Raw genomic sequence first — 72,089 nt, 5'->3', positions numbered from 1 at the left:
GCACACAGATCTTTTTAAATGCAGACTCTTCCTGTACCCTTTGGACAAGCCAATTGGGAGCCATCCCTAATTGTCCTTTTATCGGTGACTGGAAGGGGCAATGCTTGCTCTCTTTAAATATGTGAAAACCATCCCTGTGTCCGTCTTCTGTATTCAGTGGTGGCTTGTGCCCATTGGGACTGATAGGGCGGGAAGGCAGGGAGGCCAGCAGTAGGTGGCGCCAGAGAGCCAATGACAGGCAGAGTCATGCCCAGACTTTAAGGAAGACAGCAGGGAAGTAGGGGCTGGTACAGGCACACTGAGACTGGCGAGTCAGTGTTTCACTTGTCCTAATGTATCAGCCTACATTACAGATGTTATCGCATAACCGTGCTCATTCTAGGCATATATCTAGGTGTATGTGGTGGACATCCAGGGAAGCTGAATGCTGGAAGATTTGCAACACATCAAATAGAGCACTCCTTCACTCAGTGCATAGTTAAGCTATGGAACTCACTGCCACAGGAGGCAGTGATGTGTGCTGGGCCTGGGGGTTAATCCAAGCCACATGGTCCAGGTCCAGTCCCGAATCCAAGGATTCCACAAGGAGTCAGTCCAACAGGGCCAAGGCAGGAAACCAGGCTATGTCAGGCACAGGGTAACAGGCAGGTTCCAGCAAGCAGCAATGTTGCTCCCGCAACCTGGGGGGGGGGGGTCCAGCAGCCTTTTATCTCTGATGGCTTAACAGCCGGTCCTGATCCCTCAGTGACTCACCTCCCTGTCTCGCCCGAAGGCGAGCACTCCTCCTGCGAGTACTCAGGTCTCTTCTTCTCTTAGTCCTTAGTCTCTGCAGCTCGGGAGATGTCGGTGGGTTACTAGACCCAGGGGCTGCCTCAGCCTCTCCTGACCCAACTGGCAGTGGAGCAGCTGCATGTGATTGCCCAGCAGAGGGCAACAAGGTAATCCCCACATTTGGAGCAATGGCAGGCTCGGCCCAGCTGGTGCTTGTTGCAGGGGAACCTGTGCAGACTGGGGCTCTTCAGAAGCAGGCCCCAGACTCGGTTCAGATGCTGCCTGAGGCAGAGGATCCGGTGCAGACCGAGACTCCTTTGGTTCCGAGTCCGAGCCTGAGTCCCAGGCCATCACATGATGGCCACCAACTTGGTTGGCTTGAAAAGAGGATTAGACCAATTCATGGAGGAGAGGGCTATCAAAGGCTAAGCTCTACCTCCATGGTCAGAAGCAACAAGGCTTCTGAATAATGGTTGTTGGAAACCACCGGAAGGGAGAGGGCTCTTGTGCCACTGTGAGAACAAGATGCTGGACTAGGTGGGCCATTGGCCTGATCCAGCCGCCACTTCTTGTGTTCTTATGTTCATGCGGATTGCGTATTAGAAACCCAACCATCCTGCAGCTCCTTCAGCATTTTCCGGATATAGCATGGACCCTTCAGTAAAGCACATTCAGGGTCTGCATAGTCCAAACAACATTTTTGGAATGAAAAATAAACAAATATGTGTGAGCCTACGTTTGGTGTCATTTATTAGAAGGGGCTCTAGCGAAATGGACTGTCTAATTAGCAGCTCGTTCCTGCCTTCTGTTTAGACCACATTAACCATTTGGTTCCTTCTAATTCTTTAAAATAGTGGTGTGTGTGTGTGTGTGTGTGTGTGTGTGTGTGTGGAAACAAGTCAGTAGCAACAGTTGCTTTGCTGTAGCACAGGATATGACTTTGGATTAAAAAGTATATATATATCAAGGCTTCAGCCCCAGCCTTTAATGCCTACGCACTGAAAGAAAAACAAAGCTGCGGAAGAATAAACTGGAACTAGCATAGCCCTTGGCCCGACATTTATTAGCCAATGCTTGCGTCTTTGAGCTGAAACCCTCGGAGATGAAAGCTGTCCCGCAGCCCGGTCTGTAACAAGTGGGCCTGCTAATTCTCTCTCTGTCTTTGACATAATGGTGTCTTTAGCCATCAGAAGCACAAACTATTCAGCTGCTGGTCTGAGAGCCTCGAAATAAATTTAGGAAATGGCAGAGAGATGACACTGCCACAGCCCAACTCAACTCCAGGCTAGGCTTTTGATGGATAGAGCTAAAAGGAATTAGGAGTTATATGAAGCACACCTGCAGGACCTACTGATAATCTCTTTTGCAGTATCTGTGCAAGAGCTGGTACAATGAGGTGGTTAAGTGCATCAGCCCTGAGCCTGGAGGGTCACCGGTTCAAATCTAAACCACTTCAGCTATGAATTTAGTGACTGGTTTTCAGGAAAACACGATTTCTCAGCCTCATCTTACCAACCTATGGTCTCTAAAATGGGGATAATGGTAACCTACGCAAAAAAGAGGTTTTCTTTTAACCAAGCCCAATTGAAAAAGACATATGAAATGGTGCTTTTCTGTACATAATCCACAATATGCATTTGTTCTCTTGAGCTAGCTGGGACATTGGTTTCCTTCCCACATGTAGTAAATCCACTTTGTTGTCATCAGCATATTGAAGCTCTATGGTAACCTTACTCTTTGCTTTCAGCCTATTCAGATTAAAGAGCTTTCCATCTGTTCAATATATGATTTCTATCCTGGTGGGGAGTTTCCCTTCAACAATATATAGGTCTGTGAGTGCTCCAGTTGGAGAATAGCCCTTACCAAAGGTGTCATGGAATTTGAAGAAGCCCGAACTCAGGACGAAAGGGAGAAACGTGCTAAGAGGAAGGCACACTTGGCAAACCCTCACCGTGATCAACTCCTGCCCAGGCCCCACTGTGGAAGGACATGTGGATCCAGAATTGGCCTCCACAGTCACTTACGGACTCACTGTTAAGACCGTGTTCATGGAAGACAATCTTACTCGGCTACAAGGGATCGCCAAAGAAGAGGAAAGTAAATCCAGTGGGATTGCTAGGAATTTAAGGATTTAAAATGGCCATGTTTGTTTACTGAAAAATTGTAATTTAAAATCAAATGGATGCTTATTTTGATCAAATGTGCCATGGGTCAGGACTAAAGCTATAATAAAGAATGATGAAAACGTGCCAGTGTCTGTTGGCATCGGTCACCGTGATGTTTGGGCTGAAGAAAGCTTTCAAAGCTCCCAAAGAATCGACCAGGAGGGAGAGAACATGCAAGTCCTACCAGGGTCCTACTCAAGTGTAGGACAAGCTCCTGACACAGAGAACAGTTGTCCAAGGCAGCAATGGGAATGTCTGCTTTCATATTAAAATTACTCATAGAATCGTAGTGTATTAGAACTGGAAGAGTCCCCAGGGTCATCTAGTCCAACCCCCTGCAATGCAGGAATCTCAGCTAAAGAGATTTACTCAGCAAATTGATCCTGAGATCTGCTGAGCAATTTACTCAGCAAATTAACCCTGAGAACCAAAGGCGGATAGCAAATTCAGGCACCAATTCTTAAAGTTAATTGGTAATTATTATAATGACCAGTTGGGATGGAAACAAAGGAGGGTCCAAAAGTAGCTGAGCCAATGGTGCAGCCCTGATGCCGTCAGGTGACCATTGATGGACCTGGGCTGCTTTCACATGGCAGTTTATTCTGCTTTCCTGACATTTCCCTTTTGATATCTGCATTATATTTGCGCTTTCACACGATGGAAAAGCCCATTCCGGAACTATAGCACAACATAGAGCGAGTTTAGTGCTTATTTCCGTGTTATTTGCAAATGGACTTTCCTCCCTGCAAGCAAATAACATGGAAAGAAGCCCTAAACTTGCTATATTTTCGGATGTGGCATGTCATGTGAAAGCTGAGGTATAATGTAGAAATTAACTGTTGGGGAAACATCAGGAAACACAGCCTTCTGCTCCATTCCTCTGTATTTCTGGAAGTTGCTTTTAAGTCATGTGAAATACAGTGGTGCCTCGCAAGACGAAAAGAATCCGTTCCGCGATTCTCTTCATCTAGCGGTTTTTTCGTCTTGCGAAGCAAGCCCATTGACGGATTAGCGGATTAGCGCTATTAGCGGCTTTTAGCGGCTTAGCGGCTTAGCGGATCAGCTGATAAGCGGCTTAGCGGCTTAGAAAAGGGGGGGAGGAAAAAAAACCCACAGGAACTCGCAAGACATTTTCATCTTGCGAAGCAAGCCCATAGGGAAATTCGTTTTGCAAAGCGCCTCCAAAACGGAAAACCCTTTCGTCTAGCGGGTTTTCCGTCTTGCGAGGCATTCGCCTTGCGGGGCACCACTGTATCAAATATAATGAGAAAATTAGCAGTTAGGGAAACATCTGGACAGTGGACTAAAGTATCATGTGAATGCAGCCCTGGTCTCCCAGAACAGCCAAGGAACTGGTCCTTCTTCCCACCTGAAGCCTGATCTTCATACTTTACCTTACAATTTTTTGCTCACAGGATCGAGAAGAGGGAAGAAGTGGTTTGTTGATATCAAGGGTACCAGTCCTCTTAACATAGCACAAGTCATTCTCAGAGAAGAAAGTTGCAGCCAGGTTTCTAATCATTATGGAAATCTTACAGTGTAAAATACTGTTGAGTCGGGGACAAATGAAGAAATACTTTTTTTATATAAAAAAAGGCTTGGCAAAGTTTTATTGCAAATGATGCTAATGATATCCAGACTGTTCTAGCAAATTATGCCAGCTTTTGCAGTGCCTGATGCCTGCCAACCTAACACTGTTGATGGATGTTGACACTTTGGATCCCAGATCTCCTGTAAGAATATACAACAGAAAGAAAAAAATGAAAATGTTTAAATTTATGTCAACAGCATATTCATTCCCTGACATGGTAGTCACGTTTTGTTGGCCTTCTTTCATTTCTCTCTCTCTCCCTATTATTTCAGTTAAAATATGTATGTGTACCTATTGGATTATGGAAAAATAAATTAATTTTCTCTTTAAAGATCCCTGCATAACTCTTTTTTCTTGTTTGCTTTTCTAACCCCAAGAAGCATGTTTTGACAGTAGAAAAATGCCTAAAAGAGCTGCCTTTCAAAGGTGCATCTGCCTTCATCTTCAAAAGCTTTGAGGCAATGGGAAGTCATTTACCTAAGGTCCCATTAACTCCAAACATTTACAGCAGCATGGTACCACTTTAAGTAATCACGGCTTCCCCCAAAGCATTCTGGGAGCTGTAGTTTGTCAAGGGTTCTGAGAGTTGTTAGGAGACCCCTATGCCCCCAACAGAGCTACGATTCCTAGAGTTCTCTGGCAAGAGAGATTGATGGATAACCCACTCCAGGAATTGTAGCTCTGCGAGAGGAATAGGGATCAGCACCTGTAATAAACTACAGGGGTACCTCAGTTTTCGAACAGCTTAGTTCACTAACAACTTGGAGCTCGAACACTGCAAAACCGGAAGTTGGTGTTCCACTTTTCAAACTTTGCCTCGGAAACCAAACATACTCCGTTTTAAGTCCCCCTGTGTTTCCTATTGCACTGCTAATTTCCATCCCGTCCCCCCACTGTAATTCAAACCTTCCGTTTACAATTGTGGTGTTCTAAGGTGATATTTGGAGATAATATTTGGTGCTTTTGTTTTTGCTATTTATTTTGCATTTTTTGTTTTGAGGCTTTTTCAGTTAATTTGTTTTTCTGACTGTGTGGATCCCAGTTCAGCTACTGATTGATTGTGTGACTGTGGAAATGGATAAAAGCCCCCAATCCAAACAATGACTATCATCAGTGCAGGTAAGAATTTTTTTTTTTAAATTTTTTTTTTATCCTCTACAATACTGTTTTATTTATTTTATAATATAGTACATTATTGCTTTCATTTTATAGATCAATGGTCTCATAAGATAGTAAAATTCATGTTAAATGGTTGTTTTAGGGGTTGTTTGAAAAAGTCTGGAACGGATTAATCTGTTTTGCATTACTTTCTTTGGGAAAGCGCACCTTGGTTTTGGAACACTTTGGTTTTGGAACAGACTTCCGGAACGGATTAAGTTTGAGAAGCAAGGTACAGCTCACAGAATGCTTTGGAGGGAAGCCATGATGGTTTAAAGTGGTATAATGGTGATTTAAATGTATGGTGCTTATGTGGCCAAAGCCCCACCCTTCCTGATGCGGCCAGCACTTTGGCAGCAGTATGGGGTCTTGAGTCCTTGCAGACCACACCCAGCAACAAGAATTTCAGATCCAAAGTAGAAGGAGAAGATAATCACTATTTTTTTCCTTAAAAAACAACAACAGCCAGTAGTCTTGTTCTTAGTCTGTCCCCGGCCACACACACAAACACACATGCACACACACACACACACACACATATATCTTGGTTATAGGGGACTAACACGGCAGTAGCATAAGCACTTCTTCCCAGTAGGATGCCATTATGTGATTTCTGAGCAGCACTCTAAAAATGTGTAGTGATTACTTTTTACGAGTCATGCTAGCAAAGCGCTATATTTAAAGCAGGCACATAAGAGACACCTGCTGTTCAGGTGAGCACATTAGAAATACTCTCTAGATGCACGCACGCACACACACACAAAATTAACAAGCTTCAGAGAATGCTGAATCACATCCCTCGACAGCACCCACTCTTCAAAGGCACTGGAGAGAGAGAGAGAACGAACAGAGGGGAGGTGGGAAGGCTCGTTGCAATCTCTCGGAACCAGGTGTTTTTGTCCTAATGTAAACACTTCTGCCGACGGTTTTCCATACTGGGAAATTTCAAGATTGCTTATTGCAGAGGGCGTGAGATGAACAAGCAGGGAAAAGAAAACTGCAGACAGGACTCATTTGGGATCGTCTTCCTGTAACCCCCCCCCCCTCGGCCGATTCTGGAAACTGGGTACTGCCACAGATGCGGCTGTTTATTCCGAAATCAGCGTGTGAAATTTAGGCTGCCTCACCCGCTCTGCTCCAACAGGAAGCAATTGCTTCTCTTCCTTGGCTCTGAGTTCTCTCTCTCTCTCTCTCTCTCTCTCTCTCTCTATCTCTCTCTCTCTCTATCTCTCTCCTTCGCCTTTATAAGACAAGGAATGCCTCTCCCATCTCCTCATCTACATCCAAGCTGCCCCTTCTCTCCCAAGCCCTCTGGAAGGTTCCTCTTCAACATCTGCAACCAAAATTATGTCTCTTTTCTTTGTCTTAAGGCCAATCCACACAGACCTTTTCGTCGCACACTTTCTAGGCACAGGTCCACGTTTTAAAGCGCACACTTTTTTTTCCCCCAGTGCTTTCCTCACAAAACCCTGTTCTTTAATGCTGAATCGGAACAAACAGCAATTCAGGTTTACCGTTTGTTCAAATTCAGCAATAAAGACCAGGGTTTCATGGGGAAAGTGTCTGGGAGGAGTGGAATACAAAGCGCTTTAAAGTATTTATCTGTGCCTAGAAAGCGTGGGGCGAAACGAAGTTTGGATGAGTGCTCAGTTGGCTTATATATTCTGTGGCAACGGACACAGGTTCAGCTAATGGCTCAAAAGGGCTCACAGACTGATAAAACACAGTGATTAGCCTAGCTGTGGGTGGCGCTGTAGGTTAAACCACAGAGCCTAGGACATGTTGATCAGAAGGTTGGCAGTTCAAATCCCCATGAGGGGGTGAGCTCCCGTTGCTCGGTCCCTGCTCCTGCCAACCTAGCAGTTCGAAAGCACGTCAAAGTGCAAGTAGATAAATAGGTACCGCTCTGGCCACATGACCTGGAAGTTGTACGCTGGCTCCCTTGGCCAATAAAGCAAGATGAGCGCCACAACCCCAGAGTCGGCCACGACTGGACCTAATGGTCAGGGGTCCCTTTACCTTTACCTTAAATTATTGTTGTTGTTGTTGTTGTTGTTGTTGTTGTTGTTGTTATACCACCCTTCATCCAAAGATTGCAGGTTAGTTCACAACATAAAAATTCAAAATGAGAAGACAAAATACATAATAAAACAAAAACAAACCAATAACACTCCCTCCCTCAATCACATTTTAAAAGTCACAGAATGATAATCAGACACAGGCCAGGTTATAGAGAAACGTTTTCACCTGGTGCCTAAAGATATATAACTATGATGCCAGGTGAGCCTCCCTGGGCAAAGCGTTCCACAAAAGTGGAGCCAACAGAGAAAAGGCCTGTTCATGTGTTGCCGCCTGTACCTGTGTTTGGTTTGCAGACCCTCAACCATCTTGGTTGACCTCCCTTGATCAGGGCACTATACTTGCGTGGCAATTCCCTCCCCATCCCCAAGATGAAGTAAATAAAGACACCGGACACCAAATTTAGGTTAATGGGCGAAAATGGCCACAACTTTATTGATTACAGGAAAGAGCGGTATTGGCTTTAGGCATTGGCCCTACCAGACTATCCGGTCTAACCGGGAAGGGTTAAGCACCAACCGGGGAAGCCCCCGAGATGCACATCCCTGGGCGCCCCCCCAGGGGGTTACCGCTCGGGGGCACGCTTTAGGCCCTAGCCTCCGTAGGTTTCGGACGAGGCGACGCCCCCCGGAGTCCTTTAACGAACTACCCTTCAATCTTTGGGGGAGGTGATGGCATTCCCCCCCCCCCCCGTCCTCATTTTCATAACAATACCCCTGCCAATGCCTAACCGCCAAAACCAGGAGTTGTGACGTTTTGCTACGAGGTAGGCGAATAAACCAAGTGACTAAAAATTACAGCCAATTGAGCCAAATGGAAAAACTCCTACCCAGCCCCGTGCGGCGACCAGCCGAAGCCCATAGCAAAGTCCAAATGTAAGCCTAAAGCCTAAAGGGTGGGTGGGTGGGAAACCGCTGCTGCTGGGGAACGAAAGGGGCGAGCCAGGGCTGCCCCGACCTTAAGTGAACCTGGGAGGGCCCGTCCCTTGCGGCAGCCGATTGGCTGCCGCTGTGGGAGGTGAATATTGATGAGCTGGGGGGAATCCCTACTTCTCGCGGGGCTGACGCCAGCCCTGCGAGATTGTTGATGGGGTCGAGAGCCCGCAACCCCACCCCCTCTCTAGATCAGGAGTGGCTTTCTGTTGATGCTCCCTAGCTGTTGCAACCCCCTGTTGACTCATGTTAAGCTTGTGGTCCACCAAGACCCCCTAGATCCTTTTCACTAGTAAGCCAGGTGTCCCCCATCTTATATTTGTGCAGCTGGCTCTTCCTGCCTAAGTGTAGATCCTAATGAAATTAATTTTGTTGGTTTGGCCAAGTTCTACAATCTCTTAAGGTCATCTGGAATCCCAGTTCTGTATTCTGCAGTATTAGCTCCCCCTTTCAGTTTGATGTCATCTGCAAATTGGAAGAGCACTCTCTCAATTCCTTTGTACAATTCATTTAATAAAGACTTTGAATAACAGCAGGCCCAGGACAGAACCCTGTGGCACCCTACTTGTCACTTTTTTCCAGCATGATGAGGAACCATTAGTCTTTAGGTTTGGTCCATCAACCAGCTACAAATCCACCTAACAGTTACCTCTTCCAGACTACATTTTACCAGCTTCTCTAGAGTATCAGTTGGGAATTTCTCAAAAGCCTTACTGAAATCAAGATACACTATGACCACAGCATTCCCCTGATCTACCAAACTTGTAACTCTCTATAAAAAAATGGGATTCATCAGGCATGGCTTGTTTTTGAGAAATCCATGCTGTATCTTAGTAATCACAGCATCCTTTTCGAAGTGCTTACAGACTGACCATTTAATTACCTGTTCCAGAAACTTTCCAGGTATCAACATCAAACTGACTGGTCAATCCCTATATTTGAAGGCCTATATGGTGTATATCCAATTGAAGGATAAAGTACCATAAGAAGCTTTGAGGTTGCCTCTCAAACATTAGCACCTGAACAGCAAGAGAAGCAGCTCTCAGGGTGAGAGCTCTATGATAGCTTCCCAGCAGATGGGTCACTGTCACTGATCAGGAAGGAGCAGTGGCGTAGCGTGGGTTGTCAGCACCCGGGGCAAGGCAAGTAATTTGCGCCCCCTAACCCGTGGATTTGCACCCCCTAACCCTAGCCCCTAGATGTTGCGCCCGGTGCGGCCGGCCCCCCTGCACCCCCCACGCTACGCCACTGGGAAGGAGAGGGGAAGGTAGTGGGGAAGTTGACACAGTGCAAACCCATTGGCAGGAGCACTGGGTTGGCTATGCCAGTGTGTTTGCTGAGCTCTCCACCAACTCCCTGCTCCTCCTCTCCCTTCCAGCAAGCAGCAGCACCCCATCTGCTAGTAAATTAGCATAGCGCCTCAGCCCCAACCCACGAACCAAGTCTGGACAGCAGGTTACCTGCTCACAATATTCCCTTACTATGCTGAGCTCTGTTGTATCTCTATGCAAATCATAGTAATTAATTTCTAAAATTGCATCTGTACCAATAAATTAGCATATGCAAATGTTATGCAGATCTACATCTCCTTTTGTCCTTGTTCTGTGATGCATTTCCAGTGTGTGTGTGTGTGTGTGTGTGTGTGTGTGTGAGAGAGAGAGAGAGAGAGAGAGAGAGAGAGAGAGAGGAGGGAATCCTTCCATGGCCAGCCTAGATCCCATTTTTCCATTACATATGCATACGCTAGAGCAAAGTTAATTTATAATGGTGCAATTTGTGGAGGGGGAAAGGTAAGCCTTTGTGAATCCAGACAATCCTAGTCAGCCTTCGAAGGAGGTGCTATAATATATCCTGTTTCTGGTCCCGTCCCCCCCACACTTTGAAAGAAATAAACAAACCCACAACAACTAGGATTTCCTTTAGCGGCAAAGCAGATTATTTGGAACTTCGGCACTTGCTAATAACTTCATAGATCAATGTACAGTTTAATTGATGGAACAGATGGAAGATACAGACTCCGCTGCATTAAAGACTTATACTTAATGCATCGGAATAACTGCGCCTGTGTTTTAAAATGTGCTCTTTCCAGACTGCTAAATAGAAAAGCCCAATTGCTTGGGATGCAATGACTCTCGGATTGTCCTAATTGTTTCCAATACAATTCGGAATAATTGATATCTGTCATTCTTTTGTTAGGGAGAGGAGGAGAGAATCACTTCCCCTGACAAAGAGATGGATGAAAGAGGAGCTAATATAAAGAGAGTGAGATATGTAAGCGAGGGCAATGCTTTTTATACCTTGATGATGGTTGTGTGCCTAACTCCTACAAACAGTATTGCTACTATTATTAGTAGGAACGCATTTGTAAAAATCACTTAAAGCCAGTTTTCCAAACAGTCCTCTAATTAATGGAGTATCGAGAATTAAAACACAAGAACCAGCGCATCTGCCTGATGTTAACCGAAATTAAAAAGTCTTCAAAATTCTCTCCAAAAGTCAACATCAAAGGGCCCATGCATATTTCCCTGGGGAGGGAACGGGACCACCACAAAAAGGCATTGTCTCTGATAACTGCAGTCAAGTAGCACATCTTCCCGAACATAGAAGGGACTTCATAAAGCCCAAAGCAGATCCAAGACTCTAAGGTGATTAATTTAACAATTACTTTAGTAATTTGGGACATTAAAAAACTGCCCAGGGATCTTGCGGGTGGGAAGGTGGGATATAAGAAAGATGGTGATGAACATAAGGAGAACCTGCTGAATCGGGCCAGTGGTCCATCAATACCCGCATCCTTTTTCTCACAGTGGCCAAGCAGATGCCTTTGGGAAACCTGCAAGCAGGATTCAAGCACTAGATCACTCTTATCCCCTTCTGCTGTTTCAGTGACTGGTATTCAGAAGTATTATTGCCTCTGGCCATGAAGGCAGATCATGGCCTAGCACTTGTCAATAGTTGTCACCACCCTGAATTTGTCCCATTCTGGTTGGTGGTCAGTCATGATGACTGGTAAAACAGTTTACCTTTTCCAGATAAAGTATTGAACCTTGTAGTATTGGGGGAGTATTTAGAATTAGAAATTCTTATTATTATTTTTTTTATTTACAACATAACATAACCCCCCTGCCCCTCAATACAGAAATCCACCTCCGTTAAACATAAACATAACATACAATAAGCATAACATACAACAATACAAACAACCAAATAAAAGACTTCCTTTATCCTGTATCTGGCCTCCTTATTTACTTCTTATAAGCTGTTTCCTTTATGAATAATTATTAATATTTTTCTAATTATAACTTAAATATCCACAAATTCTCCTGCAGACATTAATCAAAACAAGTCCAGGTATGTATTTTAGGGCACTGTTTTGTGAAGTATTCTTTGCATTTCCCCCCATGCTTTTTGAAACTATTGTCTACAGATCACACTAGAATTAGAAATTCTTAGTTCCCCTGGCCAAACTACATTTCCCAGGATTCTCTAGGGAGAAATATCTGCGAATAAGCCTGTTTTAAGTCATAGAATCATAGAATTTTAGAGCTGGAGGGAACCCAAGGCTCACCTAATTCAACCCCCTGCAATGCAGGAATCTCAACTGAAAAATCCATGACACATGGCCATCCAACCTCTTTTTATAAACCTCCAAGGAAGAAAAGTCCACCACCTCCCAAGGGAGTCCGTTCCACTGTTGAACAGCTCTTACTGTTAGAAAGTTCTTCCTGGTGTTTAGTCGGAATCTCCTTTCCTGCAACTTGAAGCCATTGGATTTGATAGAATAAGAGTTTGGATTTGATATCCCGCTTTATCACTCCCCTTCAGGAGTCTCAAAACAGCTAACATTCTCCTTTCCCTTCCTCCCCCACAACAAACACCCTGTGAGGTGAGTGGGGCTGAGAGACTTCAGAGAAGTGTGACTAGCCCAAGGTCGCCCAGCAGATGCATGTGGAGGAACGGGGACACGAACCCGGTTCACCAGATTACGAGTCCACCACTCTTAACCACTATGCCACACAGGCTCATTTGTTCTGGCTCCATCCTCCATGTGACAGCCCCTTTAGAGATCTGAAGATGGCCATGTCCGTTTTCAATTCCAGTTGAAAAGGAAATTCATTGGCATGCCCAGAATCGGGAAAAGACTGGCAGCACCAGTAGGTATCCCAATGTCCAGGGGCCATTTGTAGCAAATGTTAAAACCCATTGTGCTGTGGACATTATCTATGTTGTTGTTATAGTTCTGGGGAATATCTCTCTCTGACACACACACACACATACCGCCTGAAAAGCTTCAGGAGAAGGCGCCTGAGGATGATGTGAGAGATTTCTAATACAAATTTTATTTTTATGTGATACTATTCAAATGCCTCTGTACAACATGAACTACCTGAACCAAATCAAATCCCCAGGTCAATCCCTTCTTCCGAGTGCTCCTTAGATAACACAGTCTTGTTCTGTGAATCTGTTCAATATATTAAAGTTGATTCACTCGGACAGTGTGTAAGATATAATACATTAATCTGGCCCATTTCAATTTCTGAGCCTGGGACTATAAAACCGGTGTGCTGCATATCTAATTTTTTTTCCTTCTTCTTCTTCTTCTTCTTCTTCTTTTTTTTTTTTTTTTTGAATACCTGATTTATGCATCAGTCTCGTGCGGAAGTGTCGATGGCACGGCAGACGCCGCGGCTGCATTAACAACGGGCTGCATCAGCACTCAAATCTTATCTTGTTAAATCAGACAAATGTAGCTCAATGAAAAGGGAGGAATAAAGGCCTAGCTTGGTTGAAAGGAGTGAATTTTAATCCTGTTTGTTAGGGGAGTTTTGTGGCGTGGGCTGAATCACCAAAGACTCGGCTGCCCACCGAACGGGGAAGCACTCAGAGGTCTTAGGGAAATATACATATATATGCACACGCAGTCACACACACACCATAAGGGCACATGCAGTATACATGCAATGCCTTGCTTTGCACATTCCAGAATTGCCCAAAAGGTGTTCTCAATGCCTTTTTTTTAATAATAAAAAATTAAGCAAATATTTTGCTACATCTTTTCATCTCCGACACAATAAGCAGTTCCTTATCCATTACTTAACTTGAAAACAAAGGAAGAAATGCAGGCAATTAGATGTACTGTGCATTCCATTGTAATATTTTGAATTTCATTACCAATGAATACCACAGGATGACAAAGCAAGGAAAAACAGAGGGCTAGTGATTGGCAGGGAGGTACAGAGGGACTATGAGGCAATGTTGGGAGTGTTCTGAAAGAGCTAAGCAGCAACATCTTCCTACTTCCTGGTGCAGGGGCTTCTGGGAGTTGAGAAGGCAAACAATTTAGCTGCAGGTATGTTTCAGCTTCAACACAGCAGGACAGATTCAGGGAGCAAGTCTTCACACACACACACACACACACACACACACACAGACCTCTTTATTTTCTCTGCAATGCATTTCCTGCATAATTTTATGGAGAAAGAACCAACAAACAAATCAGCACCCCTTTTCGTTATAGGCTTGCTCAGGTGTGACACTGAACACAGGTCATGCCATCTCTACATCTGTAGGTAAGTTAAAGAAAGGTAAAGGACCCCTGGACGGTTAAATCCAGTCAAAAGTGACTATGGGGTATGGCACTCACCTCACTTTTCAGACTAAGGAAGCCGGCGTTTGTCCACAGACAGCTTTCTGGGTCATGTGGCCAGCATGACTAAACTGCTGCTGGTGCAGACTGTGCCAGCGCACACGAAAACACTGTTTACCTTCCCGCCGCAGTGGTACCTATTTATCTACTTGCACTGGTAAGCTTTCAAACTGCTAGGGTTGGCAGGAGCTCACCCTGTTGTGCAAATTCGAACTGCTGACTTTCTGATCGGCAAGTCCAAGTAGCTCAGTGGTTTAGAGTGTGCGCTCGTCAATTTGCATGGCTCAATGTTTTGTGCGCACCGATGGTACCCTTGTTGACTGTAATGTGTGAACACCCCTTATATCTTACTTTTCCATCCCCCCAGCAGAAACAGAACCCCATCGTTTCCCCCAGACAGCCAATATTAATTCTCAAAGAAAGACACGATGTCAGAACCAACATTTCCTTCCCAGCGAGCCCCAGGCAAAGTAGACAAGGCCATGCCAAGGATAGGAGGAAAAGACAGAGCAAAGCTTCCTTCAGAACATCTAGCCGAATCAGCGTAGGCATTTGCAGGAAACCAGTGACTGCAAAGCAGGAATTAATTCTCAGGGAAGAACTTCTGATCTTCTGTTTAAACTCCCCCCCCCCCCCCCGCCCGCACGTTCCTCTTCTAATAAATTACCGTAGTTCAGACTTTGCAAATCTCATGTCAGCGTAAAGGCCTTCTGTTTATTTCGCTAATAAAAAGGTATTTGGGAAATGGGGGAAACCCAACTGAAAGCAGCTCCAAAATAACAATACAAGTAGCTATTAAAACCAAACACTGCCAAGTAGAACAATTATGTAAGGAGCCAACTTGGAGCCGGAATGACTTAATTGGCTCAAAGATGCTCTTTGGTGCTCAACGCAGCTCGAGAAGTATATTATTTAAGCGTGAGTCTGTGCAGCTTTTTGTTGGTTGTTCTCCTTTCTGCTGCAGTTAATTACCGGAGGAGAAGAAGGACAGTGTCGTTTGGCTCTCCTGCCCGCAACCTCTCTCACATGCTATGTCTGCGAGGTCAAGATCCCCTGTTTATAAAGTGATTATTGGTGGCTGCGGGAATAATTGTGATGTCACGAGGAAAGGATTGAGGTTGATTAGTATTAATGAGAAGGAGGCGATTGAAAAAAGGAGACCATCAGGGGGCGAAATCAGGGAAGGGCGAACATTTGAATTTCAATTATTTTGTGGCAGCTCTGCTCCCCAAGCTTATTTCCTTGGAAGCTGCAATCGAGGGGACGGAAGAACATAAGAAGAGCCTGCTGGATGAGGCCAATGGCCCGTCTAGTCCAGCATCCTCTTCTCACAGTGGCCAATCAGATGCCTGTGGGAAGCCCACAAGTAGGATTGGGGCAAGACAACTGGGATCTGGAAGCATGGCTAGCCATTATAGCTAGTGGCCATGAATAGGCTTCTATTCCATGAGATGTGCCTTACAACTTCTGCAGTGAAGACAAATGCAAAGAATCCATCTCCCTTTGCCTCCCTTGCCATCCAAATATGGTTTCCTGCTTCTGATGTTACTATTATTATTATTATTATTATTATTATTATTATTATTATTAGTCTTTATGGGCGGAATCCAATGTGTCACTAAGTCTCTCATTCCATCAATGCAGGGATTTCTCCTCATGCAAGAGACTTTCTTTCCTCTCCTTCCCCTAAAGGTAAAGGGACCCCTGACTGTTAGGTCCAGTTGTGGAGGACTCTAGGGTTGTGGCGCTCATCTCGCTTTATTGGCCGAGGGAGCTGGTGTACTGCTTCCGGGTCATGTGGCCAGCATGACTAAGCCGCTTCTGGCGAAACCAGAGCAGTGCACTGAAACGCCGTTTACCTTCCCGACGGAGTGGTACCTATTTATCTACTTGCACTTTGACATGCTTTCGAACTGCTAGGTTGGCAGAAGCTGGGACCGAGCAACGAGAGCTCACCCTGTTGCGGGGATTCAAACCGCTGACCTTCTGATCGGCAAGTCCTAGGCTCTGCGGTTTAGACCATAGCGCCACCTGCGTCCTTCCCCTTTGTTACCCCTTAAAGCTGTTCTAGGAGTTCCTTCAACCCCTCTAAAGCAGACATGGGCAGAGGGGACATGTGCAGGAAGGAGAAGGGGAAGGCCCATCCTTTTCTTCATTTCAGCAAGTCTTTCATTTTCCAAAGGAAGCCTTCTTCCATTAATAGCATCATTGACTCTTCTCATAAACTGTGCTGGGACCCAGATCTGTGGTATATTCTAGCTCAACTTCTCTGAACTCTAAAGCATTCTTGAAAAACTGGACACTCCTGACTTCAACTTTATTATTTTTTTAATCAATCCCCTTTTTTTATACAAGTTTCCTCTTTTGAAGTCAAATGTGACTGTGCTGCATTTTCTGGGCAATAGTCCATTTACATATATATTGAATTTGATAGCACTATGGTCAGTGTTCCCAATCGACTCAGCAAGATGTAGATCTCTCATTATGTCCTGGGCATATTTTAAGATTAAGTCCGGGGTCAATTCCCTTCTAGTCGATTCAATGATTGACTCTTCTAGAGCACAGCAGGGGTTCTCAGACTGTAATTTGCAGTGGTCCATCAGTGGTCCATAAACTTCATCCAAGTGGTCCATTGTGTGTCTGTAGATTTGTGGTTGAAGACAGGAGATAGCATATTCATTGTATTAACATCCACACTGGGTTTTTTTATTGTCTTTTTATTGCTTCTTTTATTTCTGATATCGCATTTTTTTTCATTGGAATTCTATCGAATTCAAATACAATATATCATTGTATATAATAATTTATATGATTACATAAATACAATATATATATATAATTGGTTCAGTGCCGAGGGCCTTCTGGCTGTTCACTCACTGCGAGAAGCAAAGCTACAGGGAACCAGGCAGAGGGCCTTCTCGGTAGTGGCACCTGCCCTGTGGAACGCCCTCCCACCAGATGTCAAAGAGAACAACAACTACCAGACTTTTAGAAGACATCTGAAGGCAGCCCTGTTTAGGGAAGTTTTTAATATGTAATATTTTATTGTTATTTTTCATCTTTGTTGGAAGCAGCCCAGAGTGGCTGGGGAAACCCAGCCAGATCGGCGGGGTACAAATAAGTTATTATTATTATTATTATTATTATTATTATTATTATTATTATTATTAAAATAAAGCAAAGAAATACAATTAAGAATCATACAGCATCTAGCCTAGTGCATTACAATTACTACAACTGGAAGAAGAAGAAGAAGAAGAAGAAGAAGAAGAAGAAGAAGAAGAAGAAGAAGAAGAAGAAACATTAAGTGGTCTTCCAAGACAGTAAGTAATTTTGAAGTGATCCACAGGGAGTTTGGAAACCACTGATTTAGGGTATCTGGACTTTTAACGTCTTCATCATGACTGGGACACACATTTGCAGAATCTCTGTGAGGGTAGATGAAGTCACCCATTCCTAAAACACTTCTTCCTTTGGATGCCTCCTTGATTTCATTCTCCATCTCAAGGTCACTCTAGGCATTTGGTAAGTGGACTGATAGTGTGTTCCCTGTACCAAATCTCTCTTGAGACCTGATTGGGTCCACTGACTCCATGGAGGAGACTTTGGGGATCTTGACCTTTTTGGACTTAATGTCCTCTTTGCATTGTTGTTGTTTAGTCGTTTAGTTGTGTCCAACTCTTCGTGACCCCCTGGAGCAAAGCACGCCAGGCACTCCTGTCTTCCAGTGCCTCCCACAGTTTGGTCAAACTCATGTTCATAGCTTCAAGAACACTGTCCACTCATCTCGTCCTCTGTCGTCCCCTTCTCCTTGTGCCCTCCATCTTTCCCAACATCAGGGTCTTTTCCAGGGAGTCTTCTCTTCTCATGAGGTGGCCAAAGTATTGGAGCCTCAGCTTCAGGATCTGTCCTTCCAGTGAGCACTCAGGGCTGATTTCCTTCAGAATGGATAGGTTTGAGCTTCTTGCAGTCCATGGGACTCTCAAGAGTCTCCTCCAGCACCAGAATTCAAAAGCATCAATTCTTTGGTGATCAGCCTTCTTTATGGTCCAGCTCTGACTTCCATACATCACTACTGGGAAAACAAAAGCTTTAACTATTCGGACCTTTGTTGGCCAAGTGATGTCTCTGCTCCTCTTTGCACTAATGCCTGCCATTTCTATGGCTCACAATGTCCTGACCCCAGCATAGTGCTACTTGAGGCTCTACGGGGAATTTTAATGGTGGCTGAAATAAGTGTTGCAGCAGTCCACCTCTGCTACCACACCAGGGCCCATCATGATAGCTGTGGGCCAATCAAAATCACTTCGCTCCATGCTATAAAATGACCATCAGCCATAATAGCTGTATTCCACTTCCACTGTCAAAGGCAGTATGCATCTGAATACTAGTTTCTGGGAATCACAAGTAGGGAGAGAGCTATGGCATTCAGATCCTGCCTGTGGTTTTTCCACAGGCGTCTGAGAACAAGATGGTGGACTAAATTAAGTTGTTGCTACTAGTGAATGCTTGCATACTATTGGTGTTTTAGTGTTTGTCGATTTGACGATGCATTGAGTTTTAATGCATCTGATTGCGACACACTCTGCAACTGCATCCAGCGGTAAAGAATGGGTGATAAATGTTTTCAGCAAAAGAATATACTAAAATAACCAGTAAGAACCAATTTATTTGTGACCTTTCTGCTGGAACCTAATACATAGACAGCTTAGTTAGGTGGACTGCCTTCACAAGGGCCCAGATATACGGCACACCAGAAGAGGCCAAACTGAAGATTTAGGGTGCTTCCATGGCTGAGTTTTTCAGGGGTGGGATTAATTCACACACTGGCAGTGAACTGGGAAGTCTTGCACAACAATCCTCAAAAGGTTGGACTTTTTGCAACACTGAAAGTTATGGAGAAATGCACTACAGTGGTGCCCTGTAAGACGAATGCCTCGCAAGACGGAAAACCCGCTAGACGAAAGGGTTTTCCGTTTTGGAGGTGCTTCGCAAAACGAATTTCCTATGGGCTTGCTTCGCAAGATGAAAATGCCTTGAGAGTTCCTGCGGGGGTTTTTTCCTCCCCCCCTTTTCCCCAAGCCGCTAAGCCGCTTATCAGCTGATCCGCTAAGCCGCTTAACAGCTGATCCGCTAAGCCGCTTATCAGCTGATCCGCTAAGCCGCTTATCAGCTGATCCGCTAAGCCGCTTATCAGCTGATCCGCTAAGGCCGCTAAGCCGCTAATAGCGCTAATCCGCTAAACCGCTAATGGTCTTGCTTCGCAACACAAAAAAAACCGCAAGACGAAGAGACTCGCGGAACGGATTCTTTTCGTCTTGCGAGGCACGACTACAATGTGTGGGATAAAACTTGCTTTACACAGGTCATCTAACCTCCCCTCAAACAAGTCAGAATGTACGCTCATTATATAACCATCATCTCCCCGCAAACAAATCCTAATGGACGCTCAATAAACAGAGTGTCAGGAAACACCCTTAGAATTTGCAAAGCTTAATAAACAGCCATTGTTTTCAGGATTTAAATATCTTGCAACCATCATTGCTGTTTCAGAACAATATTGCTCAATATTGCTTGGTGCACCCCCCCCTTTCTGTTTTATGGTATTGTGTTTTAAACATAAATTGGGGGAATGGATGTTACGTGTTATCCATTCATTATTGATAGGCATTATGTCACTACAGGAACTTTTGAGTTGAGAAACAGGAAAATAAATGCTGGGAATTGGAATACTATTGCTGAAGGATAAGGTTACCCGGGCTATATTCTCTCTCTCTGTGTGTGTGTGTGTGTGTGTGTGTGTAACTTATAGATAAATAAAAAAAATTAATATACATAATTCATTTGATGTCTGTTCCATATATACAATGAGCTAGTCATCTCCTTGTAAAAACCACCAGACCAGACCAAAAACAACTATTCAGATGCACAAACACATGTGGTGTTTAGGTAGGCAAGTTTTGGCACACCCCAAAATGAAGTCAATATTGCCACAATGCTAGTTCGGGTGGCCGAATCCAAGATGGAGTCTAGAACAGCCTCAGGTGATGCAAAATGAGGCACAAGTGGTATGCCCCCCCCCTCAAAAAAATGTGGAGGTACTTAGGTCACACTTGGCCATGTTCTGCGTGCATGAAAGTCACTGACACCATTGCACTTTACACTCATATAATGTTTAGAAGAAAGACCCTTGCATTTCATAGGTTCTAAACAGGTCACACACCCAGGAATGAATTTTTCATTTGTGTAATAGTACCACAAACTGGAAGGGTTTAAGAAAGGCTCATCTTCTGTCCCCACATGATCTGAACATAAAGCCATGCCTTTCCGTAACAGGGCAGGTAAAAAGCAAAACATGCATGTGTCGGTCACATGTACGACCATGTGAGAGAAATATGCCAAGCAAGATTCCCCCTCCCCTTGTGCGGGCCTTTAATGGTACCCTCTGGTATCGCTGGCTTCTCCCATCCTTCACGAGGCTGTCCGAAAGCGGAGAAGGCCTTGTTAAACAGAAGCAGAGCAAAGGCAAATCAAACAGCCCAACCTCGAGGCCAGGAATAGTGCTAAAAATGAGCATATATCAAGATAATTGTGCTAATTGCCATAAACAAAACAATCTTGGCAAGAAGGCATCTTCTTTCTTTTACAAAAAGCAAAATGATAATTTTTCTCTGCAGTTTTGTACCTGATTCCAGGGCTGCTTTCAGGGCAAATAAATTGAGTTCCAGGCCTCACTAGATGCCTGAATTTCTGTCTAAGTGGCTCCATTACATTATGTCTCCCTCAGGGTCAGACTGCATTAGTAGAAGCCTTTATTCCATACATGATAAACTAAGAAGGCAATGGTGTGTGTGTGTGTGTGTGTGTGTGTGTGTGTGTGTAAGAACTTCAGTCTAAAGTGCATTTTCAACTTCAGTTTAAAGTGCATTTCTGTTGTGAGAGGAGAGGAAATAGACAATGCGTGTTTCGTCGCCCACCCCTCCAAAAAATAAATAAAAAATAATGTTTCCAAGGTCACAATGCATTGACCCCATTGGCTAGGCTAATTTGATTGTCCCTCGAACAATCGCATTGTACTCTCCAGCTGGAAGAGTGCATGTTAATTAGGCAATTTGCCCTTGATAAGACCTTGGTGGGTCATGCAGCAGTTGTGATCTGTCACTGACTTCTAATCATGTATTATCGTCTGGGTGAGTCAGAGTGGTAGCCGAAGCTTTCTGTCTCTACAACGATGTGGCATTCTAATTACCTTATGCCAAGTGGAAAGGCAGACACTGAATTAAGTGATCATCATGATTGCCTTCAAAAAAAAAAATATTCTCTTTATCCTTTTGTGTTGCTCTGCTGCAATTTACATTTTAAGATGCTGCACATGGATTTTTTGGGGGGGGATGGAGGAGGGAGGTTATGATGGTGGAAGAGAGATGGGGGAATTCTACTCCAGAGAGGGGTGAAAAATAACATACTGCTTATGTTCAAGTCACAACGATCCTTTTTACGTCAGGACGTAACAATGTACACCAGCAGATTATGCAATAATCGGCAATGATTATTGCAACGTTCAAACGCAACCTTACGTATTTAAAGCAGCCTGTTTTGAATAAAAGGTCTTGTTTGTATTTTGAGGTACTGAGATGAAGAGCAGGAGTAGATGAAACAGAAGCACTTGGAAAACAATCTCAAAAAATAAAATCAACACGACGTGCAAAGGATCCGTCTAAAATTAAGCCACACTCGTTCTTCTATATTTTTGGCTTGGCAAGTATTATTTGCAGTGTCTCATTCTGTTATAGCCACTATTCCTTTGAAATTTATAGCATATCTTACAGGGTTCGCTATATATTTATCACTACCCCTAAAAATATGACCTGGATATTTGAGCCAGTAACATTAAGAGAAAAAAAAGACCCATAATTTTTTCAGGCTTAATTAAAAAAATAATCCATCAGGTATATTCAAATGAAAATATATTTCAATACGATCTTTTCTTTTAAGGAAAACCTGATGCTATTTTGTTGTTGTAAAAGCTGAAGGGAACTGAAAGCTGAGAAACTTGCTTGTGCCTGATGTTTTATGACACCTTTGTCCATAATCTCGTTCAGCTAATTGGCTTCAGTTGGTCAAAACCTAGTTCAGAAAGACCGTGATGAATGGGAAGCATAATGCTTAAAAAACATTGTTAGGAAATATTACAAAACGTTCAGGAGAAATGGACGAATGGGCCCCTTTTTTTTTAATTCGGCAGCAATTTTTCTAAAAGCAACCACAGGAGCAACCCAAACCATGGACAATATAATTTTGTGGCAAATTCTGAGATTGCCATGCTTTTTCGATCTGAGGTGAATTTACGGCGTATTTATGATGTGGATGCTCCTTGCATTGTTTTAGTAAATTATTATTATTACTTAAATGAGAGCAGCGTTTCTCGACGGTTGCATAGCAACTCTCCCAAAACTACAAAGCTATGGATGTTTCCGGCAAGCCAGTGGTTGCAACATCTGCATTTTGCCTGCACTGTGGCGCTTTTTGTCTGTTTTTTTGGGGGGGGGAGAAGATGCAGGAAGACACCTGCAGGTTGAATCCACAAATTAACAATATCCCAAATTTCAGAAGGAAAAAAATGACACGGGAGACAAGCTACCAACTCTGAAGCTTTGCTTTAAAGTTTATATATCTCGCTCTCTGTGTGTGTGTGTTTGTATACACGCACAAAAATGCACAACAAGCTCAGGTAGGACAGCAAAGGAAAACTGCACAGACACACAAATTTAACATCCCACATATACGTAAAGATTTTCATAGTGGTTTCCGCAGCATATGTCAATATTACAGCGTTTTAATAGTAACAAACTATATATATACATAGATATCCGTAAAGGACAATCGAGGGGGCGGATTGTAAGGCTTATTTTTCATGAATCACATGATAATGCGCGGAGCATTATTTACTGAAACCGTGACTTGTCAGGAGAAAGACCGGGCGGGAGGGAGGGAAGAAAGCAGAGAGAAGGATGGGGGGGAGAGAGAGAGAGAGCGAGAGAGAGAGAGAGAGAGAGAGAGAGAGAGAGAGCGCCTAGGAATAAGATGCATTCCCCGGGTGGCAAAACAAAAGAGCTGAAGGAGAAGGGGGGGGGGAGCTGGAGAGAGAAAGTTGACACAGCCAAGAATAATAGCTAAATCTATCAAGTTTGATCAGGTCTGCTATAATGAAGTGGGGCTTCATATTCCAAGCAGGGACAATGAAGACAGAAGTCAGCCAGTGGTTTTGTGGCATTCACTTTGTGCTCAGAATATGCAGTAGCCAGCGGGGAGCCGGCAGATAATTACACAGTATTTGTGTGGATTCATGGAAGCTTCCTGCGCAGGTTGAATGCCTGTGCTATATTAAAAAGGCAGCCCAGTGAAATGTTTTTAATGAATATTTTTGTCAGAGAAAGAAAAGGCATTTGAATGATTTTGTGTGTGTCTCTCTCTGTGTGTGCATGTGTGTGTGTGTGTGTATGTGTGCGTAGGGAGCCAGAGGTTGGAAGGAACATCACTGTCCAAATGCAGGCACCTTTATTTACATCTGTCCTTTTCTTTCCCAATTGTCTGAGCTCTTCGGTAATAATGCAATCGTTTAAAAAAAGGGAAAAAAGAGGGACTCTCTACAGACAAAGATATTTGGGAGGCTAATTGCCACATGGAATCATGTTCCTCTTGCTCTGTTGCAATATATATATATATATATATATATGAGTGAAACGAAATCCAGCAAGCTGACATCAAACCGTGGATTGCAACAATTTCTTTCTTCTTTCTTTTTCTGCATTTCTGATGGTATCTGAAATGTTTAGACATGTTTAATCAGAAAAGCTCAAAGGAGAAGTAACACAGATGTTGAGACTCACTATTCAGTAGCCCTTGGCGGTGCGAGATTTATAAAAACATAAGAGTCCCTTATTCCAGCGCTCTGTAATTCTCACCTAACAGATGTGAATAATCCACTGAATTGAAAAACCCAGCCATGATATTCATAAGTGACTCCCTTCTCCATTTGTCTTGCAGCGCAGGAACAGCAGTGATCAAAAGCTCGACTTTGCAGGAAAGTAAAACTGATTATTATTTTTTTTCCCTGTGTCTGATTAAAAATAATATTATTCACACATAGAACATCACTGATCTGGCTGGCTTGTTTGTGAAATTCGGAGCGGTTCTTGTACGGAAGCAATTTACGTCTGTGCACTGATTCAGTAAGGGTGATCTGAATGTATATAGGAATGTTTTATTTTTTACATTTGCTGTATGTGTGTGTACATACATGCACACATAGAGACACACACTCCTCTTAAAAAATGGGTGAGGACTTGCGCCGGTAGTCAAAAGATAGAATCGCCCACAGAACATACATGCCCAGTTTCATTTTGATATCTCCTTGTACATGGGAGATGCCATCTTGCAAATGAACCAGCACAAAAAGAGAATCTCAGAGATTCAAGATAAAGGGAAGGTTTCATTTCGCATCATCAGTGATCAGTTCTGTGGAAGCTGTAACTCCCATAATACGTGAGCGTTGGCCATTCTGTGCTCACTGCAGGGGGAGAGGGGGGCTGTTTTTGGTGCCTAATAATAATAATAATAATAATAATAATAATAATAATAGACAGGGCTTAGTCCAGATTTTATCTTTAACTCAGAAGGAAGAGTAGCACAGCACTGCAACAGAAATAAAAATCTTGCTTGCTACTGTGATTGATTCTCTGGTTCAGGGTCACCAACATTTTGTGGAGGACAACTTCCATCAGCCCAAGCAAGAGGAAACAAGTTGTTCCTTGTTCCCCAAGCAGCCAAAAGCAAGGCAAAAGCCAGCACTTTGGAAGGAGATAAGATTGTACGTTCAGCACCATGGATAGTGCTCCTGAAGCTGAGACCAAATGTGCAAGTTGTCTCAGCAATGTTCTGGAGCAACTGCCTGAATTTTACAGGTAGGTATGTAGTCATTTACTGGAAGCCCCATCCCACGAGTGAAGCTTTCTGGTTAGTTAAAGGGCTGGTGCATTTTTTTGTAGCTGTTGACTCTTCAAAGTAATGGGGTTTCTGACTGTCAGGCTCTCTCCTCTGGGTTTTCTTGTTCCCCCGAGGAACCTGGGAACCAACCCAAAGAGTCTGGCAGCTGAGGTGTCTCTTCAAGGCTCAGACATGGGGAAGTGGGTTCCAGTGCCCATGGACCCACACAGAAGGGGCCAGGGCATGGATCCACATCCATCTCCTCGGAGCTGCAGTTGCTGGAGGATTCTGCCTCTGAATAGTCCTAGTCTGGCACCATGCCTTTGGGCCTCTTTCCCATTCTCCTCTCTTCTTCTTCCTTGCCTCTTCCATCTTCTCACCCCCTCCTCTGAACTGGTCTTCTGTTTAATTTCTAGAGGGAACGCCAAAACGGTCCACAAACAAAGAAAGCAATACTACAACAAAAGCAACAGCACAAAACAAAGTTAGAATGTCACGGAAATTCAGAATGGACAGACACAGTCCTGAAGGCCAGGAAATCACAAGCTTTCTGTCCTCCAAACAACTCAATTTCTCATCTCTCTCAATATGAAACACCTAGCTTTTACATTACCTGCTTGGCTGACTAGCAAGAGAACTGCATGGCCATGGTTTTTAGCTTGTGCTCTTGGGAGCTGAGAGCGTTGCAGAATCCTGTCGTGGCATCACACGTGACTTCAGGGAAGTGAATGGAAGTGGCAACAGCTCTGTTGGGTTGCACTCTGGTAGCACTCAACAAAGATTAGGATTTTGCAACGGCCACATTATGTCAAAAATCCATACAGTTACTCCGCAGGGCTCAGCACAGGATCTAATGTACAGCCTAAAATGAAACAGTGTGTGCTGCAGCCCTATATCAAAATGCATACCTGAAGGAATCACAAGTGCTGCTGTGCTTAGATTCTGCTTATGGACTTCCTATTAAGGGCATCTGGTTGGCTGTTGTGAGAGCAGATTGCTGGACCAGATGGGCCTTTGGCATGATCTGGCAGGACTTGGTCTTCTTATGATGAGAAGATTTAAGTGAAGATTTAAGTGATTTAAGTAGACAATGGAACTCATGGGGGTTGGTTCAGATTCAGCTGGCTCTTACCATTCTTTTAAGGATTTACATGTTCAGTGCGCTACATATGCACCAGTGGAAACAATTTGCCACTCCTGCCCTCGGGTTTGCACCAGAGGTCAGATGAGTGGTGGTTTCCCCCACCATGCTGTCTGCTACTGGCAGCCTCATTTGAATGCCTGTGTTACGTGCAGTGCAGGTTACAAATAGGGGTCGGGACAGGAATTTGGTTTAGTCTGCATTAAAAGATCAATCTACTTCATTCAAATTTGCTGAAACAATACGTGAAACCAAACACAGTCATCTTTCGGAATTTGCACTTCTCCAAATCCTGCAATGCAGTTCTCCAACCAGGTAATGTATACAAAATTCAGGGCTTTTTCCCCCCAGCCAAAACTCAGTTCCAGCACCTCTCAGGTGGGCGCCATTGCCATTATAAAAGAACAAGGGAGGTGTTCAAGGTGAGTTCCAGCACCTCCTTTTTTCTAGAAAAATAGCACTGACAATATATATATGCTATGTGAATTGTGCATAAGGCTGTTCTGTTAGTGAAAGTCACCTACAGAAATGCACAATGTGTAAACGTGCAAATTAGGGGAAGTTGCACAGAAGGTGTGTATATGAAGAGAAATTTGCACTAAAATGCTGACAATTTTTCATTTGGAAGTTGTTCTTCTTTAAAAAAACTAAAATGAACTTACAAATGGATGTGCATATGTGGGGAAGTGAAGTTATGACTGGAAAAATGTGAAATTGAAATTGGCAGATTCGCCCATCACTACTTAACAGGTTGCACCAACTGCTACTGAGAAGGAGGAGCATAAAATGGTGGACGTCCGGATATTTTGGAATGCTGTTACCCAGGTCTGTCACCTTTCTATGATAGCACACACAGAAAAACTTGGTAACCATTACATTAACAGAGGAGAAAAGTGATTTTATGTTGTCCATTAATAATAATAATAATAATAATAATAATAATAATAATAATACAGTAGAATTCAAGTTGGATAGCTTTACTTTGCAGTTGGAGGTAAAGTTGACTCAGAGGGGGGGGGAAAGTTCCATCTTCAGGTGCTATGAGGCTAGTAACTTTTCCCAGGGGAGCTCTGCACATCCGCCTTAATGAATCACAACCCAAATGGGGAAATGATTTTTTTTTCAGTCTTTACTTAACGACAGCCTCCCAAGCTGTGAATAACAAACAGTTATTCACTAGAATGTCAGCTGTCAAATACTGTCACATATTAAATATCATTGTGTGACAACTTCCAAATGCAGTCAAATATTCACTGTCAATTATCAAATGGATTATCAAGTGTCAATTATCACTTATCAGGTATCAAATATTTTGTGGATATATGAATGTTAAGAAGGCATTCAGGGATTATTCAATATCATATTTTTTTCCCAGGGAAGAAGTTATGTGACTCCTGAATCCATGATGCAGTGCACAGATTCTAGGAGGCAAACACTGAGGGCTTTTAACTGAAGTAAGCCTTTAACAGTATCAGAAAGGCAGCCAGGTTGCTCTCTTGAATCTTATTTTAACATCAAAATTTGCAGAGGAGAATTCTGCTACTTCAAAACCCATGGTGCAGTGTGGGACTCCCATATGGAAGAATCCAGAGTTTTTCATCAAAGTAAGCCTATGGCAATATTTGAAAGGCAAGCAGATTGTTCACAGATCTGTTGCTTGGGGCTAGGTCGGGAAACTGAGTAAAAAGAAAAAAGAAATTTTGCCTGCAGGCTTCTATCAAACAGGTGGGTTGCAAGTTGAATCTGGATTGGACTGGAAAGGCTCAGCAATGGATGGCACACCAATTTCTGTCTATTCTTGTGTTCCTGGCATCATGGAGCCTCTCAAGTCATCTGCCCTCTCCACAAGGCTTGTCTCAGTCATTTCAATTTCAAAGAAGCACGAGACCAAATGAGGCACCCAAAATTCACCACTCTATTTGCAGGCGCCAAGAATGGGGGTCACTTTCAAAGCTGAATGATTTTGGCAAAAAAATAAACTTTCAGCTCAGCACACATTTAAATATTTTGGGTTTTTTTGTTTGGAAGAATGAACACAGTATTGAAGGGACTCAGCATATTTCTGCCTGACCGCCAGAATATTGTTTTAGAGACATTGCTTTTCAAGACGTGTTCTGAGGGAACTTTGGAGATGTTCAGAAGCGTTTCTGGAGTTCCTCAGCGAAAAGTTTCATGATGGCGGGCAAAGTCCACCATGAAACGTCTTTTGCATTCCCTGAAGGTGGAAAGTTTGTAGATGGCTGATTTTAGAGAAAGGTGGCAAAGGATGTGAGGGTGAGAAGCATAAATCCAGCTTGTTCCTGAGTTATTATTTTGCAGTAAAGAGAGTGAGAGAAGGGATCCAAAAAAAAAAAAACCAAAAACAAAAAACCCCTAATCAAAAGGCTTTTCAGTCAAACGTAGCAGCTCTAAGACTTACCAGAATGTCATATTTTGCCAACGAATGCAATACGACTCATCTTCATCTACAACTGCTCCAATTTAACAGGAAATCTTTCAGTTACCAGATGAAGAGGTAAACAGCTGTCATAGCGAGAGTCCAAACAAACATGATAACCTACATACTAATCCCTCGAGCATTGAAAAGCATCCTGTGTTCTCTCAGGCTGCAACCAAGCATAAGGCCTTAGGTGTCTGGTGATCATTTTCACTATATATTTCAGAGGAAAGCACCTTCCATTTTTGTTCTGTGGCTCCTTTTTAAAGGCAGACCTTGGAGATTTCAAGAGGGGCTCATGTTTAGCTGCAGGAAGCGAAACTGCTACGTTCCAAGGTTTGAGCAAATGAACACCGTACAATTCAAGAACATCCGAGGCACGTGTAAAACATATGACTCCCCCAAGGATTCATGGGAACTGTAGGGTTACCCACACAAACCTACCATTCCCAGCACCCTCAACAAACTACAGTTCTCATTATTCTTTGGGGGAGAAGCCGTGCTCTTGATAGAATTGTAGAATCTTAGAGCTGGAAGCAGTGGCGTAGCGTGGGTTGTCAGCACCCGGGACAAGGCAAGTAGTTTGCGCCCCCTAACCCGTGGATTTGCACCCCCTAATCCTAACCCCCAGATGTTGCGCCCGGTGCGGCCGGGCCCCCCTGCACACCCCACGCTACGCCACTGGCTGGAAGGTCATCTAGTCCAACTCTCTGCAATGCAGGAATCTTCAAATGTGTACTGAATGTGAAATGCACGGGGCGTTTCTGACTTGTGCACGTGGGTGGCGCTGTGGGTTAAACCACTGAGCCTAGGACTCGCCGATCAGAAGGTCGGCGGTTCGAATCCCCGCGACGGGGTGAGCTCCGGTTGCTCAGTCCCTGTGCCTGCCAACCTAGCAGTTCAAAAGGACATCAGAATGCAAGTAGATAAATACGTACCACTCTGGCAGGAAGGTAAAGGGCATTTCCATGCCCTGCTCTGGTTTCGCCAGAAGCGGCTTAGTCATGCTGGTCACATGACCCGGAAGCTGTACGCTGGCTTCCTCAGCCAGTAAAGTGAGATGAGCGCCGCAACCCCAGAGTCGGTCACGACTGGATGTTGAGGTAGATGGACTGTTCTCTCTGGGTCAACTATGGTCAATTGCTAAAGGATACCATTTTAGTTTGCTTAAAAGAGAAGAAGCAGAATTCTGTTCAAAATGTGTACAGTAGTCCTGTTGAAATGGCATTGCATTCTGAAATCACTGGCAGAACACTCAAAAACCACTATCACATCCCCTCTTAATTTTTTCTTCCCCAAGCTAAACTTATGATGCACTTTGACCATCCTTGCAGGACTTTCAACCTAACCCAAATTGGGCTGATTTGGGTTGACCTGGAATTTGGCCAGTTTGAGTTGAGGCAGCTCTGGGTCACCCCAAGTCCGTCTGGAACTACCTGGAGTGAACCAGGACAGTCAAAAGGAAGGGAAAAGGAAGGGAGGAGAGGAAGTGTGGAACGAAAGCCATGTTTCCTTCTTGCCTCCCCACACAAGCCTGACTACATGACTATTCAAGGGCTCCAAATCAGTGCAGGGTCAGCCCTAGATCATCTGGGTTGGATCAGGGCAACTGCGAATCAGTGGACCAGGCCCTGAATTGGATTGTGGGCCCATCACAATCTTGGGCCCCCTCCTCTGGGACAGAATGGGAGGAGAAGACGAAAAGAGCAAAATCTATTCCTCCCTAATCTCTGGCTCTGATTTCATTGTTTTAGTAGATACATTTCCCTTGGAAGAGAATAATAATAATAATAATAATAATAATAATAATAATGGATGTGGGTGGCGCTGTGGGTTAAACCACTGAGCCTAGGACTTGTCAATCAGAAGGTCGGCGGTTCGAATCCCCGCGACGGGGTGAGCTCCCGTTGCTCAGTCCCTGCTCCTGCCAACCTAGCAGTTCGAAAGCACGTCAAAGTGCAAGTAGATAAATAGGTACCACTCCGGTGGGAAGGTAAATGGCATTTCCATGTGCTGCTCTGGTTTGCCAGAAGCGGCTTAGTCATGCTGGCCACATGACCCAGAAGCTATATGCTAGCTCCCTCGGCCAATAAAGCGAGATGAGCGCCACAACCGCAGAGTGGTCCGTGACTGGACCTAATGGTCAGGGGTCCCTTTACCTTTAATAATAATAATAATAATAATAATAATAATAATAATATACCCCACCCATCTGATTGGATTGCTCCAGCCATTCTGGGCACCTTCCAACAAAATACAGAGGGGAGGAGAAGAGCGGGGGAAATGCATCAAACATTAAAAGCTTCCTGAAATGGGGCTGCCTTCAGATTTCTACAAAAAGTCATATAGTTGTTTAACTATCTGACAGAAGGGCATTCCACAGGGCGGGTGCAACTATTGAGAAGGCCTTTCCTAGTCTCTGCTTCCAGGTACACTGGTACCTCGAGTTACAGATGCTTCAGGTTACAGACTCTACTAACCCAGAAATATTACCTCGGGTTAAGAACTTTGCTTCAGGATGAGAACAGAAATCGTGCTCCGGTGTCATGGCGGCAGCAGGAGGCCCCATTAGCTAAAGTGGTGCTTCAGATTAAGAATAGTTTCAGGTTAAGAATAAACCTCCGGAATGAATTAAGTTCTTAACCCGAGGTACCACTGTATTTTAAAGGGAACAAGCAGCTTTTTAGAAGTCTGCAAAGAATGGTGATTTAGACTTTTACCCAGAATCCCACAGCTATTTGACCTAAGCAAGGCTCTTCTAATTCACCACAAATTTTATCTCTTGTTATCCATAGCTGCACACACACACACACACGTTTACAGTGTTGTCATTGTACTATGAGCCCAGCTCTCTGTTTCCTGGAACCAAACACTATGAAGACACAATTTTGGAGGAAAAGGCAAAATGAAGATATTTGGCAGGCGAAGGGGGAGCGGGGCTCTGATGGGGGGTGTGTGTGTGTGTGTGTGTGTGTGTGTGTGTGTGTGTGTTGCCCATCCTTTATTCACTATCTGCCTTTTTGTCACCCTGCCCGCCTCGCATTGTTATATCGAACGATGGAGGCACAGTTGGGTTCATAAGAGCACCTAAAGTGTGACTGTAAGACTCCAAAGCAATGGTTTTACACTGTATAATCTATCAAAGGTGTCAAATTTACAAAATGCAGATTTTTCTGTCACATTTGGGCATTCTAAGCACTGTGTCTTTCCGCCGAGGTGCTGACTGGTGTTTTAATGAGGCCCTTTGGTGGCTGTAAAAAAATATGAGGCACTGGGAGGACGGCGCGGGTTACCCTTCGTATTGTCTATTTGTCTTACAAATTTCACACTAACTACCAATTACATTGTCATAAAACTTTGGGCTTCTACATGCTCGATACCGTGTAGAGCATATATATATATATATATATATATATATATATATATATGCGCATTAACCTCTTCCATTTTATAGAAGTAACTATAGCCATTGATGCAAATAACATATCTAATGAAGCTAATAATGAGACACTTTAAAAGTAGCCTTGTTACTGGAATAATGGGCGTGCAGTTCAGTTAAAGGCTAAGGTCCATTATGGCACGCTTTGCTTCCTGGTGTCGTGTGGTCCCCTGATCTGAAAAGATGCTGACGAACCCTTTCGAGTTCAGAGGTGGCATTAATCTCACAACCTTCTCCTTGTCGTGCTTAATGGGACATCTTACCTGGGTGAAATGAACCTGACGCAGCCCAGGTAAACATAATTTAATAAGGAGCAGAGTCGAGAAATATCAGGGGTCCAATGTTAACAGGGAGGGAGACGCTATTTGCCATTTGCGATTGATGTAGCGAGAGGAGGCGTTCGGGGGGTGGGTGGGAAGTAATTAATGCAGGAAGCCAGGAAAAGAAGCAACACAAACAAGTGGGGAGGATGCGAGGAAATGTTGGCGAGCAGTTGCTCAAGACCGAGTTGCTGATTTTGCTCATTTGTGGAGCTGGAAGAGGCAGCCACCAAGATGGGAGCTGGAGCACGTGGTTCGGAAGCAGCGCCTGGGATGATATTTGAAAAGCAAGCATGAATGTCAGTGGGTAGCTTCACATTCTCCTTTGGCTCTCATCAATCATGACTCTAATGAGCTACCTAAATTTATGTCGTAGGCTGAAATAGATTTGAAATACTACCAGGCACCGCTGCTGGGTGGGTGGGGAAGAACGGCTATCTAAGAACATGTCAGAAGGCCAAGGGCCTACCTAGTCCAGCACTTTGTCCTCACAGTGGCCAAATTGGGAAGCCCACAAGCAAGACCTGAGTGCAAACGTGCTCATTCCACTTGTGATTCCAGCAGCCGGTATTCAGACACGCTCACTTTGCATGCCAGGGTGAACATGCCAGTCACATCTACTTCCTGAAAGGAAGGAAGCGTACAACAAGGAAAGACTGTCACTTAGTGGTAGAGGATTTGAGTTGCACGCAGATGGTCCCAGGTTCAAACCCCAGTGTCTTTACGTAGGGCTGGGAGACAGCTGCTGCCAGTCAGTGTAGACAGTATTGAGCTAACTAGACTAAATTTCACAAAGTTGATAGAAAACATAAACTGAGCAAGGATATTACTGCTTACAACTGCTACATAACAATTAGGGGAATCCAAGTAGTTGACAGCTGCTGTTGTTGTTTAGTCATTTAGTCGTGTCCGAGTCTTCGTGACCCCATGGACCAGAGCACACCAGGCACTCCTGTCTTCCACTGCCTCCTGCAGTTTGGTCAAACTCATGCTGGTAGCTTCGAGAACACTGCCCAACCATCTCATCTTCTGTTGTCACCTTCTCCTTGTGCTCTCCATCTTTCCCAGCATCAGGATCTTTTCCAGGGAGTCTTCTCTTCTCATGAGGTGGCCAAAGTATTGGAGCCTCAGCTTCAGGATCTGTCCCTCCAGGGAGCACTCAGGGCTGATTTCCTTCAGAATGGATCAGTTTGATCTTCTTGCAGTCCATGGGACTCTCAAGAGTCTCCTCCAGCACCATAATTCAAAAGCATCAATTCTTCTGTGATCAGCCTTCTTTATGGTCCAGCTCTCACTTCCATACATCACTACTGGGAAAACCATAGCTTTAATTATACGGACCTTTGTTGGCAAGGTGATGTCTCTGCTTTTTAAGATGCTGTCTAGGTTCATCATTGCTTTTCTCCTGAGAAGCAGGCGTCTTTTAATTTCAGGACTGCTGTCACCCATCTGCAGTGATCATGGAGCCCAAGAAAGTGAAATCTCTCACTGCCTCCATTTCTTCCCCTTCTATTTGCCAGGAGGTGATGGGCCCAGTGACAGCTGCTAACATACCATTATTTATGTATTGCATCCATTTATATCAGGGTTTCCCAGACTTGGGTCCCTAGTTGTTTTTGGACTACAACTCCCATCATCCCTAGCCAGCAGGGCCAGTGGAATTCACCTTGCCCAACAGTGCTTCCTCTTCTCATCCTTTCCCCTACAACCCCAAATTCTGCTCTGGAGGGTTTCCCAATCCTCTGGTACAACTGTGCACAATGATGGTGGGACTTCAAGGGGGAGGAGAGGAATGAGAAGTTCCACGGAAGTCTGTTGTGTGAGCAAAAAACAGCAACAAATAGGATGCAACAAATATAATTCATTTCCCTACATCAGGCACCTCCAACAGGTAGGTCGTCATCTACTGGTAGATCACTGGACGTCTGCGGTAGATCACTGGTAGATCACTGGCTTTCCTCCTCCCTAAAAAAAGCTACATGATTTAGAGCTGAACCCTTAAAAATGGGCCTTCCTCTTCCCTAAGAAATAGCTCGACAACTTCGACCTGAAGCCCCCCAAAGGGAGTAGATCACTGCCAGTTTTAAACACTGAGAGTAGATCACAATCTCTTGGGAGTTGGCCACCCTGCCCTACATCAATTTACAGCCATTTTGTGCACTGTTCTACAGAGTGGGGGTTACGTATGTGGTGTCATGGAAGGCGGCCTTTTCTGTGGTAGCACCTCAACTGTGAAAGATTTGTTTGTGCAACAGGACTTCCCCCCCCCTCCACATATGCACTACCTATAGTTGACTGGAGAGGAGGGTTGGGAGAACATCTGGAAGCAGCAGAAGTGGGCGTTGTTCCATCTTATAGGCAAGCCAAAATGTTGGCCCTGACAAAACCATCACCTTTGTGGGTTTTACTTATTATGTTGTCTTCTGGTTATACAGTGGTACCTCGGGTTAAGTACTTAATTCGTTCTGGAGGTCTGTTCTTAACTTGAAACTGTTCATAACCTCAAGCACCACTTTAGCTAATGGGGCCTCCTGCTGCCACTGCACGATTTCTGTTCTCATCCTGAAGCAAAGGTACTATTTCTGGGTTAGCGGAGTCTGTAACCTGAAGCGTCTGTAACCTGAAGCGCCTGTAACCTGAGGTACCACTGTATTACTGAAATTACAGTCAAACCTCGGTTGTCGAACGTAATCTGTTCCAGAAGCCCGTTCGGCTTCCAAAATGTTCAACAACCGAGACGCAGCTTCTGATTGGTTGCTGGAGGTTCCTGCACTCATGCAGAAGCCATGTTGGATGTCCAGCTTCTGAAAAAGGGAGCATTTACATCTGGGTTTTCGCGATTTGGGAGCCAAAACGTTCCAAAATGGAGCCGTTTGAGAACTGAGCTTTGACTGTATTGTTTTAAACGAATTTTTGTCCCTTAGCCCAAGATGAATATGTTATGGTGTGGGCTATACATATATATTTGTATCACAAATAAAACAAAAAACCACAAAATAAATAAATATTGGTGGCTTATTAATGTTGTTCAAGGTTTGTAGAAATTGTACTCTATGTAGATCATCTATCATCTATCTATATCTATCTATCTATCTATCTATCTATCTATCTATCTATCTATCTATCATCTATCTATCTATCTATCTATCTATCTATCTATCTATCTACCATCATCATCATCATCTATCTATCGATCTATCATCATCATCTATCTGTCTATCATCTATCTATCATCTATCTATCTATCATCTATCTATCCATCTATCTATCTATTTCTATCTATCTATCATCTGTCTATCTATCTATCATCTATCTGTCTATCTATCATCTATCTATCTATCTATCTATCTATCTATCTATCTATCTATCATCTATCTATCTATCTATCTATCTATCTATCTATCATCTATCTATCTATCTATCTATCTATCTATCATCTATCATCTATCTATCATCTATCTATCTATCTATCATCTATCTATCTATCATCTATCATCTATCATCATCTATCTAATTATCGAACCTGTAGTTTTACATTGTTATTATGCCAAGTGCCTTGGGAGAATTTTTACTAAGAAAGGTGGCCTATAAATATTTTAAAATAAGAAAAATAAAAATAAAAGAAAGGCAGCTTCCAGTTTTCACCACTGTGCCCTGAGGCTGTTTCACTGCAGTCTTGTAAAGAGAGATACTTGTGTGAGCTCTTTTTAAAAAAGAAAGAAAGAAAGGTCATGCAGGTTTTCAGTACAGCTGAGCTTCAACATGAACAACCTTCTGCTACATTTATACATTCTTTAAGAATTGAAAGTTACCACAAGAAGCCATATCCATTTATCACCTTCTATCATCTATCCTCTATCATTTATCTATCACCTATCTACGTATCTAATCTCAGTGGCGTAGCGTGGGTTGTCAGCACCTGGGGCAAGGCAAGTAATTTGCACTCCCTAACCCATGGCTTTGCGCCCCCCTAACCCATGGATTTGTGCCCCCTAACCCTAACCCCCAGATGTTGTGCCCGGTGCGGCCGGCCCCCCTGCACCTCCCACGCTACGCCACTGTCTAATCTACTCCCATGTTTTTATCCTGCCCTTAATCCCAGGGGCTCTGGAAAACATACATCGTTCTCTCTCCTCTTCACAACAACCTGGTGAGGTAGGTTAGTCTGAAAGGATTTGGACCCAACATTTTCCGGATCTAATCTAACCACTTAGACCACAATGCACCACAACACTATTTAATTAGTATTTATTTATTTATTTATACAGAAAATGCTGGAAATAATAATAATAATAATAATAATAATAATAATAATAATAATAATTTATATCCCGCCCTCCCCAGCCAAAGCTGGGCTCAGAGCAGCTAACAACAGTAAAATAACACAACATTCTAAAATCATTTCATTATAAAATCAGTTGAAATCAAATTCATGGCAACCATTGGGCTAGAGTTCTGTGAGGATTGCCAAAGGAGGGGGTCAGGCTGTGTCTTGGCCAAAGGCCTGGTGGAACAGCTCTGTCTTGCAGGCCCTGCGGAAAGATGTCAAGTCCCGCAAGGCCCTAGTCTCTTGTGACAGAGCGTTCCGCCAGATTGGAGCCACAGCCAAAAAAGCCCTGGCTCTGGTTGAGGCCAGCCTAACCTCCCTGTGGCCCAGAACCTCCAAGATGTTTTTGTTTGAAGACCGTTAGGTCCTCCGTGGGACATACCAATAGAGGCGGTCCCGTAGGTACGAGGGTCCTAGGCCGTATAGGGCTTTAAATGAATGCAATATGCAGCAATGACTTTATTTTGGAGCAGTCATTGTAGTAGGACACGGTGTGAAACGCCAGTTGGCTTGCAAGTTAATTATTTGATGTCAGAGTTCAGTCAAAGGACTGGAAGAAGAAGAAGAAGAAGAAGAAGAAGAAGAAGAAGAAGAAGAAGAAGAAGAAGAAGAAGAAGAAGAAGAAGAAGAATCATAGAGTTGGAAGAGAAGAAGAGAAGAAGAAGAAGAAGAAGAAGAAGAAGAAGAAGAAGAAGAAGAAGAAGAAGAAGAAGCAGCAGCAGCAGCAGCTTTAGATATAGACCAGATATAGTTCTGGCCTCTGGACCACCTTCTGGGTTTACAGTGGCCTCGGAGTTACAGAAATTAGCCACCCTTAAGGTAAAGGGCTGAATCTATAGTTGCTCCCATTTATGTCAATGGGATGTAAGTCAGGACTAACTTGTCCCATTGGTTTCAATGAGAAGTGCATTCAGGGGAGTCGTCCACTTTCAAATACACAGTTGTGACTCCCCTTTGCTTGACCGCTCCATGCCCTTAATCCTTTGGGAACATGTGTTTCTCATTCAGTCGTGATGTAATCCCAAGAGCCATGTGGGTTGCCTGACATGACTTTTGCCCTTGGGCCAGGGAATCAGTTAGGATCTGGCATAGAAATACATACACATCATATATAATGAAAAGGGTTTGTTTTAATGTGCGCTCCCCCCCCCAAAAAAAAAAACACCACACACAACACATCAGGGCATTGTCTACACAAATAATGGCTTATTTTAGGCCATTAAAGCAAAACAATATAAATCTCCAGGCAGGTGTCTCTTGTGGCGTGAGTCTTGAAAGTTGTAATGCAAACAAAATCTAATTTTAGCATCTCTGCCGAGCACGAAGTAAATTTACTGATCACTGATGCATTGAGCAAAGGGAGGCTACAATCAGCAGGAGCTTTCAGCGAGATTATCCTATTAAAGCAGGAAGGCTTCGTGCGGCTGTTAAGGAAGTCATCGGAAACAGGTGATAGGAATGGGGGCTTGGATGGAGACAGTAGGCTGACTGTACACGCTAAGTTGTTGTTTTCTGCTCAACTAAGCAGCAGAGAATTGATATGTTCGCAATGAAGTGCAATGACAATTAAATTGTAACTGACCTACATGTTACCGTCATTACGCTTCCTCTTTTTTTTACGGCTTTCCCTCTTATTTAATCACACAGTATGGGGTTTTTATTAGGCTGGGATGTTAAAATCTTCATCCATTTCGCCATAAATGTTTGACTGGAGATCTATCAGACTTCTCCGGCACTATACAAACAAAACCATTTTGCTGAATCATTGTTGACTTGTTTGTGGTGCAGTTTAATGAGCGCAATAACTTACACAACTACCCGGTTAACATTTCGGCGCCCAGGAAGGGGATCTGCTAGCATGCAGCAAGCTACTGTATCCATTTCCTATTCCTATCACTCCCCTTTGCAGTAAATTCTGCACAATGATATGTTGTATGGACTGCTGTTTTATTAGGCAACCTCAACAAAATCTTCTATATTTAGAGTGCGAGGCTTAAAAAAAAATTAAATGTTTGCAACATCGTTTTCATGTTTCTAGACTTCACTAATCTATCCGAAGGGGAAATTGTGCTTACAGACAATGATGCCTTGGGCAAAGGATGACTCTTCCTAGATTTTTGCCCATGTAGCTGTTTGTCCCATTATTTCTATGACTAGAAGGGATCCAACCCTTTTGAGAGTCAGGGTGGTTTAGAATTTTGAACAAAGATGGGTAGTCTATGGCCCTCCAGTCTGGCTGGAGATGTTGTTGGACCTCAGCTCCCATAATTCCTGGCCATTGGCCTTGTTGGCTGTGACTGACAGGAGCTGGAATCCAAGAGGTTGCAAGGGGCCACAGGTTCTCCATCCTTGGTACAGATTGTCGGACTGGAGTAGGATCAAATCTGCAGTCAGCTAGGAAGGACATCAGATGAAGTTGGGTCGGACACTATTTAACCTACTTTATCTTAAGCATAGTAATTTAACTCATTTAAATTGTAATTGCTTGTTTGCATTAAAGGTAAAGGAACCCCTGACCATTAGGTCCAGTCATGGCCGACTCTGAGGTTGCGGCGCTCATCTCGCTTTACTGTCCAAGGGAGCCGACGTACAGCTTCCAGGTCATGTGGCCAGCATGACTAAGCCGCTTCTGGCAAACTAGAGCAGTACACGGAAACGCTGTTTACCTTCCCGCCGGAGTGGTACCTATATATCTACTTGCACTTTAATGTGCTTTCGAACTGCTAGGTTGGCAGGAGCAGGGACCGAGCAATGGGAGCTCACCCCGTCGTGGGGATTCGAACCACCGACCTTCTGATCAGCAAGTCCTAGGCTCTGTGGTTTAATGAAGTTGGGTCAGACACTTTTTAACCTACCTTATCTTAAGCATAGTAATTTAATTCACTTAAATTGTAATTGCTTGTTTGCATTACTAGGTATTTAAATTTGATTGGTTGGTAACTGAATTCTAGAGAGTTCCCTAAAAGTTCTCATGTGATTGGCTGACAATGGTCACATGACTCCATTTTTATGTGAAGCAAGATGACTGTGGCTGGATCTACACTGACCTTTTAAACACTATTACAATGATATTAGCTATAAATGTTCTAAAACGTCACATACTACAGTATACCTGAAGGAGCGTCTCTACCCCCATCGTCCAGTCCAGACACTGAGGTCCAGCTCTGAGGGCCTTCTGGTGGTTCCCTCACTGTGAGAAGTGAGGTTACAGGGAACCAGGCAGAGAGCCTTCTCAGTAGTTGCACCCACCCTGTGGAATGCCCTCCCATCAGATGTCAAGGAAATAAACAACTATCTGGCTTTTAGAAGACATCTGAAGACAGCCCTGTTTAGGGAAGTTTTTAATGCTTGATGTTTTATCATATTTTTAATGTTCTGTTGGGAGCCGCCCAGAGTGGCTGGGGAAACCTACCCCAGATGGGTGGGATATAAATATATTATTATATATTTATATATATCCCTTACCGCATGGTTCCTTGTTGCTCTGCAATGCCCTCTGGTGTCATATTTTAATAACACATTATTAATGCTCTAGGCTAAAGGTAATGTAGCCCTTATGTTTTGATTTTTTCCCTTAGTTCTTTCTTAAGGTTATAAACCATGAGTGTAGATCCGCCCTGTGTTTCAGAATCCCCTGTGAACACTGCTAAGTTGAATAGAGTGTTAGAGTGCTTCTTCTCCGCTTGAAAGAGAGCAAAACTGCAGAAGAAGGGGAAAGTGGAAATCCCCTTATAGGAGCTGCAAGGCATGGCCTGATTGAGATACAGAACGCTGCAAGTGCTGTGCTCTGGAAAGAGGGGAAAATACAGATGTTTGGAAGTTAGAAGAAGAAACTGTAAGCACATGTTTGGAGAAGCATCTGGCTGTAAAGATTATATTTCAAATCGCCTATAAGTTTCTACAAGTAAAGTTTTTGGATGTTAAAGGCTGGACATTGGTTTAATTTCCAAAGAAGGGTGTCCGTCATACATATGATTCGAGCTTTTTAGCTGTGGTTTTGCTACCCTTACTTCAACAGTTTACTGGATTTTTGTGGGGATAAAATGGGACAACTCCTGTAGACTTCCCTAAGTCTTATTCTATGAACCACCCTGAGAACCCCAGGTATATTGTTGTTGTTGTTTAGTCGTTTAGTCGTGTCTGACTCTTCATGAACCCATGGACCACAGCACGCCAGGCACTCCTGTCTTCCACTACCTCCTGCAGTTTGGTCAAACTCATGCTGGTAGCTTCAAGAACACTGTCCAGCCATTTCGTCCTCTGCCGTCCCCTTCTCCTTGTGCCTCCAATATTTCCCAACATCAGGGTCTTTTCCAGGGAGTCTTCTCTTCTCATGAGGTGGCCAAAGTATTGGAGCCTCAGCTTCACGATCTGTCCTTCCAGTGAGCACTCAGGGCTGATTTCCTTCAGAATGGATAGGTTTGATCTTCTTGCAGTCCAGGGGACTCTCAAGAGTCTCCTCCAGCACCATAATTCAAAAGCATCAATTCTTCGGCAACCAGTCTTCTTTATGGTCCAGCTTTCACTACCATTCATCACTACTGGGAAAACCATAGCTTTTACTATATGGACCTTTGTTGGCAAGGTGATGTCTCTACTTTTTAAGATGCTGTCTTGGTTTGTCATATACCCCAGGTATAGGGTGACATATAAATTCAATAATTAATAATAATAATAATGTCCTCAGAAGGAAGGAAAGAATGCAAGAGGAATTAACAAATAAGAATACCTTTGTTTTGGACCACTGTTGCTTGTTAGTATGAGCAAGTAGCTGGGTGCATGGGCACATGTACTGGTGGATGGGAGTCAAAAGGCAGCCTTGAAAGCTTCACGATCTCTCCACCCACAGCTACAAACAAGCTGCCTTGGTAGCAGGAACAATTCATTGTGAGCCATCTGCTCTCTTAGAACTGCCTTAGGATTTCACTGCTACCTTGGTCTATCAAATGATTGATGCAAGAAAAGATAGAAAATACCAGAAGGTCCCAGGTAGGGCTGGGGTGGGACGTGGGACACAGGACCATGACAGCACCTCCTTTGTGTGCAGAAGTTCTAGGCTCCATCCCTGACATTTCCTGTTAAAAGGAGAGTGTAGTTGGCAATAGGAAAGCAATTCTGCCTAAACCCCAAACAGCCACTCACAGTCAGTATGGACAAGAGTAGACATGATTGACAAAGTCTGACCTGACATACATCTCTGACAGCTTCCTCTGCTCCTCACCACTAGCAATGGGAGGAAAATTCAGTTCACTTCACATTTAAAAGGGAACCAACCTAACGCACACTTTCTGAGACAATAAGCAAACAGAAACAGTCACCTCTTGAAATTTGCGTTTTTGGAAATTGTGTATGTAAGAAATTTATCAAGGCTGTTCTTCAGCCGCATAACATGCCCTAAATACAGTGGTACCTCGGGTTAAGTACTTAATTCATTCTGGAGGTCCGTACTTAACCTGAAACTGTTCTTAACCTGAAGCACCACTTTAGCTAATGGGGCCTCCTGCTGCTGCCGCACTGCCGCCACACAATTTCTGTTCTCATCCTGAAGCAAAGTTCTTAACCTGAAGCACTATTTCTGGGTTAGTGGAGTCTGTAACCTGAAGTGTATGTAACCTGAAGCGTATGTAACCCGAGGTACCACTGTATAGCTATTTGGGGTGGTGTGCATAAAAACTCAGTTTTTTCTAGTGAAAATGACATCAAAATGCATTATATTGGGGAAACTTGCTTTGCAAAATCGTGTGCGTTAGGCAAAGTTGCATACAACAATGTAGACCTTTGGATAAATTTGCCTTAAAATGCTGGTGATGTTTCTTGAGGGTTTTGTTTTTTTTAAGATCACAAACTAAGGAGAAACTGAGAGAAACGGAAAATGACAGATTTTCCCATCCCTGCCCACTTCTGACCCTTGAATGCACCTCAGGCTGAAGTAGATACTTGGAAGTGCTGTGTGTGTTGCAATAGAACAAGGGAATTGAACCTGTGCCCTTTGGATGATGTTGGACTCAAGTTCCCATCAGCCCCAGCCAGCATATTCAGTGGTCATGGATGGTGGGAAATGTAGTTCAGCAACACCTAGAAGCCCACGGTGTTTGGCTAGAATGTGCAGCTCTGCTCCCTGTGATTATGTTGATTTGAATATGTGAAGTGGGTTCAAAAAGCACCATGTGTGCTAGAAGTCTATGGGCACAGGACACGGGTGGCACTGTGGTCTAAAGCACTGAGCCTCTTGGGCTTGCCGATCAGAAGGTCGGCGGTTCAAATCCCCACAACAGGGTGAGCTCCTGTTGCTCTGTCCCAGCGCCTGCCAACCTAGCAGTTCAAAAGCACATCAGTGCAAGTAGATAAATAGGTACCACTGTGGTAGGAAGGTAAATGGCGTTTCCATGCTCTCTGGCACTTGTCATGGTGAACTGCTGCACCAGAAGTGGTTTAGTCATGCTGATCACATGACCTGGAAAGCTGTGGACTAACACAGGCTCCCACGGCCTGAAAGCGAAATGAGCTCCACAACCCCATAGTCGGCTTTGACTGGACTTAACCGTCCAGAGGTCCTTTACCTTTCACCTTACTTATGGGCACCAGATTATAGCCCTCTTACCACACCTTCTTTACCATTACAAAGATCTCCCAAAGTTGCAAACTTATTTTTTTTCCTCCCTAATGAAATTGGAGCCAATTCTTTCCATTTCTGACATCCCGCAACCTCTGAGATTACAACCTTTCCCATGTCACTTCCAAACAGCAATTTATTTATATAGCTTTGCTTCATTAAAATGCAAACATCTGCTCCCGGAATAAAAGAGTACACAGATTTCAATAGCTCGGAAATCTTTAGATCTGCAGGTGAAAAGACAAAGGGAGAGCCCTGGCCTAAGAGTCACCACAGAACAACCAGAACGGTGCAAGGAATTGGAATAATCAAGCTTTTAATTCCTGACTTCTGCATACACTTGCCGGCTGCCCTTGAACACAGGTGACTTTTCCGTTTGATACGCTGGAAGGTGAAGATGATAATGCCTTTTTATTCCAAGGAGAAATTAATTCGTGATCATCAGTCATTCAGATGCCATGGCAATAGGCAACTGGAAAAAGAATAAGTGAACTAGAAACAAAAGCACATGGCTAAGGCCACAACAAGATGGTAGGGTGCATGTGGAAAAAGAATGAATTGTTTTATTGACAGAGGGGCCAGCACATAAGCTGTAGACATACATCAGAGGATCCATTAAGGGTACTCAATCAGAAAAGGCCAGCTGGAAGGACGAAGGCTCTTTATAAAAATAATATGCACGGTCCAAATTTCTCAGCATTCAGCATAGCCACGCAAACGCACCTTACATTGCTAAACGGAGGCATTCATTGTTTACAGAAAGAATGGAAGAAAACTCTCTGGATTTGAGATACCGAGTGTACTGACGTTTTCAAGCTGGTGGAATGAGGAAAGAACAAGCTTTTTATGATCAAAGTCAAAAATCCATTTGAATATTGGCTCGCCCACTAAGTTCCACCCGTTCTCAACTGTCTGCCCTTTTGCTTTTCTAGGAAAATTGCATTCAATTTTGAAAGGGAGTAAGGATGGGCTGGTCCTTGTGTCTTCAGGTACCCTCCAAGTCTGACTAGCAAGAAGTTTCCATCATTAAAGTCATTGAAAATGGTAGTTTACGCCGCATACAGCATACTATTAGAATGGGAGACGAAAGATGAAGAGATAACATCAGTTATGATTAAATGGGCACAAGATGTAGGTCACAACATTATGATGGAAGATTGGGAAAAATTGTGGAAAACTGACTTAATATTTACAGATTGTTCCCTAATGAAGGAGAATTACATGAAGATGATGTACAGATGGTACACAACACCAGTGCAGTTAGGGAAAATGTACAAAACTAGTTCAAATATATGTTGGAAGTGTAAGGAAAAGGAGGGGACATTTTATCATATGTGGTGGGATTATAAGGTAATTTTAAAAAATGGGAAATGATATACAACGAATTGAAGAAAATGTTCCATTTAACATTTGTTTAAAAACCTGAAGCATTTTTATTAGGGATTATAGGGAAAGATCTGCCAAAAAAGCTGAAAAACATCTTCATGTATGCGACAACGGCCGCAAGAGTTCTGGTAGCACAAGGATGGAAGACTGAAGAAACCCCAACTAAAGAATCATGGCAAGAAAAATTGACGGACTATACAGAACTGGCAAAACTGACATACAAGCTACGGGACAAGGATAACTGTGACTTTAAAGATGAATGGGAACTCTTTACAAAGTCTTTGAAGACACAACAAAGCGAAGCGAACTGGACTCCTTGGCTGGTTTTGAATAAACATTCACAAACTTTCTGTAGATAACAATCAGCTAAATAGTTTGAGGATCTATAAAACTGTGTAACATGCAGAAAACAGCCTTTTTAGAGAAATCAAAGACTGGAACTGAGGGAAGTCATGGGGTGGGGGTGGGTGGGTTCTGTGGGGGGAGGGAGAGAGGAAAAATGGGGGGAAATAAGGATGATATACTTCTGGATAATATGTTTTCTTTTAATTTTGAATAAAAGTTATGAAAGAAAGAAAGAAAGAAAGAAAGAAAGAAAGAAAGAAAGAAAGAAAGAGGTAGTTTACCGGGGATTTGGGGTCCTCAGTAAAAACCCAGAAGTTCAAGGACACTACAATTCATTCCCAGACATTTTTGTGTCTGCAGGGAATGCCCTTATGAAGGAGGAACGGCCTCAGGAGAGCCCCCAGGCCCTGGAGATCTGCAGTCTGTCTGCAAATGGAAGTCCCCCATCTTTGCCTCGGGGCCTAATGGTGGCCAGAGATAGGGAACCTCGTGGTCAACCTTCCATAAGCCACATGCCCAAGGTATGGGTGGTGGCACACACAAAAGTGGGAAGAGTGTAGCTTTTCTTTTGTATGGTAGGCTACATTTCATGTACACAAATGACAGAGGTATCTTCCAAAGATACAGAAATTCAGGCAGGAAATCACCATTGTCACAGCAGAAGGATGGGCTCCTGCCAGGCAAAAGCACACACAGAAGTCAGGGGGAATGTTTGAGAGGGTCCCAAGAGTTGTTTGATTCCTGGACAAAATTGTGGAATGACAATTTGAAACTTACAGCATGTATGAAATTAAAAGAAAATTTAATGAAGATGATGATGATGATGATGATGATGATAGTAATAATAATTTATTTATTTATACCCCACCCATCTAGCTGGGTTTCCCCAGCCACTCTGGACGGCTTCCAACAGAATATTAAAATACAATAACCTATTAAACATTAAAAGCTTCCCTAAAGAAGGCTGCCTTCAGATGTCTTCTAAAAGGCTGGTAGTTGTTGTTCTCTTTGACATCTGGTAAGAGGGCGTTCCACAGGGCGGGTGCCACTACCGAGAAAGCCCTCTGCCTGGTTCCCTGTAACTTGGCTTCTCACAGCGAGGGAACTGCCAGAAGGCCCTCAGAGCTGGACTTCAGTGTCCTTAGAGGGTCCCAAGAGTTGGATAAAAAGGGTCTGGAGGTCAGCAATCGGCCCAAAGGCCAGAAATTCCTCACCCCTGCTATAGCCAGAGGCACACCTCTTTCTTTGCAGCCTCATCACAGGCCCTCTGCTTGAAGCTGACCTCTTGGCGCTCTTTGAACCACTGTCCAGTTCAAAAAGAAAGAACTCTAACAAGGGACAGGAGGAATCCATCTGCTGATGGGCATCTGAACAGAAGACTGAGCAGGAAAAGGGGAGGGATGTCATCATAGACTTCCTCACTGTGGCATAATGTGCATTTCTCTTTACACCACAGTCACTTTTTCTAAATGTGCATCCATGAAGATGATGGACTATATGGAACTTGCCGAACTGACCGGGAGGCTCCGAGACCAGAGAGAAGAGACAGTGGAAGAAGACTGGAAGAAGTTAAAGGAATATTTGAAAAAAAATATGTTAATATTTTTAGCTTTGGAAGTGGATATAGGCTGTAGGGTTAGAAGTAGAAGATAGGATATTTTAAAATAGTATTATTTTAATAGTATTATTTTAATGATAAAATGTGAAGTTATTTTAAGTATGATTTTTTTAAAATTATTTATTAGGTTTTATTTAACAATAAAAAGCACATAATAACAAAACATTTTCAAATATCCACATTTCATACACTTCCTTGGACTTCCTCGCACCTCTTGCTCCTGCTTTCTGAACACATGAATTTTGACAGCAAATTATTAACTTAATTTAGTTTATATAATAAAATTTCCCAGTGTTAAACTCTCAAATTTTTAAATTTAACAACTCTTTTGTTAAACCTTAATTGTGAAATATTGTTTATCCGAAATTTATCTTTTCTTTCAATTACATTCAAATTTGTATTTCTTATTACTAATTTATTGGGGCCCTGTTACTACCAATCTTACATCTTTCTTAGCATTCATACAATTTACAATGTTTTTGTAAATAATCCTTAAATTTCTTCCAGTCCTCCTCCACCAGTTCTTCTCCCAGGTCTCGGATTCTGCCAGTCATCTCGGCCAGTTCCATATAGTCCATCAGTTGCATCTGCCACTCTTCCAGTGTGGGCAAGTCTTGGGTTTTCCAGCATTTGGCAATGAGTATCCTTGCTGCTGTTGTAGCATACATAAAAAAGGTTCGATCCTTCTTTTGCACACTCTGGCCGACAATGCCTAAAAGAAAGGCTTCTGGTTTTTTAGGGAAGGTATACTTAAATACCTTTTTCAGCTCATTATATATCATTTCCCAGAAAGCCTTCACTCTAGGACAAGTCCACCAGAGGTGAAAGAATGTTCCTTCAGCTTCTTTACAAAGATGGTTAGATCTTCTTTAAAAAGATGGTTAGAAATTATGATATATGTAAACTGCTAAAGATGAAGTAAAATGAAAATCAGATAGGTGGGACTTGGGAAAGCCAACTTAACAATGTTTAGGAAAATAAGGATATGATAAGAATTTGTTCATATTGTTTGTCTTTTCTGTCTGTGTTTTTTATTTGTGTTATAAAATGAATATTATTTTTTTAAAAAAAATAAAAAATAAAATAAGGGGGGGGGACATTGAAGGAGAAACACAGTCGCTCCCCCATTCCACCCCTGACGCAGGGTGGGCCACAGAACTCGTTCTTTCACTCTCGGGCAGGAATATGATTTTTTTATTTTTTTGGTACTATCCTTGGTGGTTGCTAACCAGGAGCCTGAAAGCTACAGGCAAGGCCTTTGGAGCTCAGAATAACTAAGTGATTGTAAAGTCAGATCAATGAATCATCCAACTTTCGTGCGCAAGTAGAAGTCTCTTAAAATACATATATATTTCCTTAAAGATATTCAGTGTGTTGCTTGGAAGAGTAATAAGCCAGCAGGGTCATATACATGAAAGTGACATTTATAGACCTCTTCCAAACATCTTAAGTACTTCACAAACTCAGCTCACTAGAATAAAAATCAGCCTCTTCGTGTGTTACTCAGTAGTTAAGATGAGTGACTGTGCTGGTGGATTCTTTTTTTAAAATAATAATGCTTGCCAAAAAGAATCCTCTTTTTTTTTCTTTTTTTTTTTTTGCAAAATTTTAAGACTGGCATGAGCGTCGATGGGATTATTAACAAATAAAAAACACGAGCATTTGAATAATATGCCTTGTTATTTAGTTTCCCTTAAGTATTTGGTACTGCCTTGCTTGATTTCTCACCAATTGATTAGTCAGCAATTGATATATTGCACGTGAGGGGACGCGGGTGGTGCTGTGGTCTAAACTACTGAGCCTCTTGAGCTTGCTGATCGGAAAGTTGGTCCATGCGATGGGGTGATCTCCAGTTGCTCTGTCAACCTAGCAGTTTGAAAGCACGCCAGTGCAAGCAGATAAATAGGTACCACTCTGGCGGGAAGGTGAACGGTGTTTCCATGCACGCTGGTTTCCATCACGGTGTTCCATTGCACCAGAAGTGGTTTAGTCATGATGACCACATGACCCAGATAAGCCGTTTGTGGACAAATGCCAGCTCCCTTGGCCTGAAAGCAAGATGAGCACCACTACCCCATAGTCACCTTTGACAGGACTTAACTGTCCAAGGGTCCTTTATCTTTAACTTTACCTATATTGCATGCAAAACTTGTAGAGTCTGCTGTAAATAATAAACACCTCTAAGTAACCAAGTTACTAGTAGCAGCATTTTGTTCCTGCTTCGTCCATCCTGCCTGCAATTGATTGCTTTCTGGAACTCTGCGTATGCTCTGCTAAGGTCTGGCTAAGGTCCTGCAACAGGTCAAAGTTGCAAAACACCAATAGAACCAATTTGAGCTACTTAGCACTAAGATGAATACAACCCCATGTACTTTACTTAGTACATCCATGCTCAATTCTTCCACAGAAGGCAGAGGGCCTTCTTGGCAGGGGCACCCACCCTGTGGAATGCCCTCCCATCAGATGTCAAGGAAATAAACAACTATCTGACTTTTAGAAGACATCTGAAGGCAGCCCTGTTTAGGGAAGTTTTTAATGTTTGATCTTTTATTGTGTTTTTAATAACCTGTTGGAAGCCACCCAAAGTGGCTGAGGAGGCCCGACCAGATGGGCGGGGTATAAGTAATAAATTATTATTATTATTATTATTATTATTATTATTATTATTATTATTATTATCTGAAGAAGTGTGCATGCACACGAAAGCTCATACCAAGAACTAACTTAGTTGGTCTTTAAGGTGCTACTGGAAGGATCTGTTTTGTTTTGTTTTGACAGTGGTTCCTTGGGTTACATACACTTCAGATTACATACGTTTCAGGTTACAGACTCCGCTAACCCAGAAATAGTACCTCGATTTAAGAACTTTGCTTCAGGATGAGAACAGAAATTGTGCGCAGGCGGCGTGTCGGCAGTGGGAGGTCCCATTAGCCAAAGTGGTGCTTCAGGTTAAGAACAGTTTTAGGTTAAGAACGGACCTCCAGAACAAATTACCGTATTTTTTGCACCATAACACTCACTTTTTTCTTCCTAAAAAGTAAGGGGAAATGTCTGTGTGTGTTATGGAGGGAATGCCTATGGGTGACATGCCTACGGATGACATGCCTACGGATTTTCCTCCTCTAAAAACTATGTGCGTGTTATCGTCGGGTGCGTGTTATAGAGCGAAAAATGTGGTAAGTTCTTAACCCGAGGTACCACTGTATGTGTTTTTGAATATATCACCTCTCAAAATACACATTTCTAAATCTATTTTAGCTCAAAAGATGAATTTTAAAGCCCGCTTTGACATCTATTTATTTATTTTTAGCTGAGAGCTGAATTGCAACACTGAGAAGAGTGTGACAACTTTTGGGGGGGGGGGGCTACATTCTGAGCCACACTTTTCTTTCTGGGAGATACAGATCAGGTCCATTCTCATCAGGACTTGTAAGGAAAGATCAAATTCCTCAAGCATCCCTAACTAAAACATGGGTTTAAGAACAAGAGATTTATTTTGAGACACAATTCGTATTTAGCTACCATTTTTAATCTCTCTCTCTCTTTCTCTCTCATTATAAGGAAATCTAATGGAATGATTGGAGGGGAAACTGTTGAAACTGACAAGGATTGGAAATAGACCCGAATCCTAAATTGTTTCTTTACTCCTGTCCTCTGAATTCAATTTTAGAAGCCTGTGTCCCACAATGGCCAGATACTGGTGAGCATCAAATTAGGTCTAAAAAATTTATCACGAAGTTGATGGAGCTATAGGTCTTCAGTTCTGACACTGACGCTGCATAGCTACTGTTATGGTACAAGGTCCTCCCCAATAATGTGATATACTAAGGTTGTAGTTGCATTTTTAAATCCTTTCCACCCCACCCCCTTGTTGGGTTTTAAACGGTATTATTTTAACAAGGTTTGGGGTAATAATCACGCTTATTGTCTAATCAAATGCCAACAATTCCCCGACTATTGTTCTATTTTAATGGCAAAGCATTCCCTCTAACCCTTAGAAATCTCCTTTAATTATTTAATCAGTTTGGCTGGAACTCACAAAGCATTAAATTGTTAGTTGCTACTTAACATTCCTTATAAATTGCATTTATTAATTTCTGGGAAAAAGGACTTGCCCATTGCTACAGTAATTTAAATTAGTACCACATGGTTACAGACTGGCACTGAATTATGATTAAGTCGGTAGGGGTAAATTCCGTCCTTTAAAGATCTTTAAGTGATATGGTGGGGGGAGGGGGTTTCCAAAGTTCTGTCCAAGAAGTTACCATTTATCAGAAATGTAATGATCCCCAGATAGAATGCTTCGTTTTAAGCATTACCTAATATTGCCCACCAAATATTGCCTTCTCCTTTCATAATTTTTAAATGGATTTATCCGTTGTTTTGGAGTTCTGTCCACAAAGAGGAATTACGGGGAAGGGCTTGCCTGTAGCCATTGAGGACTGCCACCTTCTGTGAGTTTAATGTGTAGATTAATCAACTCGAATGGTTTCATGGGTTGATTAATCAACTCAAATTTTCAGTTGCTCCATAGGGGCCAATTTTAATTCGTAGAGAAGAGGTATAAGAAGCCAATGGGATGCTGCCTCTAACTAGCAACACAAGGGAATAATAACTGAAGACATTGTGATTTTAGAGACAACAAGAGGGAATTAGTGCTGTTGACTGGATTTACAAACCCTAGAAGATACATGGCTGAGAGAGGTAGGTGTCTACTAAATAATAATAATAATAATAATAATAATAATAATAATAATAATAATTTATTTATACCACACCCATCTGGCTGGGTTTCCCCAGCCACTTTGGGTGGTTTCCAATAAAATATTAAAATACAATCGTTCATCAAACATTAAAAGCTTCCCTAAACAGGGCTGCCTTCAGATGTCTTCTAAAAGTCTGGTAGTTGTTCTTCTCTTTGACATCTGGTGGGAGGGCGTTCCACAGGGTGGGTGCCACTACTGAGAAGGCCCTCTGCCTGGTTCCCTGTAACTTGGCTTCTCGCAGCAAGAGCCCTTAGTGCAGGACCTCAATATCTGGGCAGAACAAGGCAAAATATACCAAAAAAATTCAGTTTGTCCCCATTTCTCGTCGTCCCCCCAACTTAAATCCGGTTCTCCACATTTCCTCCTTTGTTTGTGATTTGTGGGAGGGAGATCCTCATGAAAACCCACCAGCATTTTAGTATGGTTTTCTCCTAAAGCACACATTTTTGTGTGCAATTTTGTCTAAGGCAAGGGTTCTCAAATGAGTGCATTTTCAAGGGTAAAAATAATATTATTTAATACACAGGTATCTGCGAAGAACAGAAGCAGTGGAAGCTCAAGACAGACCAAAAGTGGTAGGCAGAAGGGGTTGAGGGAGAATTCGGAAGCTGAAGGACAACAAGAGGAAGAAAGAGAAAACAGCGAGGAAGAGAGATGAAAGGGTTGCTGCTGATTAATTGTTTAACAAGTAAAACAAATGAGGTATGTTTATTTTGTGAATTGGTTTGCTAGAATTAGGGGAACTAGCGGGAAGTGGTATTTATTTATTATATAGGGAGATTGGCTTAGCCCTGCTGAAAAAGTTTGGCTACAAAAATGCTCAGAGGAGGTGTATGTGATGAGATGGAGTCATGAAGCTGTTCAGCGATTCACGAAGACACTCTGCACATGCTCAGATATGCATTTCATTGTATTTTATTGCATGGAAATTTGAACTTTTGGAATGCAAATTGTCACACACAAAAAAATGCATGATCCAGCACAGCACATTATGGAAAAATAATTAAGCTGTCCTGTGAGACCATCAGCAATTTCCAAGAGGTTCAGGGAGGGGCGGAGTTTGGCTTAACATAATGCATTTTTGCAAAGCAATGTCCCCAAATATAACACATATTTGTATGGTATCTTCATTAATATATGTATTTTTATGCTTACTTTACATCAGCATCTGCAACTTTACACACAATCCTTGGCTATAGAAGTGCATTGCAAAATTCAGAGAAGTGTGGCATTGGAAGCATGGCTACGATTCAGTTCATGTATCCTTTCAGAAAGAAAGTGTGAATTAGGCAGGTTTGCCTTTGATTGTGAAATGAATCGAATTTTCCCCGGCATCCACAATTAACTTGAGGTTCCAAAAATGGGGAAGAATTATTGAAGAGCTTTTCATCAGTTATTTATAATTTATTATTTACCGGGCCACAGGGAGGTTAGGCTGGCCTCAGCCAGAGCCAGGGCTTCATCGGCTATGGCTCCGATCTGGTGGAACGCTCTGCCACAAGAGACTAGGGCCCTGCGGGACTTGACATTTTCCGCAGGACCTTCAAGACAGAGCTGTTCCACCAGGCCTTTGGCTAGGGCACAGCCTGACTCCCTCCTTTGGCAATCTTCACAGAACTCTAGCCCAATGGTTGCCATCAATTTGATTTGAATTAATTTTATAATAAAATTATTTTAGAATGTTGTATTATTTTATTGTTGTTAGCCGCCCTGGGGAGGGCGGGATATAAATAAAATTTTATTATTAATATTATTAGTAGTAGTACAGTGGTACCTCGGGTTACAGATGCTTCAGGATACAGACTCCGCTAACCCAGAAAGGTTACTGAGATACCTCAGGTTAAGAACTTTGCTTCAGGATGAGAACAGAAATCATGCTCTAGCGGCGCAGTGGCAGTGGGAGGCCCCATTAGCTAAAGTGGTGATTCAGGTTAAGAACAGTTTCAGGTTAAGAATAGATCTCCGGAACGAATTAAGTACTTAACCTGAGGTACCACTGTACTGTTTTGGGGAGACAGGAGGCGGGCGGGTATGGAGAACTAGAAATACAAACCAGATATATGGAGGACCTAAATCTAAAGGACTCTGGTCCTCTTTTTTTTCCCCAAAGCAGATGAGGATTTTTTTCCTAAAACAGAAGGGATTGGAGTGGGCGAGCTGCCTGTTGTTGTTTTTTACAAGTTTGTAACAGGTCAAGACACTGGGGCCAAATAAAGATGTCAAATCCATGGCAACTATTTGAATATCTGGAAGATGGACCAGATCAACTTTTTTCAGAGGGAGCACATCTGTTTATGCTCTTATGAATCACATTCCTTTTTCACAATTCCATCGTGGCTAAATACATATCAAATACATAAGAAAACAGGCTTCAGCATTCAATTGGTTAATCAGTTTAACATCTGGGAACTGCAACACAAGGTTGTTTAGCTCCATGCCTTTCTTTCTTGCTATCCCTGGTTTAAAGAGAAAAGGAACAAAGGACAATAGTCCCACTTCACAGAACACAGTAACACAAACATCCTGTCTCTGTCACTTCCCACTCTGTGGAGTCAAAACATACACCATCACGTGAAAGACAACAATCCCATGACTGCAATCATGGAGCAGGAATTCTAACAGTTTTCCACTGGTCCAGAGGGTAGGATCCAAGCCAAAGGATTCAAAGGACAAGAAAGGAGATTCCGATTCAACATCTGGAAGAACTTTCTAATGGTAAGAGCTGTTCCAGAGGAATGGACTACCTCAGAAGGTGGTGGACTCGCCTTCATTGCAGGTTTTTAAACAGAGGATGGCCATCTGCTAGTATTCTCCTGGGTTTTTGTACTTTTGCAGACTTCGGTGTTCTCTAGAAGCCTGTTGATACTTTTTTTCTTGTCTGTGGATGCTGTTTTGACTACATAAAGGTGGACCTTGGAGATCTACACATCACTTGGGAAGACAGGCGAACTAATGCCAGCATACTGGAAGAAGCAAAGATCACCAGTGTCGAAGCGATGATTCTTCAACATCAACTTTGTTGGACTGGTCATGTTGTGTGGATACCTGATGGTCATCTTCCAAAGCAACTACTCTATTCTGAACTTAAAAGTGGAAAGCATAATGCTGGTGGTCAACAAAAGAGGTTAAAAGACTCTCTCAAGCCAAATCTCAACATAATGTAGTATAAACACAGACAAATGGGAAACACTGGCCTTTCAGCCCTCCAATTAGAGAACAGCCTTTACCAAAGGTGTCATGGGTTTTGAAGACGCTCAAACTCAGGATGAAAGGGAGAAATGTGCTAAGAGGAAGGCATGCTTGGCAAACCCTCACCATGATCAATTCCCATCTGGAAACCTATGTCCCCACTGTGGAAGGACTTGTGGATTCAGAATTGGCCTCCACAGTCACTTACAGACTCATTGTTAAAACCGTGTTTATGGAAGACAATCTTTCTAGGCTACGAGTGATCCCCAAAGAATAGTAATAAGAAGGACCTTGGAGAATATAGGCAGTATCCAACTACCATATTTTTTGCTCTATAAGACTCACTTTTTCCCTCCTAAAAAGTAAGGAGAAATGTGTGTGCCTCTTATGGAGCGAATGCAGGCTGCGCAGCTATCAAAGAAGCCAGAACAGCAAGAGGGATTGCTGCTTTCACTGCTCAGCGATCCCTCTTGCTGTTCTGGCTTCTGAGATTCAGAATATTTTTTTTTTCTTGTTTTCCTCCTCCAAAAACTAGGTGCGTCTTGTGGTCTGGTGCATCTTATAGAGCGAAAAATGCAGTAGCTTGTTCCTGCAGCACAGCAATGTACACTTCTCTCCCTCCCTCCATGCACCCAATAAGAGATTTGATGAGACCACAGGACACCGGCGGGGAGAGGAGAAAAGAGGGGGGAAATTCCATTGCACAAGCGGAAATCCTTGCATTGATAAAAAAAAAAACACATTAGCTGGATACGGCTCTATGTGTTTACTATTACTACATACTACATGATGTCCTCCAGATACTGTGGAACTCCCATAATTTCTGACCATCAGTCATGCTAATGGGGGCAGCTTCTGAAAGGCATGATGCTTGCTATCCCTGGTTTAAAGGAATAATTGTCCATAAATGATGATCAGATTAATTAGGTAGCAGAGTTTAATTTTTAAAAATACATGCTCAAGGGATGCATGTTTCTTGCCTCAGAAATTTCCCCCCGTTTTCATATTTACACAAATTTAATTGACAGAACAGAATAGTCAACTAAAGCCCACATAAATAATTGGACATCTCTGTAATTTGGTGGTGATAATAATAATAATAATAATAAATTTGATTTCACAATAGTTCTAAAATGTTTGATAGCAACAAAATCTTAAAGAAGTTTCCAAAATGCATAATACAATAAAACTATCAGTAATTATAAACAGTGAAGAAGGGCTGCTTAAAACATTTGAAATAATTAGTATCGTAGAATAATAAAATTGTAGTTGGACACCCAATTGTAGTTGCAGTCCAACACCTGGCAATGCAGGAATAATAAAATAATTAGAAAAATTCATGGGGGGGGGGGGAGAGGACTGTCAATGGCTATTAGACATGAAGACTATCCACTGCTTTGTGGGTTTCTGTCCCTGCTTTCACTAGCGCTAAATCAGTCATGTTAGGGCACCCTTTGGTTTTCATTTACTTTCTTTCAGTGCTGGAAATACATTAACTTTGCAGCTAAATACACTGAGGACAGCAGGGTGTTGAGGATATTTTGCTGTCCTTCCTGTCTCCCATTCTCATTTGTTAAACTTCCAATCACCTTGGAGACTTTAAAGCGTACAGATTTATTTTATTATTTTTGTCAAGCTGGGGGAGAACACTTGTGGCCGCAACCCGTGTTAGAAGCTATGCATTGCAGATTTTATTTTATTTTTTAAAACCCAGTTCAGGTAAGAATACCTCAGCGCCTCCTACAGGAACCTCACAGCTGAGAAGTCCATGCGGAGAGAAAGGGGAGAGAAGAAGGGGAAAAAATACCCCCTCAAAATAAACTTATAAAATAATAGATTCATCTTCCTGCAGCTAAAGATAAATATTAAATAAGCCTATCTGCTTCTAGCTGAAAATTAATTTCTTCTAAGGCAAATAGTGTAATACGTAGACTCGTTTCAATTCCCATTTGGCAAAGAGCCCATTTTCTGCATACCATGGACTTTTGAAATACTAGAAACTGCTTTCATCATGAGTGTGTGTGTGCGCGCACACACACCCCTACTTTAAACAAACACAGCTGCCTTTCTTTGGCAACCCATTCGCAGCACTGAAGAGAAAATGTCTTACGAACATAAGAGGCCTGCAGGGTCGGGCCAGGGTCCTATCTAGACCAGCATCTTGCTATCCATAAACAGGAGCTGAGTGCAACATTCCAACATTTATCCAATGAAAATAGGGACTGTCATGGAATTCTACTCAATACATTGGTACCTTGGTTCTCAAATGCCTTGGTACTCAAACAACTTGGAACCCAAACATTACAAGCCCGGAAGTGAGTGTTCTGGTTTGTGAACTTTTTTTCAGAAGCCGAATGTACTCTGTTTTGAGTGCCACACTTCCGTTTTGAGTGTTACTCTGACTTCTGTCTGTTTTTGCAGCTTTATTGTTTTGTTTTTGTGACTGTGTGGATCCCAGTTCAGCTACTGATTGATTGATTGATTAATTGATTGTTTGATTGATTGCAGTACATTGTTTATTGATTTCATTTTATGGATCAATGGTCTCGTTAAAGAGTGAAATTCATGTTAAATTGCAGTTTTAGGGGTTGTTTTTAAAAGTCTGGAACAGATTAATCCATTTTGCATTACTTTCTATGGGAAAGCGTGCCTTGGTTTTGGAACGCTTTGGTTTTGGAACAGACTTCTGGAACGGATTAAGTTTGAGAAGCTGAAGGAGTGAGGACCAAGGGTCCACCTGGGTCCTCTTTGGAGAGCCAGGCTGGAGCCATTTTATAAGCTGAAAGCCATCTTAGAAAGCAAACTAAAAGCTAAAAAGACATTTCTCTCTCCCCTGCTTGCCCCTGCTCTTTGCAAGAGGATGCGGCCAGGGGATTTTGCTAGTGGTTGAGCTCTTTCTGAGAAACTGTCCGTTTGCTCAGGATGTTTAGCCCACCACAAAGTTCTAAACCGAGCAACATGTTAAAAACCACAGAAAGAGGCGGGGGTCAAGGAGCATTTACGGGAATTGCCAATAGGTCAAGAGGATTATAAGCCATCAGTGCCACCTAGTGGATAATGCAGCCTGGAACCGAAGGGCCACCATCAATTCTTTAATTGGTAGAGCTTTTAATGAATATGTATAAAGAGGAATGTGTAAGGGGTGGGTCAAGGGCTGAACTGTGCTTTTGCCAAAAGGTATAAAAGTTGTCTGCATCTGACTGACGGTGGGCATTCTCTCATTTTTCCTGAATGCACCCCTTTTTGATCTTGTCTGACAAAACCAAATTGAATAAAATCATTTCTCAAAGAAATATTGCTGCCTGGATTTTTCCATTCTGGTCTGGATTCTGAAGTCTCTAACATTTCTGGTGCCACAGGTGACTCGGATCAAGGACCTTAAGTCCTCAAAAAGACCAGAAGGCAGCTCCCTTGTCCTTTTCTAGGCAGGATGCAGGGGAAGAGCCAATAGGCCGCTTTCCTGGCGCCACCGAGGTTTTTCTTCGGAGGAGGGCGAAGCCAATTTGACACTTCTGCTGGATCCTGTGAGAGGAGACAACGGATTGAAGGACCGAGGTTGGGAGAACAGGGCAGAGACCAGCCGGCTGGGGTGAGTACATGGCAAAGGGCCCTGAGGACATAGGAAGCCTCCTTATTTTAAGGAGAAGGGAGATCCTGATCACATCTCCAACGTGGCCAGTGGCATTAAGGGGAAAAGGATTGTCCCCTGATAACCACCCACGTTAAGGTATTAGGAAGAAGGAAATGGGGCAGAGGGAATTGGTGTTGGTGTTTGTGTGTTGTGTGTTGTGTGTCAGATACTCCGGTGACTGAATTGTGAATGAGCGGTCAGGGTTTAGCATCCCTTTGGCCAAGCGAGTGCAGGGTTGTGCATTTCTTGACAACGCGAGTTCGTTCAAGTCACAATCTGAAGTGTGTGGAGAGTGGAAGGAATTTTGAAACCCGGTTAGGAGCGGAGTATCTGAAAAAATGGGGTCTGAAGCAAGGCAATGTAGTCCTTTTGAATGATTTTGATTTGGCCCAAACTATTTACAATCAGAGAGAGGAGGCCTCAAAGGAATAACCACCCCCAAATTTTTCTGATGCCTGTTCCTCAGTCATCAGGCATCAAATCTTTCAGAAGCATAGGGGCCCTAGCTGGGACAGGGCAACAAGGAGTATCTCTTTGAGGCTGAGTATCTACTTAGGGAAGAGTTTCAGACTCAGATGCAGCTCTGGGAGCGATGGAGGGGATCGCTCCAGAGATCCCTTAGGTTATCCAAGTTAGTATACAGAACTAGAATGCATACAAAGGTTTCAGATCTCTGGACCTCAATGAAGGCAAGAGTTCAGCCAGGCAGAGCTGGAGAATTCTCTGCTGAGCTGTGGCTTTGGTAGTAAGGCAAGCCTCCTAGTTTCTCCAAAGCCCATTACTGAACTGGGAAGCACATGAGCCTTGCAGACCTCCAATAGTTTTGATCCCTATAGTAACTACAACTTGACCAGGGAGGCCAACCTAAATCCCAGAACTTAGTTAGGGAAGAGCTGGGTACCTCTGTGACCAGCGGCAGTTTGGAACACATCAGGGAAACCATCAGCAGTGCCCTAGCTTCTCTTATGACCAGTGAGAGGTGGTCTATGGCTAGGAAATACGAAATGGTTTCAGACCTATAGCAGTTACAGTTGAGACAGGGAGGGCAATTTAACTGGTGCCCTTAACCAGGCACCAGCTGGATGGCTCAGAGCTCAGGTGTGTCTCAGAGAACACTGTAACAGACCTCTAGTTTGAGGCTCAGGTAGAGAAACCTCAAGAGAAGACCTGCATCTTTGTGGCCACCACAGTTGACAAGTTAGTTGCCACAGAAAAGGATGAAGGAAGAAATGAAGAAACAAGCCGGACACCTGAAGCTGACACAGGGTGTGAGCAGCCATGTGGCAGGTGTCTGTTGGAAGAAATATTAGAAGTTAAAAAACAAACAAACAAAAAAACTGCATAAAACTGAAAGAGGAAGAAGAGCTTCCTCCATTTAACTTGGATGAGTTTGTGAACATGGATGAAGTTCTAGAGGTTCACGTGATAATAGAGAACCCCCACACACACCCCTGGCTGAAGAAATATAAGACTAATCAATGCAAATTATAGCCCTTAGGGCTGAAATTAAAGGAGCACAGGCAGGAAAACGCCTCAAGAAGCCCATTTACCAGGGATCCGAGGCAAAAGTCCTGGCCCCACCCCCATATGATCCAAGTGCCGTGGTGGCCCCCCTTGGGAGGACAGGGACAGCCCCATATCCCCAAAGCTCCACCACTGCCTCGATATGCGGCCCCAGGAGCCGAAGCAGGAAAGGGGGGGGCTGCCAGCCAGCCCAGAAGTACACAAGGAGAGCCCAGTGACCAGGTCCTGGATGAATTATACCCCAGTCTTAAAGAATTGAGGAAAAAGATGAGCAAATACAGAAGTTCGACCACTATGTATCGAGATGCTGCAGACGCTTATCACAGGGGTCGAGAAAAAGCCTTTGGAAAGTACCTAAAACAGTGCAGATCCAATCAGCCCACGTCCAGTGTAGAGGCAGGGACAGCAGTCCTGACCCCCCTTCACGTGGTTTTTGACAATCCACCACCTCCACCCCCTGCACCTCCGGCAGGGCAAGACGGTGCTCAAAATGTCCCTGCCCCACCTGCCCCGCCACCGCAGCCTAGGACATTCACCCTTCAATATGTCCCTTTCACCACCATTGATTTGATGAATTGGAAGACCCACACCCCTGCATTTGCTGAGAAGCCCCAGGCAATTGTGGACTTGCTGTCCTCTATATTTGCAGCGCATGAGCCTACCTGGACAGACTGTCAGCAATTGCTGAACACTCTCTTTACTTCAGAGGAAAGGAGGAGAATTAATACACAGACTTTAGAACACCTAAAAGAACAGCAGGTTCAGGAGGCAGAGTGGCCTCAACGATATCCCTTAACCAACCCACAGTGGGACCCAAATAATGTGGACAATCGCAATGCTCTAAGTACCTATCATAGGACAATGTGCAAAGGACATTAGAACCAAAATCCAAAAACAGCCTGGGTTCCAGGGCATGTCCAGATCTCAGATCATGGCCATCGCCCAGAAGGTGTTTGAACAAAGAGGAGAGGCTGAGAAGAGGGAGAAAAAGCAGTGGAGGAAAGAAAAGGCAGCAGTGTTAGGCACGGCAATGGCTCACAGCCCAGGGATCCGAGGGGTCCGCCGTAGCCATTCAGAGACCCGCAGCCAAGGAGGGAGATGCCTGTTCAGCAACAGCAAGGCCATAAGAGTTACCCCTGTGAAAGGCTGCATGGAGCCAATTGGGAAGTCTGGTCAAAACGCATGTATTACTGGCTGGCAGAAAAGCAGCTATGGGAAAGTACACAGGCTGAAACAGGCTTTGCCCAGCCCATTAAGAAGTTTACAGGCGCAGTGGAGGCTTGTGAAGCAGACGTGGTTGATGCTCTAGAGCAGCCCTGGGTTGCGTGGCAGGGACTGAAGACGGCATGTCAGGCCGCAATAGAAGCCAGACCAGAGGGACCTGGAAGCCCAGAAGGGACTGTGGGACGCCCAGAAAGCCCAGAGGGGCCTAGAGGATGCCCAGAAAGAGTACCAAGCCCAGAGGGGGCTGAGTACCAAGCCCAGAGGGGGCTGAGGCTGCTTTGGGAAGTTGTTTCTACAGTTCAACGCATCTGTGTGATGGACTGTGTGTTGGAGAAAGGCTGAAAAGGCAGTTGCAAGCTGTTCCTCAGGCAATAGAGCACCCAAAAGTGGGGGTGCAGGCCAGGCAAGCATTCCAAGAGTTCTGAGGAGGCCAAAGTCTCCAAGAGTTATTTGTCCTTTGAGGTGAAGTCCAACAGCGAAAGGCATTGCCATGCAATTGGCAGCTGGATGCAAGGCTAACATCTATACTGATTCTAAATATGCCTTCTTAACCCTGCATGCGCATGGCGCCCTATGGAAAGAGCGGGGCTTGATTGGAGCCCACGGGAAAGCTCTGAAATACGGTCCAGAAGTTGAGACGTTACTAGAAGCTGTATGGGCCCCCAAAGAGATTGCTGTAATGCACTGCAAAGGCCATGGCAGAGGTCGGGACATGGTCACTAGAGGCAACCGGAAAGCAGATAATGCAGCTTGTGAGGCAGCTCTGAAACCTCCACCAGTGGGCACCACCGCCCTCAACCCAGCTACCCTGTTGCCGGTAGGAGAAGGTGAGGAGCAGACGCACGAGTGCATTGAGGTTATGGACACAGGACTGGACCAGGAGAAGTGGCCAGAGGAAATCGATTGGCAGACAGAGTGGCCAAGGAAGCAGCCCGGGAACCGGCCCCCGCCTCAGTTATTGGAGCAGTGGTCCCAGAAGGGATCTTAAGCACTGCTAACAAACCAGATACTATGAGTCCACCCACATGGGGCCAGATGCCACAACCAAGCAGCTGGAGAAGTATGTCTATATAGCCAACCTTTATCAACTGGCAGCCCAGATTTCCAGGAAATGCCTGCTATGCCAAAAGAATAATCCCAGAACTCACTCCAGATGATGTGGAACAGCGTTACACCCTTGATGAACATCAGTGGGCATGTCAAGAAGGAGCAACGCTCCAGGAAGGACCAGACAGCCGTGTTTTTGGTGCCCCAGCATCTGGCCAGCGTGATTGTGAAGAATTGCCACGAATCCACCCATTTGGGAAGCCCAGCTGCTAAAGCACACCTTGGGAGAATACTCTACATCACCAACCTATCTCAACTAACTGCTGCTACAACTAACTGCTGCTATAACTAACTGCTGCTACATCCCAAAACTGTGTCCTGTGCGCCAACCAAGAGACTGAGACTATCACCCTTTGAGCTTTTATATGACAGGCCACCTCCTTTCATCCGAGACATCCCCGCCAGTTTGGGGCAGATGAAAAAATCACATCACCCAAGGACAAGTGCAATCCCTTTGTTTGTCGTGTGTGTGTTTGCTTCCTTTCCAGGTATTCCCTCGAGCGTACATCGTGCAGTCCCGCGGCAGTCTCGCTGAGCCGGTTCACCAGTTCCTCTGGGTGACAGCGTCTGGTGACCCCCTCATCCCCAACTGCGGTAAAAGTAGCCGAGGTGATCCCCTGGGTACATCACACGCATCTGAAATCCTGCTGACCCTCTGAAGCTGATCATCACCTTGTGTTTGACGCTACTGGGAATGCGTTGAGCCATGGGCAACGGTTTCCTGCGACTAATCATCACAAGGACAGTTACAAAGACTTTCTCCTTTCTCTCTTATTTTCTTTATTGACTTGCTCTATGTCTTATTGCCCTGACCCTACCGAGCCATACCAACTCTATAGAATAGCCTGCTGGTTGCAGGGTAGAGCATTGTACCAACCCCATTTGATAAACCAGGCCCAAATCTTACTCCAGGTGTTGCATGGGAGGGTGTCTGAATCAGGTGCACATTAAAATTGCTGAACAGGTGCCTGTAAATCCTGCCGCCCCACCTGTGATTATTGTGGTGGCTCGAGTCTCCCCAAATCCCAGAATACTACCTGAACTACTGGGCCTGGTAACTCCACACCTAATACCCTTGAATGTGGCAGGGTATTCTTGTGGCTCCATAAGAGTTGCCACCAGATAGACAGATAGGGCACCTAGTTCCGGAAGAATTGGATGGGAGGGGTGCCCGAGGGCAGCATCCCCAACGTAGAAACTTGCTCTCCAGCAAATTTAGAGGCACCACTAGGACTTTTGGTATTGGGACCAGAACCCCTTGATATAGTCACCCCATGTGTCAGGCCGTTGCAGGGGTGGATATATTCTTGTGGGTGCAACATCATTTACGTGGAAGAAGAAGCCCCTTTTGGATATCGTACTCTCCCAGGAAACCACAGGGGTCTCCACCCACCGGGAATAGTTGGAAAGTTGATCCAAGTGGTAGGAGCTTCCGAAATAAGGTGGAGAGTCACCCCTGAGGCCCAGCGAATAATTGAATACGAATATCAGTGGGCCCTTCAGCGGTAAAAGAATATTAGGAATGGCCCCGAGTATTGGTGGGAGGAACTATGGAAATATTGAGGTTGGTGGGTAGGAGTGGTATGTATTGCCCTATTTCTTTGGATGTTCCTGTATTCTTGCTGGCATGAACAATATCGTATCTGGTTGGAGAATTAGAGAACCTACCTGTGTATTGGCCAAAGCGGGAAAGAGTCCCCTGGCCTCCCATGCCAACAAATGGGGCGTCCATAACCCCTACAATAGGAGGTTACAAATGGCTGAGATGGTAGCCCATTCTGCCAATAAGTCAGAATGTCTGGTATGCACCTTGGCCCCAACAGATGCCACGAGTGGACTACCACTTCTCCCATATCCTGGCTCTCTGTGACCTATAGATCCATCAAAACGAAAATGGAAACCGTAACCGGTCGGCATTTTCGTGATGGAAAGGGGGGAATGAAGGAGTGAGGACCAAGGGTCCACCTGGGTCCTCTTTGGAGAGCCAGGCTGGAGCCATTTTATAAGCTGAAAGCCATCTTAGAAAGCAAACTAAAAGCTAAAAAGACATTTCTCTCTCCCCTGCTTGCCCCTGCTCTTTGCAAGAGGATGCAGCCAGGGGATTTTGCTAGTGGTTGAGCTCTTTCTGAGAAACTGTCCGTTTGCTCAGGATGTTTAGCCCACCACAAAGTTCTAAACCGAGCAACCTGTTAAAAACCACAGAAAGAGGCGGGGGTCAAGGAGCATTTACGGGAATTGCCAATAGGTCAAGAGGATTATAAGCCATCAGTGCCACCTAGTGGATAATGCAGCCTGGAACCGAAGGGCCACCATCAATTCTTTAATTGGTAGAGCTTTTAATGAATATGTATAAAGAGGAATGTGTAAGGGGTGGGTCAAGGGCTGAACTGTGCTTCTGCCAAAAGGTATAAAAGTTGTCTGCATCTGACTGACGGTGGGCATTCTCTCATTTTTCCTGAATGCACCCCTTTTTGATCTTGTCTGACAAAACCAAATTGAATAAAATCTTTTCTCAAAGAAATATTGCTGCCTGGATTTTTCCATTCTGGTCTGGATTCTGAAGTCTCTAACAAAGCAAGGTATATAATAATAATAATAATAATAATAATAATAATAATAATAGTAATAAATTTATTATTTATAACCCGCCAATCTGGCTGGGTCTCCCCTGCCACTCTGGGCGGCTTCCAACAAAACATTTAAATACACTAACCTATTAAACATTTCCAGCTTCCCTAAACAGGGCTGCCTTCAGATGTCTTCTAAAAGTTTGGTAGTTATTTTTCTCTTTGACATCTGGTGGGAGGTACCACCGTATTGATCCAGAGAAGATTCCAGTGTATAGTTAGCAGAGTAAAAACTTAAATACGTTGCAGGATTCCCCCCAAATAGACCAGAGGCAATTGTATTTCATCCAGCAGAGCTTGACAAATGAGTAAAATGGTCACAAATCCAATATATTCAGGATTGGCACATAAGAAATCCAGTTGCAGCAGATTTAACTTATTAACTTATAATAAGACTAAAACTTAACACTAAGCATATTATGTGTTACAGAACACCAAACCAGAAAGGAAAAGAGAAACTGAAACCCAGGTTCCTTCTGGCCTTACTTTTATAGGCAGCATGACCTTGACTGAAATAAATAACAGAACCAGTTCCAGCTTCTCTGAAAGAATAACCCAAACATCATGAACCTTCTGCTTCTTTCACACAGAGAAGCTTCCAGAACCCTCTTGAATCAATTAGAATAGGAAAAATCTCTACGCATCAGATCAATACTTTCTGCACTGCCAAATGCAAGCTGACAGGGATGCCCCACTCCATAATGATAATTTTGCTATTTATACCCCACACATCTTACTGGCTTGCCCCAGACACTCGAGACAGCTTCCAACATATATTAAAAACATAATGAAACTTTAAACATTAAAAAAACTTACTTATACAGAATTGCCTTCAGACGGCTCAGGGGTTGGATAACTCCATACACATTTCTCCAATTAAAATGTCAGTTTGCCCAGGTCTGAGTGTCTGAATTTAGTACAGTTCAAGGTAGGTATTAAGTTCCTTTTTTTTTTTGGATATAGGTTCCTTCTGACCAAGGAAAGAAGCATTTGGATCCAGCCCATCTTGCTGTAGAAATATTGGATGATATGAACATTCTGCCTGGCATGCTCAAACAAAAACTTCACATGAATCTGCTGTAGGCAGGGCTGGAGTGGGAAATCCGATTGAGTTCACACATAAAGACGAACCTACTAAATTCACACTTTTTGAAAGAATATGTGGACCAAAACACAACCACCCTTTGAAATTCACAGTTCTTTAAATTTTGCAGTGCCGTTCTCCAGCCCAGTTATGTGTACAAAAGAGCATCCACTCAGGTGAAGGGTTGCATACAAATGCACATATTGGTGGAAAATAACAAAAAATGAATTATAATGGGGAAAATTGTGTATGAAAATGTGTGCATTGGGAGAATTTCATACACAAATTGAAAGCAGCTTTGTAAATGTGGAGGTCTGAGCTTAAGGTTGGAAAAATTGGGTCCTCCCTTAAAGAGGGCATGTATTCCGGTGAGACCTGGAAACCGACTCCCTGTGTTGTGGGTGGGTACAATTGGTCAACCACAACACCCGATTGGTAGGTCCCTCATAGCTGGGTGCAATCTGGCCAATGGGACGCAGTCCAAGCGGTTTGAGGGACCTATTTATGCCCATGCATGTGACCCAGAGCTTCCTCTTTCGGCTTGTGCATTCGGGACACCCACCCACCTCTCCCTACTTTTAGGGCTTGTTGCGCTTGACCTTGCTATGCCGTCGTGTGTCGTCTGTCTTTGAGACAGGGGCACGGCAGGAATTTTCCCCACTTGGCGGATTGGCTGTTGCCATTTGGGTTTCGCCTGCCACATAGCCAATTGTCACAACTTGTAAGGTTGCAAATAGGCTCTGGTTCAGGTGATAGGGATGGGAGAATGCTCTCGCCATCCCTATGTGAAGGGTATTCCATTAAAAGAATCCAGGGACTCGATGGTTTGGTCAACCTCTGAGAGGGGGTTGTGCCTATGCCTGAGTCCAGGGGACATTTGGGTGGTGGAATTAGCCCATGCCCGGCTTTCCACTTATCCAGGTGTTCACCCTTGGCTGACCTGTGCTGGTGCCCTGGGTCAGCGCTACCTGCATGGCAGGGAGCTAGTCGAACCAGAGCCTATGCAACTAGTCACTTTCTGTAATCAATAAAGTTGTGGCCTAAATTCTGCCAAAAACCAAAACCAAAATTTGAGTCAAGTGTGAATTTATTTAGGGGGGAGGTTTCTGGGTCTGGAAACACAAATGAGATACTGAGAGCAATGAAAATTTACAGATTTGCTTATCCCTAACTGTTGGGCAGTTTCAGTTCAGGCTGTGTAAGCAACCAAAGGTTGCCATTCAGTTCTCATAAAACCAAGTCCTTTAGGATTACCAGAATACCCGTGAACTACTAAGAATATTCAGTATTTTGAGAGGAGATGTTTAAAAAGAGGTTGTTTTGGCACAGAGCCCCACTCAGCGTTCTTCATGTGCTTCCACGAACCCTGAGGGAATGGGTCCCCTTCGCCACTGGTGGGCTGGAAATCATTCTGCGTTTAGACAGTGTCTCCTTTTGTGATTAAACCAAATTACCTCAAGGCTGATAGGATGAGCCGTGCTCTTGTTTCCAATTTGACTTTTACAGCTCCGCAGAGACCATCTCTAATATAGGTGATTACTCCTTTCAACTTTGTGGAAACTGTTCAGGAAATAAGTAGACCAAAGATTTAGCATAATGTGCATATTTTGACTACTGTACATTTCAGGGAGGGGAGAAAGGAAGGGTAGGGGAATGAAGTGGAAACAAACAAAGTCCTTTTCACTTTTAATTTTGACATGGGTTTTGTTAGTGGAACAATCCATCTTTTTCCATCGGGGAGGTTCCACTGATGGGCAAATTTCCCTTCCAAGAATCACCTCCAAAGCCATGGTCCAACCTTTGCCCTGTCACCCACAGCAACAGCAGTACATTTCCAGCATCTGAGAGTCTTCTGTCCCTCTTCTCTGCCTTGTCATTGTTCAGTCGTTTAGTCGTGTCCGACTCTTCGTAACCCCATGGACCAGAGCACGCCAGGCCCTCCTGTCTTCCACTGCCTCCCGCAGTTTGGTCAGACTCATGTTAGTGGCTTCGAGAACACTGTCCCACCATCTTGTCCTCTGTTGTCCCCTTCTCCTTGTGCCCTCCATCTTTCCCAACATCAGGGTCTTTTCCAGGGAGTCTTCTCTTCTCATGAGGTGGCCAAAGTATTGGAGCCTCAGCTTCAGGATCTGTCCTTCCAGTGAGCACTCAGGGCTGATTTCTTGCAGTCCAGGGGACTCTCAAGAGTCTCCCCCAGCACCATTTTATTGATTGATTGATTGATTACCCACCCATTCTGACTGGGTTGCCCCAGCCAATCTGGGAGGCTTCCAACATATATAAAAACAATAAAACCTTAAAACAAAACAAAAAAAACCCTATACAGGGCTGCCTTCAGATTGCTCGGGGTTCGGATAACTCCATACCCTCCAACATTTCTCTGGTGAAAATAGAGGCGTCCTAAGGAAAAGTGGGAAATTCCAGGATCAAATCAGAAACCAGGATGGCTTCTGTAAATCTGGAACTGACCTTGGAAAATAGGGACACTTGGCGGGTCTGAGAAACAGTTTTTTAAAAAAACAAAACAAGCAGAAAGAGTGAGCAGGATGATTCTTGTCTTCTTCTCTCCTCTTTTATCTCTCTCAGAAGCCACACCTGGAGGCCAAATTTAAACAATGCTTGAGTCCTCTAACCTAGGTGAGGAAGTTTAGTCGTGTGGGGCAGTTCTTGCACAGCCCCAGGGGTTTGACCCAAGCTGTTTGCTCTTGTGAGTGCTGTGGGAGGGGAAGAAGGATGTCTGTCTAGGTACCTTTACTGAGATAGGAAGGGGAAAGGTTTTTTCTTGACTTTCTTATAAACCCTCCGCTTTTATTTTGAAACTCAGGTGAGAGAAATTTATGCAAGAGCCCAGCCCTTCCTCCTTTGTTAAAATGGTTGTGAGAAAAACATGGGCATTTGCTTGCATAGGGACACTATATTTCTGATGGGGGCGGTGGTGGAAGATAATTCTGGAGGTTTTTGTTGAAATTACAAGCTATCTGATACCATTTTCTTTGAATTTTTTTTGGGAGCTTTTTCTGTTTGAATTGTTAACTTAGTATTCAACGACGTCCGTCTCAGGGAAAACCCACTGAAATTAATGAACCTAAGTGATTCTTGTCTACTAACATCAATGGGCAAAAGTTACTTGAATACCACCCGGAGTGCATGTGTGGATTTTTTTTGTCTCGGAGCACATAGTTTAGCTAGGGACTACATATTGCTAAAAATGCAATTTCTTAAATTATCACAGTTTCTTTGCAAACTGCCTTACTAAGTCTAGTGGACACCGGCAACAACTACTTTCAGCAGGATGGTATCAAAGCATTATGAGAGAACAATTATGCACACAGGAAAAGGAAGCTAGTCATGCAAATGCTATTATTGCAACCAGATCTAAATGTCACCACCAGTATACTATCTCTAATCAGTAATGCAATTAATAATCAAATAGATAGGTAATTTTATACATCATCTAGTTGTCAGAAAACAAAGGTGTAATGGGGGGTTGAATATCCTTCGCATGCTTTGGTGTTGCCATTTCAATGGCTCTGGGGACTGTGTGCAAATTTTCCAGGCAAATTTGAAGGGTTACTTAGCCCATATTTGAACCTATTTCAAAGGCTGTACTGCTATAGCTTTCTGCAGCCTTCTGGTGAGATTACATTTTCTCGAATGCCAAAGAGAATTATGCTTATATTCAGAGGTTGCCAACCCTGGTTGGGCCAGTGGGTACATTTGGAGTGTTAGGAACTTATTGTATGATGCCAAAATCCAGCATCGTCTGAGTTCTGTGAGTGCAGCTTTCTCCCAATTGAAGTGCAGAGTGTTTGAGAACCGGGACATTCGCAGGGAAACCAAAATGCTTGTATACAAAGCTATTGTTCTATCAACCTTACAGTATGCTTGTGAAACATGGAACACTTATAAACACCATCTCCAACTCCTCGAAAGATTCCATCAACGGTGTCTCCAAAAATTTTTACATATCACTTAGGAAGACAGGCAAACTAATATCAGTGTACTGGAAGAAGCAAAGATCACCAGTGTCGAAGCAATGATTCTTCAACATCAACTTCGTTGGACTGGCCATGTTGTGCAGATGCCTGATTACCATCTTCCAAAGCAACTACTCTCTTCTGAATTTAAAAATGGAAAGCATAATGCTCAACAAAAGAGATTTAAAGACTGTCTCAAGGCAATTTTTTTTAAATGTAGTAAGTTGTTGTTGTTGTTTAGTTGTTTAGTCATGTCCAGGCACTCCTGTCTTCCACTGCCTCCCGCAGTTTGGTCAAACTCATGCTGGTAGCTTCGAGAACACTATCCAACCATCTCATCCTCTGTCGTCCCCTTCTCCTTGTGTCCAGGTAAAGGACCCCTGGACGGTTAAGTCGCCCAGTCCAAGGCAACTGGAGTTGCAGCACTCATCTCGCTTTCAGGCCGAGGGAGCTGGTATTTGTCCACAGACAGCTGCCCGGGTCATGTAGCCACCATGACGAAATTGCTTCTGGCACAACAGAACACCGTGATGGAAACCAGAGTGCACAGAAACGCCATTTACCTTCCCTCCGCAGCGGTACCTATTTATCTACTTGCACAGGCATGCTTTCGAACTGCTAGCTTGGCGGGAGCTGGGACAGAGCAAAGGGAGCTCACCCCGTCGCAGGGTTTCGAAACACCAACCTTCTGATTGGCAAGCCCAAGAGGCTCAATGGTTTAGACCACGGCACCACCCACTATGTCTGGACCAGATGCTAGGGAGCAACAGCAAGAGACAGTCATCGCACCCAACTTGCGAGCTTTCCAGGCACAGCTGAGCAGCTGAAAATGTGCACAGAATGCCAAACTAGGTGGATCTTTGGCCTGATTTAGCAATATTTCTTAGAAGACCATAAAGGAGAAGTAGAAAGAGAGGATCTGGGGCAGTGCACATCTATGGTGTTGCCATAACTGGAGTTGCACCATTAAAGGTAAAGGTAAAGGTACCCCTGCCCGTACGGGCCAGTCTTGACAGACTCTGGGGTTGTGCGCCCATCTCACTCAAGAGGCCAGGGGCCAGTGCTGTCCGGAGACACTTCTGGGTCACGTGGCCAGCGTGACATCGCTGCTCTGGCGAGCCAGAGCCGCACACGGAAACGCCGTTTACCTTCCCGCTGGTAAGCGGTCCCTATTTATCTACTTGCACCCGGAGGTGCTTTCGAACTGCTAGGTTGGCAGGCGCTGGGACTGAGCAGCGGGAGCGCACCCCGCCGCAGGGATTCGAACCGCCGACCTTTCGATCGGCAAGTCCTAGGCGCTGAGGCTTTAACCCACAGCGCCACCTGCGTCCCTTGAGTTAATTCCCCACTGTGTGGTCCACTACCTAAATCTGCACAACACGATTAAGACTCAGAGGCACTGTGGTAGACGTATGTGTGACATGATATGGCAATAATAACTGCCAGAGATCTGTGGCCATTGCTGGGTAGAGTTCCACACCTGCTCATTTGCTGCAGTTATCCTGTTTTCACTCTTTCAAATTTAATACTTTCTCTAATATATTACATGTTACCTCCCATGTATTTAAACTGTACTTAAAAGCATGCTAAGAATGGGTAATTCTTTAATGGTTGTTCACTTACAAGCGATTGTGGGTCATTACCCAATCATTTAAAGGGCATTAATGAGAAGCATTTAATGGTTTTAGTAGAATATCATCGTAAGGGACAGGGGGAAAGTTACTGGCTGTAAATTTTTATGACCATTTCTTATAAAATGTATTACGTTTGAGATTTATGTATGTAACAAGGAGTACAATAAAAGCTGAGCACAAAATAATTTGAAATCAAACTAATGCATATAGATAAGGCTCCAGTTGGTGCAGAATTGCATGCAGTTTGGCATGCTTCTCTATCTGCAGAGATTTGGAGAATATTCGAAGGGAAGAAAGAAAGAAAGAAAGAAAGAAAGAAAGAAAGAAAGAAAGAAAGAAAGAAAGAAAGCTGCTTCCAGACTGTTGCTATG

The sequence above is a fragment of the Podarcis gaigeae genome (genome assembly GCF_964106915.1).
Source record: "Podarcis gaigeae genome assembly, chromosome: 3".
Classification (NCBI taxonomy): domain Eukaryota; kingdom Metazoa; phylum Chordata; class Lepidosauria; order Squamata; family Lacertidae; genus Podarcis; species Podarcis gaigeae.
Note: the sequence above shows the minus strand (reverse complement) of the source record.